General features: G+C 45.8%; 1 protein-coding gene across 1 annotated transcript; it reads right to left on the bottom strand.

The window, feature by feature from the left end:
* Nucleotides 1-6,029: 6,029 nt before the first annotated feature.
* On the bottom strand, nucleotides 6,030-37,035 carry LOC115458677 (cold shock domain-containing protein C2-like). The gene is made up of 3 exons (XM_030188506.1): nucleotides 36,790-37,035; nucleotides 34,453-34,575; nucleotides 6,030-9,147 (listed from the first exon to the last, which is right to left on the bottom strand). Exons 1-3 carry the CDS (start codon nucleotides 36,966-36,968, stop codon nucleotides 8,985-8,987), a joined length of 465 nt encoding a protein of 154 aa, XP_030044366.1. The 5' UTR covers nucleotides 36,969-37,035; the 3' UTR covers nucleotides 6,030-8,984.
* Between the last annotated feature and the right edge of the window lie 29,386 nt (nucleotides 37,036-66,421).

Genomic DNA, 66,421 nt, shown 5'->3' with positions numbered 1-66,421 from the left:
CACACTTAAAATCCTTACACACTTTTTCCTGACACCCTTATAGGCTCTCTCATTTAGTACAATTCCCACCACAAATCAAAGCCTCTCTCACCCTAAAATGGTAAATCACTTATCTCTGGAAATTCAGTGCTATACTGGAACATCACACTCACCTCAGCTCACTTTCAATATCAAAGTACCCTTTTCCAATGTCACTTATTTCACTTTAAACTCATAAAATATACTTTTATTTCTTACATTTCACGCACACTCAGCATACGTTTCTTTTCTTTTCCAGCTTTCCCTTGCTCTCTAGTCTCTGCCAGTCAGGGTTGCCAGGTAGAAATTTTTTTTCCAGCCCAATCCAGGCCAGAAACCAGCCCAAAACCCGCCCAAACACAAACCCCGCCCCTGACACCCCCACCCCCGCGTCACCGGCCCCGCCCCCGCCGTCACCGGGCCCGCCTCCCCGTCATCAGCCCCGCCTCCCACGTCATCGGGCCCGCCTCCCCGTCATCAGCCCCGCCTCCCCGTCATCAGCCCCGCCTCCCACGTCATCGGCCCCGCCTCCCACGTCATCGGCCCCGCCCAAAACGTCACTAACCCCGCCCAAAAACGTCACTAACCCCGCCCCCCGCGGCCGAAAAAAATCAAAAAGCCGCCCAAAAAGCCGCCCGGAAGCCCCAAAAACCGCCCAAAAAACCGCAACCCGCCGCGGGCAAAAATTTCCCGCGGCGGGTCGCGGAAAACCGCCCAATTGGGCGGTAAAACCGCCCACCTGGCAACACTGCTGCCAGTGTGGCAACTCCCCCCCTCTAGAGGAACACCTGATGTCCCTCAACCAATCAGCTTGTCAGCTAAAGACTGAGTTTTTTTTTTCTCTGATCTGTTTTAGAATCTCCCTCCCCCATAGAAGTAAATGCAAAACTTCCTATATAGAGAATTTCAAAGTCAATTTTAACCTGACTTGTACCCAAAACTGAAAGGAACATTTTAAAGTACAATCCCCACCTAATCATGGTTTATTTCTTGAAAAATAAAACCATATTTAAGAAACATCTCACACTTTCTTCTGCTAACTCCGTTAACAATTCCCAAACTAAACTTTAAACCTTTTCCAGCCAGCAACATTCACCAAAACCCTGGAACAGCCCCCACCAGAGCCCCAGGAAAAAACATTTAATATATGTGCTGGAAATGATGGCGTACTTGGTGTGGGAAGTAATGCCGGGCTGCTGCAGTACAGTAAAAGGAGCCCATAGTAACATAGTAGATGATGACAGATAAAGACCTGTATGGTCCATCTAGTCAGCCCAAGTAGATAAACTCATTTCATAAAGGTATGAGTTGATACAACATGTGTATACCTGATCTTGATTTATTCATTCCATTTTCAGGGCACAGACCACAGCGGTCTGCCCAGCCCTGTCCTTGTTCTAAAACTTCTGAAGATGTCATCGAAGTCCTTAAGGGAAGACCTCCTGAAAAAAAAATACGTCAATTAAAAAGGTTGGCGAACTGGCTCCACAGTGTAAGTCCTATCACGCTCAACATCATGGTATGCTGTGTTTCAGACACAGCAGTTTATTCCTCCTTCTGAGCTAAAAGCACAATCAGACCTATGGCTAGAAACTAGTGTCACCAACTATTTTGAGGATTTCCCCCTCCCCCATTTTTTTTATCCCCTCACAATGTGCTTTTAGTTTCAATAATAGTTTACAGCTGGGAGTCATACACCAGAGCTCCTTCTAGGACTTGAAATAATAGGCCCTAAATCTGGCCACTAGGTGTCACTATTGTCCAATGATTTGTTTCTATTGCTGTATTTTTGAAATTTTACAGTAAATCAACTATTCTCATTTTAAATTTAAAAACCATACCATGCTGCACTATTTATGATAAGCTTCCCTCTATCACAACTTGGCTGGCTTCTCCTCTAAGATTGGAATAGCTGGACAACAAGCATAGTTTTGCAAAATCAAGGAAAAGAAACTGGAACTAAAAATTCCAGCCAGTCTCTTGTGTTCTAGGACACTCACAGTGCATGAGATATACATATAGGCATCTGCAGCCTCAAACAGTCACACAGACCACATTTATCTTCTAGGTGAGGCAGAAGAGGGAATGCAGACAGAAAGGGCCCAAGAAAAGCTATTTCAGTTCTTTGGCTCTTTTTGGCAGCCTTGGTCAGATCAGCACCTTGCCCTAACACTACCTACTCAGTCTGCCAGTACTTTGGAGGCTGTTCCTCTAGGAGGCATTCTGCACAGTAAATGGCAGCAGATAAAGACAAAAATGGCTTATCCAGTCGGCTATCTATCTATCTATATATCTATATATATATATTCCCTTATGTAATCCACTCCAATGCCCATCTTTCATGATCTCTCAATCATTTGCCCACCACACCTGTTTCAAGCATGTCCAAAATCTTTTATAGTTCTGGCCTCCACCACCTCTGGTCATTTCAGCCTACTCATCTTCAGTTTTGATTCTTCCAAGATCAGTAAGTAATCTAGCACCCAGCCTTTCCTATGTCTTATTACCAAGTTTTCTACTAATCGCCACAGCTGCAACAGTTTAGATTTGGATTAATTGGGGGAGGGGCTCAATCAGATGATTTTTCAGGATATCCACCATGAATATGCAGGAGATGAATCTGTAATCTTATTCTTTAGAATAGCTTCTACTATTGTGCCCTGCCCTGACATCAGGGTTACCAGTCTATAATTTCCCCAATCACCTTTGGAACCCTTTTAAAAAATTGGCATTACATTGGCCACCCTCAATTCTTCTGGTACTACGGACAATTTGAACGACAGGTTACAGATCATTTAATTAATTTGTTACATTTGTATCCCACATTTTTCCACCTTTTTGTAGGCTCAATGTGGCTTACATAGTACCGGAGAGGCCTTTGGAGGCTCCAGTGTGAACAAATACAGGGTGATGTGGTAAGATCAAGTTCATGTGGTACAGCCACATTAGGAAATCGGCGAACGGAAGAGTTGTGTTACGTCCATTACGTGCTTTAATTTGGTTGTGTTGCAGAGATTAGGTATTTAAGTTGGATCAGTAGGGTATGCCTTTTTAAATAGGTTGGTTTTTAGTGATTTCCGGAAGTTTAGGTGGTTGTACTTCGTTTTCAAGGCTTTTGGTAATGTGTTCCACAGTTGTGTGCCTATGTAGGAAAAACTAGATGCATAAGTTGTTTTGTATTTAAGTCCTTTGCAGCTTGGGTTGTGCAGATTTAGATAAGATTGTGTTGATTCGGATGTATTTCTAATTGGTAAGTCGATCAATTTGTCATGTAACTCGGGGCTTCTCCGTAGATGATTTTGTGAACCAGGGTGCAGATTTTGAAGGTGATGTGTTCTTTAACAACTAGGGCTGTACAATTAATGTGTTAATACTGCAATTAATGCACTGACCCCCAGATTCTATATATCACACTATTTCCATGTGGAAATCGAAGCATATTCCATAACAAAGCGCATAACCTAATTGGTTAACAATCTAATCAGAACTGATAACTGGATGTTAACAAGCAATTATCAGGATTAAATGGCAATTAGAATTTATGCACACTACTTGCTAAGTGTATTCTGTAACGTGGTGTGCATAAATTCTAATATGTGCTGCCAAAAAGGGGGCGTGGCCATGGGCTTGGAATGGGCAGTTCATGGGCATTCTCCGCAACTAACTTATATAATGTTTTATTTAACGTAAATGGATGCACCTAGAGTTAGGCACTGGCATGGCCGCTAGGCTTATTCTATAAACTGTGCCTAATTCTAGGCAGTTTATAGAATATGCCAAGGTGGAATTTTTTGGCACCAATTTTTCAGGCACCATAAATAGAATCTAGTCCTAAATGTTAACTCGCATTAACATTTTTAATGCTAGATAAAATTAGCAATTTGTCAAGTCTATCTTCCTTTTTATTTTTCCTGCCAGGACCTTACCTCTGCGACGCTCTGGCAGACCCCTCTCCTCTGCATGCTCCAAGCCTCTCTCTGTAACAAGAAGTTCTGTCAGACGGGGAGTAACTGCCTGTTACAGAGGCTTCAGGCGGGTGAGGCAGGAAGGAGCTGGGGAGCCAAGAAGCTGCTGCGTGTGAAGAGTTGCCCTGTGTGAAGAGCTGCCATGCCGCAAGAACCTGTTGTGAGAACAGAGGAGCTGCTGGCTGAGACCCATGAGGGCTTGAGGAGCAGGGAGAGGAGCTGCTGGATAAGACCCACAGGTCCTTGAGGGAGTGGTAGAACTAGAAGAGATGCCAGAAACCTCCCTGACCAAGATTAAAAAAAAAAAAAAAAAAAAAAAGGGGGGGGGGGAGAGAGATGACTGCTGATAGTGGGAGGGGCCTGCCACAGGAGAGAGAGAGATGCAGAGGGAGGGGAACCACAGCAGGAGAAAGAGGGGGGGGGGAAGAGAGCGATGGGGGGGGGTGTTAGAGGCACAGATGGAAGAATTAAAGGGAGATGGTGGCCACAGAGAGGAGAGGAAGAAAAGGGAAAAGTGGTGATCATGGATGGAGGGAAGGGAGGAGATAGTGCCAGGGGAGGGGAAATGATGGAGAAGATGGTGCCAACAGAGGGGAAGGAAGGAAGGAGATGGTGCCCATTGGATCACATGACTAATCATATGAGTAAAATTTTTAACTGATGTACAGCCCTACTAACAGCAGATTAGCAATTTCATGTTTGAGTTCATTCAGTACCCTGGGGTGTACACCACCCAGACCCGGTGATTTATAACAACATGTCAATTTGGCTCAGTGTATCTTCCAGGTTCACAGAGATTTCTTTCAGTTCCTCTGCATCATCACCCTTGAAAACCATTGCCTGTACGGGCAGAACTCATATCTTCTGTAAAAAAAAAATGAAGCAAGGAATTAATTCAATCTCTCTGCTACGGCCCTGTCCTCCCTAGGTGTCCCTTTTGCTCTTTCATAATCTAACGGTCCCACGGATTCCCCTCACAGGCTTCTGATGTACCTATGATTTTTTGTCTCTGCAGCAAGTTTTTCTTCATATTCTTTTAGCCTTCTTTATCAGTGCTTTCCACCTAGCTAGACAGTGCTTAATGTTGCTTCTTAATTTTCTTCATTTGGATTTTTTTTCATTCTTTGAAGGATGTTCTTTTGGCTCTAATAGCCTTTTTCACTTCACCTTTTAACCATACCAGCTGTCATTTGCTCCTTTCCGGCTTTGCTAATATAAGGAATTCATTTGGTCTGGGCTTCCACGCATGCCCATGGTAAAATCAGAAATGGTCTTGCATGACACCGGCAATGCTGAGCCACACATGCAAAATCCCCCAAATCACAAGTTTAAGGGCACACAGTCATATGCACACACTGATCTGCAATGCCCAGCTTGCATGCTGCATCCCACCAAACACAGCCAAATGCCAGCAACTGTAGGGCTACTGTCTCATTGTTCTTCGATGCAAGGCCCGAGGACCAGCGGCAAGGCAGCTCCTGGAGACCCGTGGGCTGGCCTTCATCATTCTGGCTCTTTTCTGCTACACTCCGCCTTTCTACCCAAGCTGATGACAGAAAGGGGGGAGTGGATGTGAGAAGAGCCACATGCTTGAAGGACAAGGCATTTATTTCTCAATAGACAAACAGAATGTATTTGGTCATGACCATCTCTTTAAGAATACACACAATAAAAAAAAAAGGCTGGTGGTGTTGATATCATTGACACATCGTGATCAGCACTGTTGTGGCCTCGCATGGGAAGATATTTGATGGCTCTCCTTCAGCTCATTTAGATCCAAAGTGGCCCCGACTTAGAAATTAGTGAAGACCACTGCTCTGTTAGAGCTACCAGTTTCAAAAAGCTAAATAAATCCTTCTGCTGACAGAGCAGGATGTGGGCGGTGAGGGAGTCTCAGCATTACCAGTGTCATGCACAACCATTTCTGTTCCCTCCTGTACCAGATTTTGTGCTAAAGCCTGAAAGCAAAAGACAACCACTTTATGTGAAATAAAAAAGTAAATAAAACCAAATAAAGAACAGAAGAGAAAGACATCATCCAGTATATATATATTATTGCAATTTATTTATTATTGCCAAAGTTACACTCATAGAATAGACACCATCTTCCAAACACAAAGCCATTTGTAATGAATCATTTTCATTAAAAAAAAACAAAAAAAACAACAACAGTAGTGTCTGTCAGACAAGTTGGCAGCCCAGATTGTTGGGAATGAGATCACAGTGACATCAGAGTGCCCTGGAGTGATGGGGAAGGAGAGGGGAATGAGAGATCCCTCTCTGTTGGGACTCTGGAACCCAACTGTGATGCTGTGGGCACAGGGAATGATGGGCTAATCAACTCTCAGCCTTGTCTGCAACAAACAGACCCTGGCTCTCTCCTACATCAAAACAGTGAAAACATCAAATGTGGGTTTGTACAAAATGGTAAAAGCACAAGGAAAAATAAAAGGGTTGCCATTCGTAGTAGGCCTCTGTACACTGAGAGGTGCAGGATAAGCACAGCTGGGTCACATGATTTTTGGAGCTAGAAGGGTTGAAAAGTTGGTTGTGGCAGGTTCTGTACCCACTGGGTTTATCCCTATTCCCATTTCCATATTTTGCCGGTTTGATGTATCTCAGAGCCTGGCATAATGTGCTTTCTGGATGGCTTCTAGCACCAGAAGGGAGAACTCAAAATATACTAGTTTCTAACATGTAAATCTGAGCTCAGCTAATACCTAATCACACAGCTCAGTTTCTCTAAAAAATAAGAAGCAACCCTCCCCCTCCCATACACACAAAAAAATACCTTAGATATATGTCCATGTTCCAACACTTTAACACCAAAATAAAGGCAGTATGTCTTTCCCACCCCCTCCCTCGAATCCTGATACCCCAGCTTCCATATGGGCACTCTTACCTTGACAGACTTGTTCTCGCATTATGTGCTTAGGAGTTTCAGAAGCTTTCAGTGTATTATAAAAGATCCCCAATAATGTGGGGTGAATGTCTTATCTAACTTCTCCCTGCCACATCCTTCCACACCCCCTGGGATACAGCAGACAGAAAGACTTAGTTTTGTTTTGTCAGATATGACAAGAGACCAAGAGAGTGAGAATGGCAGTATGGCAGGGAACTTAATTTCTGTCCACAGTGTGGAGCAGGCAGACACAGCACATGGGTCATCACACAGCCTGAACAACAAAGGGCCATGTCCATGTTTGCGAGGAGGCAGCAAGAATTTGTGACTTCTATACTCTAATTCCCCCATCCTCTCCTAAACACCCCTCCCCCCACACACATATGTTCCAGTTTCATACCTCATAGATACAGTCAGCTAACTTGAGAGCCATTCTGGGTGGGAACAAGGGCCACATCTCAAAGACCCAGTAAAATGCACTGCAGGATTGAGTACAAAATTTCTTGTCTTTCTAAGTGCTGGACAACTGATCTCTGTGGAGGTGATGGCTGTCTATTAGGGGGTCTTCCTGCACAGGAAGAGGAAGGGCAGAGATAGGTGAGTTTTTCTTATTGTGAGACATTAGCATATTCTACTTCAATATGCCAACTAGGGCTCTCATTTCAGGATGGGCCTATTCAGTCCTGCTTTTACTACTGCAAACGTGAACTTGCAGCCCTGTTTTTCAGAGGGACAAAACCCTGTAATATAGCCGTGTGAACAGTAGGACAAACTCTGAAGTGGATCGCCCTATCCTGAAATACTGCAAGCATCTGGGAATCCTAACACCTAATGCCAACACTCGCATTGTCTATTAACCCTGATGCAAAGGGGGCAAAATCCATCCAAGCTGACCTAACAGCCCTCTCTGCTCTACAACATGACTGGCTTTCTTGTGCTACAGTTGCCAAACATCACCCTGCTGCCAGCGCTTTTTGGAAGACAAAAGCCATTCACTTCTGAGAGGTCTTTTCTGCCAAGTCTGCTCAACTTACTTGTCAAAGTATAACACTTCTCAGATTCAAGCAGCAGGCATAGAAAGCAGAAGTTATGACAGACTCAACAATGACCCTAGAAGATTTCTAGATGTCATGTTTCTGAAAAAATGTTTATTTCTTGTTTCAATTTTCAAAAGTATACTGCTTTTCATGGACAGTCCTGTTTGGGTCTGGATCTGCCACGCCTATTATAGCATCTCCAGGACTACTGCCTGCTTGTCACTTAGCCAATAGGATCTCCTATTTCACCAAAGAGATGGTACACATTTAAGGGGTTCTCTGATAGTCATATTAAAAATGGATCTTACTACATGATTATAAAATTATTGTTCTAATAATTTTGAAAGCCACAAATATATGTGAAAATTACAAGGCCAGAAAGACAGACGGTTAATGGAAACCTCAAATTTACCAAAATCTACATCGTCATTTTGTTGCTTTGTTGTCCTGCAGGACCAACCTAGCACTGAAACAAGCTAACTGTTTTCTCCTGTCATTCAGCACAGCCAGCAGTAAACATACAGCAATGGGATCTTGTTTCCTCTTTGATGGCTAGAGGAAGGTGGCGTGTGGACCTTTACACCTTCTGAGCAACTCTGCAGGAGTCTCCTCAGGAATTGTGCTGGATGCTGGATTTTTGTGGACACTCTGAACACATTAGATGGCTTTCAGACACTGAGAATGATGGAGACTGCTGCAAAACACAGAATGCGAAGGCTAAAAATGCTCAGAAAGGTAAGAACAAAGGCTGGCTTCCCTTAGCTGGCTGGGTCTTGCTCAAACCATGATCAATAAGCCAAGCAACTATGACAATAGATCACGAGAGTAAGATTTATGTAACAGAGACGACACAGCTTCTGCATTTTAAATTCCCTCAATCCCTCAATGTAAAAAATAAGCTTCAATAATGTGAAACAAATTCATCTTATAAAAGAAAATTCTGGTTCACGTTATAGACAATACAGACTCCCAAAGTCTTACATTGCCCTCCCAAAAGTTCTTTGCCACCACCTTCCTCCTCATAGTCACACCATGGTCCAGAGCACAGGCCTGACGGGAGCTTTAGGAGTTAATCACTTGGCCTGTCCACGTCTCATGCTTCGTGTGTGGGGCCAGATGGGTGATCACTACCTCCACCGCCTGGAACTTTTGGTTTTTTGGAGGAATGGGACACATCTTGTATGAAACTTCATCTCCCTCCACTGGGACGTACTCCCCTTCAATGCTGATGGAAAGAAAAGCAGAGAAAATAAATGGTAAAAAAAAAACACAAACAAAAAATAGGATAATTCCTGTTACAGGGACAACTTGGGGGTGGCTAGGAAAAGAAAGTTTCAGGAACGGCTACAGCATAGGTGTTGGAACGGGGGGAGCCAGAGGTGCCATGGCACCCCCAAAAATCTGGAGTGGGAAGGAGGCTCTCCTCATTCCCACAGGAGTCCGGTATTCATGTCTTCGGGAGGCCAAGTCTCCCCATCCCCAACCATGTCCTTCCTTACCTCCCTCCACCAATGTTGCTGCTTTTAACAAACAGCAGTAGCAATGCCTAAATAAAACATGACTGCCGGCTTTGCTGATCACATCCCCTCCGACATCAATTTCCTGTTCAAGAGGGGGCGTGATCACCACAGCCTGCAGTTGCCAGTCTGAAATCAGAGGTTCAGCACCTTACCACTTAAAAAAAAATACTGCTGCTTTTCTCATGATGCAGGTGCCATGGAGGAGGGGTGGAGAGAGAAATGGAGATGGTTGACGCTGGCTGGAAATAGAAGAGACATTCACTGCAAGGGGGTAGAGGCAGAGAGAGAAAAAGAGACACTGGCTAGAAACACTGGATATAAAGGGTGGAGAGAAAGAGGGAGATGATGCATGGAAAGGGAGGATAGGAGGAGTTGGTGGATGAAAAGAAGAGGGGAAATTCTGCATGGAAAGGGGTAGAGAGAAGGAAAAAACACTGGTCGAAAGGGTGGGGAAGAAGCTGCATGGAAATGGTAGAGAGAAGGGGAGATGCTGGAGGGTAGAGAACAGAAATGTTAGCTGTTAGGGGGAGATGCTAGCTGGAAGGAGTGGACAAGAGGGGGAGATCTGAATGGAAAAGGGGAGGGAGAGGGCAGATGCTGGATGGAAGGGGGAGAAAAAGAGGAGAGATGAAAGATTAAGGGGGAGAGAATAGAGTTAGCAATTGTAAACCCCCTGGTGGCAGAGCAAGGTATTACAATGATGGTACCAAATATGTCACAGTGTTTCCCCAAAATGACTCAACACCAACCAGGGAGTTTAACAATAAAAAGAAAATATTTGTTATTAGTGAATTATATTTAAATGTTAATGAAATTTTACCAACTTGCAAATTTAACATATGTATTTCAATTACAGGTTTGCAACACAAATCAGTTTAGAAACATTGGGAGCATTTTCAGATAAGTATAAATATTACGTACATAAATCATTTAAGTACATTCAATTCTGCAAAACACTAGATTCTTTAAACTTTCTTTTCTCCTGTCTTTCAGATTTCCAGAGACCTTCAAGGATCTCAATATGTAAGTTTTCCTCTACTCTTTTTTTTTTTCTTCTTCTTGTAGTTATCTCTCACTTATTGTTCAGGTTTCCTTTACTATTTTCTCTTATGTGCACTTTTTAAAATAGTTTCACTTAGCTGCTCTCTTTGTTCTCTCTCTGGCTCTCTTGAACGGTGGGCACCTTTTCTTTCAGGTGATGATCTCCAGCATCAACTTTCTTCCAGTCTTTTCCTAGTAACATGTTCTCACCAATAGAGCTCTCTCCCAACTGCCAGCCTGAGCTGTTTGTCACTCTCCAGTATGCGGAACACTCAGCGCATGCACACAGACCACTCAGTTTCACTGCACGGCTCACTGTCTCTACACCAGATCAAGAAGGAGCCAGGTAATCTTTTAAAATTTAAGGGGGAGAGAATAGTTAGCAATGATGGGGAATAAGAGGAATGGGAGAGCTGGTATGAGGGAAAGAGGTGGAAAGCTGTAGGTAGATGCAGTAAAAACTGGATTGTAAGAAAGAATCTGGATTAGAGAGGCACACAAATAAATGAAAGAAAGCTGAAAGGAAAAGATCAATATTGGGAGATGGATAAAGTGGAGAAAATGAAAACAGGAATGGCAAACTGACAGGAAAGCAAAGATACTTACCTGTAGCAGGTATTCGAGGACAGCAGGCTGATTGTTCTCACATGTGGGTCGACGTCCGCGTTGGCCCAGGAAACAGCAAATTTTTCTCAGCAAAAATAAAAAGGTTTACCAGAGTCTTCTGGTGCGTGAACAGCGTGCACCAAGCATGCGCGCACAACTTCCCACCTGTCGCATGAGCGTGCCTCTTCAGTTAAATCAAAAAGCATATAAACAAAGTAACAACAACTCCAAAGGGGAGGTGGGCGGGTTTGTGAGAACAAGCAGCCTGCTGGTCCTCGGAGAAAGCGAAGATACTTACCTGTAGCAGATATTCTCCAAGGACAGCAGGATGATTGTTCTCACATGTGGGGTATATCCTTAGAATCCAGGCTCACTCAAAACAATGAACATTGGTCAATTGGCCCTCACAACGGCAAGGACATAACATAGATTGACCTGAAACCATAAACAACTAACAGAGTGCAGCCTGGAACAGAACAAAAATGGGTCTAAGGGGGTGGAGTTGGATTCTAAACCCCGAACAGATTCTGTAGCACTGACTGCCCAAACAGACTGTCACATCGGGTATCCTACTGAAGGCAGTAGTGAGATGTGAATGTGTGGACCGATGACCACGTTGCAGCCTTGCAAATCTCTTCAATGGAGGCTGACTAAGTGAGCCACTGATGCAGCCATGACTAACATTGTGAGTCGTGACATGGCCCTCCAGAGTCTGACCAGCTTGGGAGTAAGTAAAGGAAATGCAATCTGCTAGCCCAGAGGTAGGCAATTCCAGTCCTCGAGAGCCGCAGGCAGGTCAGGTTTTCAGGATATCCACAATGAATATGCAGGAGATAGATTTGCAAGCACTGCCTCCTTGGTATGCAAATCTATCTCCTGCATATTCATTGTGGATATCCTGAAAACCTGACCTGCCTGCGGCTCTCGAGGACCGGAGTTGCCTACCCCTGTGCTAGCCAACTGGAGATTGTGCGTTTTCCCGATGGCGACTCCCCTCCTGTTGGGATCAAAAGAAACAAACAACTGGACGGACTGTCTGAAGGGCTTTGTCTGCTCCACGTAAATGGCCAATGCTCTCTTGCAGTCCAAGGTATGCAAACTGCTTTCACCAGGAGGATGAGGATGGGGAAAGAATGTTGGCAAGACAATTGACTGGTTGAGATGGAACTCCAACACCACCTTCGGCAGGAACTTAGGGTGCGTGCGGAGGACTACTCTGTTGTGATGAAACTTGATATAAGGTGCATGCATTACTAAGGCCTGAAGCTCACTGACTCTACGAGCTGAAGTAACAGCCACCAAGAAAATGACCTTCCAGGTCAAGTACTTCAGATGGCTGGAATTCAGTGGCTCAAAAGGAGCTTTCATCAGCTGGGTGAGGATGCCGTTGAGATCCCATGACACTGGTGGAGGTTTGACCGGGGGCTTTGACAAAAGCAAACCTCTCATAAAGCGAACAACCAAAGGCTTACCCTCTACACGGCGATGATAAGCACTAATCGCACTAAGGTGAGCTCTTATGAAGTTGGTCTTGAGAGAAGGTATTCAAGCAGGGTCTGTGTAGGACAAGAAAGAGGATCTAGGGCCTTGCTGTCACACCAGATGGCAAACCTCCTCCATTTGAAAGAGTAACACCTCTTTGTGGAATCTTTCCTGGAAGCAAGCAAGACTCAGGATACACCCTCTGAAAGACCCAAGGAGGCAAAATCTAAGCTCTCAACATCCAAGGCCATGAGAGCCAGAGACTGGAGGTTGGGACGTAGAAGCAACCCCTCGTTCTGGGTGATGAGAGTCGGAAAACACTCCAATCTCCATGGTTCTTCGGAGGACAACTACAGAAGAAGAGAGAACCAAATCTGGTGTGGCCAGAAGGGAGCAATGAGAATCATGGTTCCCCAGTCTTGCTTGAGTTTCAGCAAAGTCTTTCCTACTAGAGGTATGGGAGGATAGGCATACAGAAGGCCTGTTCCCCAATGAAGGAGAAAGGCATCTGACGCTAGTCTGTCGTGGGTCTGAAGCCTGGAACAGAACGGAGGGACCTTGTGAATGGATTGAAAGGCAAAAAGATCCACCGAGGGGGTGCCCCATGCTCGGAAGATCTTGCGGGCCACGCTCATGTTCAGCGACCACTTGTGAGGTTGCATTATCCTGCTCAACCTGTCAGCCAGACTGTTTACGTCTGCCAGATAAGTGGCTTGGAGCAACATGCCATGATGACGTGCCCAAAGCCACATCTGGATGGCTTCCTAACAGAGGGCGAGATCTGGTGCCCCCCTGCTTGTTGGTGTAATACATGGCAACCTGATTGTCTGTCTGAATCAAAATGATTTGGTTGGACAGCTGATCTCTGAAAGCCTTTAGAGCATTCCAGATCACTCGCAATTCCAAAAGATTGACCTGAAGACCTTTTTCTTGAAAGGACCAAGCTACTTGAGTGTGAAGTCCATCTACATGATCGCCCCACCCCAGGAGGGATGCATCTGTCGTCAGCACTTTTTGTGGCTGAGGAATTTGGAATGCACGTTCCAAGGTCAAATTGGATTGAATCGTCCACCACGGAAGGGAATTTCGAAAGCCGGTGGACACCACTGGGAAGCTAGGGCCCATTGAGCTGATCTCATGTGTAGACGTGCCATGGGAGTCACATGAACTGTGGAGGCCATGTGCCCCAGCAGCCTCAACATCTGCCGAGCCGTGATCTGTTGAGACACTCTAACTATGGACACCAAGTACAGGAGGTTGTCTGCCCTTGACTCGGGAAGATAAGCTCAAGCTGTCTGTGTTCAACAGAGCTCCAATGAATTCCAACTTCTGAACTGGGGTGAGATGGGACGTGGAGTAATTGATCACGAACCCCAGTAGCTCTAGCACCTGAATAGTCATTCGCATGGACTGTAGAGCACCTGCCTCCGAGGTGCTCTTCACCAGCCAATCGTCGAGATAAAAGAATACATGCGTAGCGACGCTGCGACTACCGCTAGGCACTTTGTGAACACTCTGGGCGCAGACGCCAGACCAAAGGGTAGTATACAGTACTGAAAGTGCTGTGTTCCCAGCCGAAATCGAAGATACCTCCTGGGAGTATTGAGATGTGTGTGTAAGCATCCTTTAAGTCCAGAGAGCATAGCCAATCGTTTTCTTGAATCACGGGAAGAAGGGTGCCCAGGGAACCCATCCTGAACTTTTCTCGGAATAGAAATTTGTTCAGGGCCCTTAGGTCTAGGATGGGACGCATCCCCCCACCCCCGTCTTTTTCTGCACAAAGAAGTACCTGGAATAGAATCCCAGCCCTTCTTCCCCTGGTGGAACGGGTTCCACTGCTTGGGCCTTCAGAAGGGCGGAGAGTTCCTCTGCAAGTACCTGTTTGTGCTGGAAACTGTAAGAATGAGCTCCCGGTGGGCAATTTGGATTCCAGATTGAGGGCGTATCCCGACCGGACTATTTGAAAGACCCACCGGTTGGAAGTTATGAGAGGCTACCTTTGGTGGAAAAATATCAACCTCCCCCCAAACGGCAAGTCGTCCAGTATGGACACTTTTAAAGAGGCTATGCTTAACTGGAGCCAGTCAAAAGCTCGTTCCCTGCTTTTGCTGGGGAGCAGCACGAGCCTTAGACGCACACTGTTGATGAGAACGAGCGCGCTGGGGCTGAGCCTGGGCAGGCTGTCAAGAAGCAGGAGTGTACCTACACCTAGGATAGGAATAGGGAGCACTCCTCTTCCCCCCAAAATACCTCCTAGATGAGGAGGTAGTAGCAGAAGACGCCCGGTGGGAGAGAGAATCCATAGCATCATTATGCTTCTTGATCTGATCAACAAGATCCTCTACTTTTTCACCAAAAAGGTTGTCCCCCCGGCAAGGAACATCCGCCATTCGCTGCTGGACCGAATGATGCAAGTCAGAGACACGCAGCCATGAGAGTCTACGCATCACTATACCTTGAGCAGTGATCCTGGATGCTACATCAAAAGTGTCGAACGTACCCCTGGCCAGGAATTTTCGACGCGCCTTCTGCTGCCTGACCACCTGGCGAAAAGGCTCGGCTTGCTCTGGAGGGAGTGCATCAACCAAGCTAGACAGTTGCTTTATCGAGCCCCGCAAGTGAATGCTCGTGAAGAGCTGGTATGATTGAATCTTGGCAGCGAGCATAGCAGCCTGATACGTCTTCCTCCCAAAAGAATCAAGAGTCCTAGCTTCTCTGCCTAGGGGCGCCGAAGCATAGTCTCTAGTACTCCTGGCTCTCTTGAGGGCGGAATCCACCACCATAGAATTGTGGGGTAACTGAGACCTCATCAATCAAGGTTCACTGTGGATCCATGCAAACGATTCCGTGATGTCTCCAACCTCGTCTCTATTCCCCTCCTCCCCCCCTCTTCCCTCCCCTTCTCATGCGCCTTGTGGAATGCCCACTCGATCTGCAACAAACTGCCCTTCACCCACGATCTCTTCATCTCTCATTCCCTCCAACTGCTCGCCCTTACTGAAACCTGGCTCTCCCCTGACGACTCTGCCTCAGTCGCGGCCCTTTGTCATGGAGGTTCTCTCTTCACCCACACTCCACGCCCAGATGGCCGCGGTGGAGGCGTCGGGCTACTTCTCTCGCCCTCCTGTAGTTTCCAACCCCTCCTCCTACCGGTCTCACTGCTTCTCGTCCTTTGAAGCTCACTCCATCCGGCTATTCTACCCATTACCACTCAGAGTTGCAGTCATCTACCGCCCCCCTGATAAGCCCCTCTCTTCATTCCTTACTGACTTCGACGCTTGGCTCACTGTCTTGATCCCGCATCTCCATCCCTCATTCTTGGTGATTTTAACATTCACGTTGACAACCCATCCAACTCCTACGCTTCTAAATTCCTCACTCTGATATCCTCCTTTAACCTCCGACTATGCTCTACCACCCCTACTCACCGTGATGGCAATTGTCTCGACCTCGTTCTCTTCTCTTCCTGCTCACCTTCCAATTTCTGCACCTCTGTCCTTCCTATCTCAGATCATCACCAAATCACCATCACCCTCCCCCTCAACCTCGCCCAACTATAACCACTGCCTTCAGGAATCTCCAAGCTGTCGACCCCCCTACCCTATCCTCTCACATCTCCACTCTCTTCCCTTCCATCTCGTCTTCTGAATCTGTCGACACGGCTGTCTCTACCTACAATGAAATTCTCTCCACTGCTCTGGATACCCTAGCACCATCTGTCTCTCGCCCCACTAAGCGCATTAATCCTCATCCCTGGTTAACCCCTTGCATCCGTTACCTTCGCTCCTGCACCCGCTCTGCTGAACGAGTCTGGAGGAAATCTCGCACCCCGTCAGACTTCACCCATTACAAATTCATGCTATCCTCCTTCCAGTCCTCCCTATTCCTTGCCAAACAGGAATATTATTCTCAATTAACCAATTCACTTGGCTCCAACCCTCGTCGCCTCTTCGCCACCCTCAACTCCCTACTTAAAGTACCCTCCGCTCCCCCCCCCCCACTCTCTCCTCAAAAACACTAGCTGACTACTTCTGCGATAAAGTGCAGAAGATAAACCTTGAATTCACTTCCAAGCCTTCTCCTCCCTGTGACTTCTTAACCCACTCCCTCAACCAACCTAACCTGGCCTCCTTCTCCTCCTTCCCTGAGATCACCGAAGAGGAAACTGCTCGCCTTCTTTCTTCCTCTAAGTGCACCACCTGTTCCTCTGATCCCATTCCCACCAATCTGCTTACCAACATCTCTCCTACAGTTAACCCCTCAATCTGTCACATCCTCAACCTCTCTCTCTCCACTGCCACTGTCCCTGACACCTTCAAGCACACTTTAGTCACACCACTTCTCAAAAAACCATCACTTGACCCCACCTGTCCCTCCAACCCGCTTCAATCCGGCTTTCGCCCACTACACTCAACAGAAACAGCACTCTCTAAAGTCTGCAATGACCTGTTCCTTGCCAAATCCAAAGGTCACTATTCTATCCTCATCCTCCTCGACCTATCTGCCGCCTTTGACACCGTCAATCATAATCTACTTCTTGACACACTGTCCTCATTTGGGTTCCAGGGCTCTGTCCTCTCCTGGTTCTCCTCGTATCTTTCCCAACGCACCATCAGAGTATTTTCTAATGGCTCTTCTTCCACCCCCGTCCCGCTCTCTGTTGGGGTCCCTCAAGGATCTGTCCTCGGACCGCTTCTTTTCTCGATATACACCTCTTCCCTGGGCTCGTTGATCTCATCACATGGTTTCCAGTACCATCTCTATGCTGATGACACCCAGCTTTACCTCTCCACTCCCGACATCACAGTTGAAACCCAGGCCAAAGTTTCGGCCTGCCTTTCAGACATCGCTGCCTGGATGTCCAACCGGCATCTGAAACTGAACATGGCAAAGACTGAGCTCCTTGTCTTTCCACCCAAACCCTCTTCTCCTCTTCCCCCACTTTCTGTCTCTGTTGACAACGCCCTCATCCTCCCTGTCTCTTCAGCCCGCAATCTCGGAGTCATTTTTGACTCCTCCCTCTCTGCCCATATCCAGCAGACAGCTAAGACCTGTCGCTTCTTCCTCTATAATATTAGCAAAATTCGCCCATTCCTCTCTGAACAGGCCAACCCGAACCCTCGTCCACTCGCTCGTTACCTCTCGTCTTGACTATTGCAACCTTCTCCTTGCTGGCCTTCCGCTTAGCCACCTATCCCCCCTTCAATCTGTCCAAAATTCCGCCGCACGTCTTATCTACCGCGTGAACTGATACTCTCATATCACCCCTCTCCTCAAATCGCTTCACTGGCTCCCGATCCGCTACCGTATACAGTTCAAGCTTCTCCTATTGACCTTCAAGTGCACTCAATCTGCAGCCCCCCATTACCTCTCTACCCTCCTCTCCCCGTATGTTCCCACCCGTAACCTCCGCTCTCAGGACAAATCACTCCTTTCTGTACCCTTCTCCACCACCGCTAACGCCAGACTCCGCCCCTTCTGCCTCGCATCACCTTATGCCTGGAACAGACTTCCTGAGCCCATATGCCATGCGCCCTCCCTGCCCATTTTCAAGTCCTTACTCAAGGCCCATCTCTTCTCCCTTGCTTTTGGCGCCTAACCACCTTCCCATTCCTGATACCTACACTGACTACATAGTTTTTACCTTTAGATTGTAAGCTCTCTTGAGCAGGGACTGTCCTTCCCCATGTTTAAACTTGTACAGCGCTGCGTAACCCTGGCAGCGCTATAGAAATGCTAAGTAGTAGTAGTAGTAGGATTCCGCTTTCTTCGGGACCACAGGGCCAGACAGAGGGGCCGACCAGTTTCGCATAAGGACTTCCTTCAATACCTTATGCAGAGGGACTGTCACAGCCTCTTTAGGTGAAGAAGAATAGTCCAGGATTTCAAGCATCTCAGTCCTGGGCTCATCCTCAACCTCCACAGGGAAGGGAATAGCCGTAGCCATATCCCGGACAAAAGAGGAAAAGGAAAGACTCTCTGGTGGAGGGGAAAGGTCAGAAGAAAAGTACCTTTGATCTTCCTCTGACTCCCATGAACCCTCCTGCTCAGTATCGGATAAGACCTCTGCCAAGGTACCTTAACACTGGACCTGCCTTGAAGCCGAGGAACGATGTCCTCGATAGCAATGTCCAGAGGCCGACGCCCGCTTGGACTGCGGCGAAGCTCCCTCCACTGATGTTGAAGGGGAGTCGACCTGGGTGGCAGCTGACGATGCCACAGGCGGCATCGCGGTTGGGGACCTCACCACAGGAGAAGGGCCAGACATCGCTGCAGCAGATGATACAGAAGGCGCAAGCACCCCCGACACCGAAGCTGACTGACATACAAGTCCCTCCAGAAGTTCTGGAAACAAGGCCCGGATGCGCTTGTCAAGAGCCACCATCAGAGAAGGCTGCGGGGTCGGTGGAACAGGCGGTGTCAGAATCTGTGGAGGCTCAGGAGCAGGTACTGGGCTGCTAGGAGACCGACGCATCGGCACCTCCTGTATCGAGGGGGAACTATCCTCTTGGCGCCGATGCTTCTCGGGTGCCAACTCTCGACGCCCTGGAGCTCCCAGCACCATGTGTCGAAGGAGAACAATGACGGTGCTTCTTTGCCTTTGCTCAACGCCAGTCATCGAGACTCCTCGGTATCAATGAGGACGTGGAATCCTCACGTCTCCTCGGGGCCAGGTCAGACGAAGGTCCGTCCCGGGGGGGGCCAGCATAACAGGATGCCTCGAGGCAGGTGGAGACCCACTCGACGCCTCGCTGCTCCCAGCGCGAGTTGGTCTCTCAGCAGCCATTACCTCTCCTCCCGACGTCGATGCTCCTTTCGATGCCGACCTCGGTACCGATGTCGAAGGACCGGACCGAGCCCCAAAAAGCTTTTCTTGTTGAGCTTCGAGATGCTTGGGTCTGTTTCTTCATACGAAGACACAGACTACAAGCAGCTGGGCTATGATCGGGCCCAAGACACTGGATACCCCAGGCGTGGGTATCTGTACCCGAGATGGTCTGGTTGCACTGAGTACAATGTTTGAAGCCACTGGATGTCTTCAATGACATGGAAGAGAAAAAGGCTTCGGTGAAATCAAAACACGATTGTGCCTGACAAAAGAAAAAGGGTACAAAAATAAGGGAATAACCCGACCGCGTGGCCTAAAAACTGGCCGCGATGAAAAACAAAGGAAACTTGAAAGGGGACAAAACTAAAAGTACACTATGGGAACTTTTTTTTTTTTTTTTTTTTTTAATGACAGTAATAATAAAATTAGGAGAAAAAACCCGAAAACTCGAAGAGAGGAGTGCAGAAAAAAACTACCGCACCTCAACGCGAAGAACAGAAAACTGAAGATGTATGCTCACGTGACGGGCGGGAAGTTGTCCGCGCAAAGTTGTCCGCGCAGTAGAAGACTCTGGCAAAACTTTTTATTTTTGCTGAGAAAAATTTGCCGTTTCCTGACCCGACGGGGATGTCAACCCACATGTGAGAACAATCAGTCTGCTTGTCCTCGGAGAAAGGAGTATTAAGAAAAAATAAAGGAAAGCAAAAACCAAAGGCTGGGACCAATACAATTAGAAAATTTAAATGACCAAACAACAAAGGTAAAAAGGCATTTTATTTTAAATTTAGGATACAGTAGTGTGGTAGTTGTGTTAATCTAAAAAAATAAATCAAACATTTTTACAAATACTAAATAAAGGGCCTCTTTAACAAAGCCACGCTAGTGATTCCTGCACGGCAAATGAGAGGAAGCCCGTTTAATTCCTGTGGGAATCGATAGTCCAGCTCAGTGGCGTAGCTACGTGGGGCCTGAGGGGGCCCGGGCCCCCGTAGATTTGGCCCTGGCCCCCTGCCCCACGATACCCTTCAACCCCCCTCCCGCCACCAACTCTCCCCCGCCGTCGCCGCCCGCCCCGTCGCCGCAAATACCACCTTTCTTGAAGAGAGAGTTCCTTCCGCGCTCGAGTAGCGCCTTTCTTCAACGAAGTTCCGGCGATCAGCTGTTTCGACGCTGGTGACGCTGCCGGCGTCCAAACAGCTGATCGCCGGAACTTCGTTGAAGAAAGGCGCTACTCGAGCGCGGAAGGAACTCTCTCTTCAAGAAAGGTATCATTTGCGGCGACGGGGCGGGCGGCGACGGCGGGGGAGAGTTGGTGGCGGGAGGGGGTTTGAAGGGGATCGTGGGCAGGCCGGCAGGGGGGGCGGTCCGATGTGGTGGTGGCGGCAGCGGCGGCGGCGGCTCGGGGGGGGGGGGCGGCTAAACAGTGCCCCCCCACCTCGGGCTCTGGCCCCCCCTCCTGGCGAGGTCTGGCTACGCCCCTGGTCCAGCTTTGTAAAAGAGGCCCAGAGCGATAACTTTTTATTGGACTAACAATATCTTTTTCTACTTGCGGCCAAATCTTTCCTAAGATCAGGACCATGTACCAGACTGTCCTGACCTAAGGAAAGAGGTTCACATGGCCAATGGGAATATGCTGGATGGGCGAGCTAGGGCTGACAGACAGACAAGTATTAAAGTACCTGCGTATATTTCCAGAACACAGTACTGCAAATACTTTTCTGTTTAACAAGCTGAATTGTTTTGCCATGCATTATTTTGATTTTTTTTGGTACATAATTCCCTGAAGTGTATTACAGAATGCATAATAACCATCAGTAACAGAGGTACTGGGGGAGGCAGCTGGTAGACAGAGAAGAAGTCCTTCCCTGCTGTATTCAAAAGTGCCCCTACGGTTTTTGTTTTTTTTTGTTGTTAGAAGTGGTGCTTGTACAGGGGGAGCAGTGTTCCCTCTAACCTCTGCTATACATCCAGTACATAAGAAATGCCACACTGAGAAAAGACCAAGGGTCCATCGAGCCTAGCATCCTGTCCACAACAGCGGCCAATCCAGGCCAAGGGCACCTGGCAAGCTTCCCAAACGTACAAACATTTTATACATGTTATTCCTGGAATTGTGGATTTTTCCAAAGTCCATTTAGTAGTTATTTATGGACTTGTCCTTTAGGAAACCATCTAACCCCTTTTTAAACTCTGCCAAGCTAACCGCCTTCACCACATTCTCTGGCAACGAATTCCAGAGTTTAATTACGCGTTGGGTGAAGAAAAGTTTTCTCCGATTTGTTTTAAATTTACTACACTGTAGTTTCATCGCATGCCCCCTAGTCCTAGTATTTTTGGAAAGCGTGAACAGATGCTTCATATCCACCTGTTCCACTCCACTCATTATTTTATATACCTCTATCATGTCTCCCCTCAGCCGCCTCTTCTCCAAGCTGAAAAGCCCTAGCCTCTTTAGCCTTTCTTCATAGGGAAGTCGTCCCATCCCCGCTATCATTTTAGTCGCCCTTCGCTGCACCTTTTCCAATTCTACTATATCTTTCTTGAGATGTGGTGACCAGAATTGAACACAATACTCAAGGTGCAGTCGCACCATGGAGCGATCCAACTGCATTATAACATCCTCACACCTGTTTTTCATACCTTTCCTAATAATACCCAACATTCTATTCCCTTTCCTAGTCGCAGCAGCACACTGAGCACAAGATTTCAGTGTATTATCGACGACGACACCCAGATCCCTTTCTTGGTCTGTAACTCCTAACGTGGAACCTTGCATGACGTACCTATAATTCGGGTTCTTTTTTCCCCACATGCATCACCTTGCACTTGCTCACATTAAACGTCATCTGCCATTTAGCCGCCCAGTCTCCCAGTCTCGTATGGTCCTTCTGTAATTTTTCACAATCCTCCCGCGATTTAACGACTTTGAATAACTTTGTCTCATCAGCAAATTTAATTACCTCGCTAGTTACTCCAATCTCTAAATCATTTATAAATATATTAAAAAGCAGCGGTCCTAGCACAGACCCCTGAGGAACCCCACTAACTACCCTTCTCCATTGTGAATACTGCTCATTTAACCCCACTCTCTGTTTCCTATCCTTCAACCAGTTTTTAATCCACAATAGGACATTTCCTCCTATCCCATGACCCTCCAATTTCCTCTGTAGCCTTTCATGAGGTACCTTGTCAAACGCCTTTTGAAAATCCAGATACACAATATCAACTGGCTCACCTTTATCCACATGTTTGTTCACCCCTTCAAAGAAATGTAGTAGATTGGTGGGGCAAGATTTCCCTTTACTAAAAGCATGTTGACTTTGTCTCATTAATCCATGCTTTTGAATATGCTCTGTAATTTTGTTCTTAATAGTCTCTACCATTTTGCCCGACACTAACATCAGACTCGCTGGTCTATAATTTCCCGGATCTCCTCTGGAACCTTTTTTAAAAATTGGCGTTATATTGGACACCCTCCAATCTTCTGGTACCATGCTTGATTTTAAGGATAAATTACATATTACTAACAATAGCTCCGCAAGTTCATTTTTCAGTTCTATCAGTACTCTGGGATGATTACCATCCAGTCCAGGAGATTTGCTACTCTTCATTTTGTAGAGCTGCCCCATTACATCCTCCAGGTTTACAGAGAATTCATTAAGTTTCTCCGACTCGTCAGCTTCAAATACCATTTCCGGCACCAGTATCCCACCCAAATCTTCCTTGGTGAAGACCAGGGGCGTATCTGGAATCCGGCGGTAGGGGGGGCCAGAGCCAGAGAGGGGGGGGCACATTTTTGCCTCCCCCCCCCCCCCGCCACTCTCCACCCCCCCCCCTTGCCGTCAACCCTCCCCCGCTGCTTACCTTTGCTGGCGGGGGGCCCCAACCCCCGCCAGCCGAGGTCCAACCCGCAGTCTTCATATTTTGTCTTCCTCCGACTCCTCCGTGGCTATGCTGTAAGTAACGCTGCTGATTCGTTGAATCCAGTTCGGAGTCTGACGTATTTTATTTCCTATGTATACTTACTTCAAGGCTAATATCAAATCTGATCATATTATTGTTGCAGGAATTGAGATAGGAATTTGTGATACTTCAGGAGTCAGACAGCACACACCAGAATGAGAGAGTAATCTTCTTTATTTGCCAGCAAACAAAGCAGGACATCAGTTCTAGCTCTCTTCTCCTCTGTCTCAGCTCTCTGTATATTATGGCTTTTTCCTCAGCTGCTTCTCTTCTGCTGTCTCTCCTGTTGTCTTCCAGCTTTCTTCCTTTCTTCTGAGCTCCTTCTGACATAAACTGCTTCTGCTCCTACTTAAATAGGGTCCTAAGCCCTCCTCCTAGCCTAGCCCCCTTTACTCCCAATTGGTTAAGGAATAGATTGGTCACCTTGCCTCAACCAATCATTACTTTTGAAATATCAGTTACATAGGTTTGGTATTCCTCAAACTGACCTCTAACCTGGGGCCCCTCAAGCCAGACAATATGGCACTAGAACTCTTATCTTCTCATCATGATTGATTTCTCATCTATAGCTTAAATTGCTTACTGGACTCTGGCATTCATTAAAGGGGTCAAAAGCTAATCTTATTTAATAGCATACGGCTATGGTCTGTTATTTCTTTCAAGAGGCCAGTCCTACACTTAGCTTATAATTAATCAAGGAGAAGAGAGCTAACTAGCCCTGACCTCGTTCACCTATCAGCTTATACATTGAACCAGCCAGAACTGCAGATAAGTCAAAACACATGTTTGACCTCTCCACTGCAGTCCTTGCTTAGAAAAATACAGCAGAGAGTAACATTAGGTTTAAAAAGGTATTCTACATTTAACTACACAGAATCAGTATTTCTTATAAGACATATTCTAAATATCAAAAACTTGTAAATACTAATCTATTGCCTCTCTCTAAACAGTATTTCTTCTAAGCATTTTAAACTAATCCTAAACAAACAGCCTGCTATATACCGGCTCATAATAGAATACATGTGTTTGCTCACAAGGGTGAAAGAAATTCCTGTGTCTGACCTTTCTAACCCAGCCCGGCAAACGTAAATAACCTAAACCAGATAACATTCCTTCACTTGCTAGCAGAACTGAGAATTTAAAATAATATCTGAGCACCTTTAAACAAAATTAACCCTTCATATGATTTCTCAGAATTATTCAATTTCTTTTGCTCACTGCCTCATTCCCCCCTTTGAGACTAAAATCAGCTTATGCAGAGATAAGTCTCACAACTCAGACTCTGGAGATTATAGTGGTCCTAACTAGGAATAGACTTATGAACCACCATTACCCTACTTGTTAAGGTCCGACGGCATACTGCCGAAGCACATGAGGCCAGGAAACAAAACAAAAACCCTGCTAAAACTAAAACTATTAGAGAAATGAACAAGGGACGTAGTGGCTTAAGAGGAAGGAGAAAATCGGGAACACACAATACAAGGGGAAGTAATCTTTGCCTGGCTAATTAATTCCTGGACAGAGTATAACCAAAGGTTGGAGCGAGTTGGGGTATTAGGAACAAGGAGGCAAGGAGTAGAAAACAACAAAAGCATCCAAACTACTAACATTTTCTTTCTTCCTAATCTAAAACAAATACAGCAAACTAATTAAGCAGTAATATTTCAACAGTCTGTGCTAATCACAGATTACTCTCATATAGTGTTCTCAGTCTTTGAGTTCTTATACCAGTTGGGATAGACCCTCAACTGATAAGGATCAAGCTTTCAAATTCCAAGAAAGCCAGAATCAGGCAAGAAAGAGTCTCAGTATGAAGCCGAAGTTCAGCCGCTCCTGCAGTATGCAGTTGACCCTTCTTTTCAGCTAGTAGATTCTTTGGTTCGGGTCAAGCGCAACTTCAATGGCTCCGCTGGATCACTTTCTGCTCTCCACTGTTTAGGCTCCGTCTGATCCGTGCTGGGCTCAGTCTGGTCAGCAGACTTAATTCGAGACCAATGGACCCATGGAGTAATCCCTGCGACCTTCACAGCTGCAGGGGTAGAAAGCAAAACAGTAAAAGGTCCTTTCCACCGGGGCCCCAAAGGCTGGAGCTTCCAGTCTTTCACCCAAACTCTATCCCCTGGCAGGAAGGAATGTACCTGAGCCTGGAAGGGGACAGGGTTTATTTCTCTCACATAAGACTGAAGCTCAGAAATGATCTTACCCAGGAGGGCTACCTGCTCCTGCACCTGGGCAGACCCTAAAATCCCTATGTCTCCCTTAATTCCCTGTAAAATGGCTGGGGGCTTCCCATACACAATTTCAAAGGGAGAAAGGGCTGTTCCTTTAGTTGGAGTGCATCGGAGGCGGAAGAGGGCTAGTGGCAGTGCCTGTGGCCATTTCAATTGGGTTTCCTGACAAATCTTTGCTAGGCTATTTTTCAAGGTTCTGTTTGCCCGCTCAACCTGCCCTGAACTCTGGGGACGATAGGCACAATGCAATTTCCAGGTAATGCGCAAAGCGCGGGACAGGGCCTGAAGTGTAGCTTCAACAAAGGCGGGACCATTATCTGAACCTATGGCAAGAGGCAGTCCATACCTGGGGATGACATCCCTAAGGAGGGCTCGAGCTACTTCTGTGGCTTTCTCAGTGACTGTAGGATATGCTTCCACCCACCCAGAAAAGGTACAGACCATGACTAAGAGGTATCGGAACCTACCACTCCTGGGCATTTCTGTGAAGTCTATAACTAGGGACTCAAAGGGTGTTAGTCCTCTAGACTGAACTCCTGGTGGAATACGGGGTCCCTGACGAGCATTATTCTGGGCACAGAGAGTACATCGGGCAGAGGCAGTGGCAACCAGACTATCCAATCCTTCCAGCACCACTACTCGATTGAGTAGGCGGGCTAGTGCTGTTTTCCCTAAGTGTGATAGGTCATGAGCTTGAGACACTACAGGCCAAGCTAGGTGGCGTGGCACCAGAACTCTGGTATCAGGGAGATGTAACCAACCATCAGGTCTCCTTACTGCACCTTCTTCTTGAGCCCATTTCTCTTCCACTTGGGTATATATAGGTGTCCATTCTTGCAGTCGGATTTGGAACAGGGGAGTCACAGTACTTGCTGGGGGTCCTCGAGCAGCTTCCTTGGCCACCCGATCAGCATGGCGGTTCCCTCGGGCCACTGGAGTATCTATTCTTTGGTGTCCCCTGCAATGAATGACAGCTACCTTCTTAGGGGCCCACACAGCCTCTAGCAGCTGAAGTATTTCAGGTCCATACTTAACAGGTTGGCCTGCAGCATTTATGAGTCCCTTTTCCTTATACAAAGCTCCATGAGCATGTAGAGTTGTGAAGGCATATTTGGAATCAGTATAAATGTTGGTTACCAGTCCTGCTGCTAACTCCAGAGCTCGTATGAGGGCCACAAGTTCTGCTTTCTGAGCTGAAGTTCCTTGGGGCAGGGCTCTTGCTTCTATCACCTTGTCTTCTGTCACCACAGCATAGCCTGCCAGTCGCTTGGAGTTCTCCACATAACTGCTTCCATCTGTGAAATAAATTACATCTGGGTCCCTCCATGGAACATCTTTAAGATCTGGTCGACTGGAATACACTTCATCCATGGTTTGGATACAGTCATGATCCGGTGGTCCCTCAGATGCTGGCAAAAGAGTGGCGGGATTGAATGTAGCCACTGTTTCCAGGTGTATCCGTGGATTCTCACACAAACTGGCTTGATACTTAACCATGCGGTTATTTGTAAACCAGTGATTGCCCTTATACTCCATGAGGGTAAGAACTGCGTGGGGGACTTTAACAACCAGTTCTTGCCCCAAGGTCAACTTATCAGCTTCCTGGACCAGTAAGGCTGTTGCTGCAATGGCCCTCATGCAGGCTGGCCATCCTTTAGCCACTCCATCCAGCTGTTTAGACAGGTATGCAACAGGCCTCTGCCAGGATCCCATCATCTGGGTCAGCACACCCAGAGCAACCCCCTGTCTCTCATGGACATACAATGAGAAAGGTTTCTCCACATCAGGAAGGCCTAACGCAGGGGCTTGGAGTAGGGCTTTCTTTATGGCAATGAAGGATTGTTGAGCAGTAGATCCCCATTCAAATGGTTCCTTTTCACCCCCCTTTGTGGCTTGGTATAGGGGTTTCGCCATCAATGCAAAATTTGGAATCCAAATTCTGCAGAATCCGGCTGCTCCCAGAAATTCCCTAACTTCCCTTCTGGACTTGGGTTGGGGAATTGCAGCTACTGCTTGCTTCCTACTAGCATCCAATCTCCGACTTCCCTGGGAAATGCAAAAGCCCAGATACTTCACTTCTGACTGACAAAGTTGGGCCTTTGAGCGTGAGACCTTATAGCCTGCATCCAAGAGTAGCTCCAGCAATTCTCTAGTAGCCTCAAAACACTCTTCCTGGGTCACTGCTGCAATCAGGAGGTCATCTACATACTGGAGTAAAACTCGCCTGGAAGGCTCAGATTTAAAAGTCTTAAGGTCTTGTCCTAGGGCTGTCCCAAAAATAGTGGGGGAATTCTTGAACCCCTGTGGCAGGCGGGTCCATGTATACTGAAGCTTCCTTCCTGTTACTGGGTTTTCCCATTGAAAGGCAAAAAGCAATTGACTGGCGGGGGCCACCCGAATACAAAAGAAGGCATCTTTTAAATCTAGTGTTGTGAAATGGGTAGCTCCAGAAGGTATCAATCCTAGCAGGACATATGGATTAGGCACTACAGGGTGTAATGAGATAGTGGATTTGTTGACCACTCGTAAGTCTTGGACTGGCCGGTAGTCCTCAGTCCCTGGCTTCTGAACTGGCAATAATGGCGTATTCCATGGAGACTGGCAAGGACGAATAATTCCATGGGATAACAGACGATTCAAATGTGCTTGGATCCCTTCCAGAGCCTTTCTGGAAATTGGGTATTGACGAAGATGGATTGGCCGGGCACTTGGAAGTAAGTCTACATGTACAGGAGGAATATTTCGGGCCAACCCTGGGGGATTATCTTCTGCCCATACCCCACTGACCTGAAAGCTGTCTGCCAGGGGTAGGTCAACTTGGCCCTGCGACTGATGCAGCCGCCATTCTTCTTCAAGAGGGCAACAGAAACTCAGTATACCCTTAGGGCTGGATGTTGGGGGCCGAAAGGAGACTGAAGTCTGGCCATCAGAGTCAAAGGAAATTTGGGCCCTAAGCTTGGACAGCAGGTCTCGACCTAACAAAGGGATTGGACAGTCTGGCATATACAAGAATTCATGAGTGACTATGTGTGAGCCCAATTGGCATCTACGGGTTGTCAGGAAGGGCCTCCGGTTCTGCACCCCCGTGGCACCCACCACTCGGACAGTTTTTCCAGACACAGGCGCTAATCGCTCCGTCACAACAGAATGTTCAGCTCCTGTATCAATCATGAATGGAATTGAGCGGCTCCCTATAGTTAACTTGACCATAGGTTCCTGGGAGCCCAGTTTGTAGGAACCCGGTCTGTCCTATTCGTCCCATTCTGCCATCTCGGCTATCCCGATGATGTCAGATTCAGGAGGCTCATATCTTCCCTCTCGAACTCGGCCTCGGCTTCCTCGATCTCCTGGTCCCCTTCTCAGTCCCTGGCGCCTCTGGGGGCATTCATCTTTCCAGTGCCCTCTTTCCTTACAATAGGCACACTGATCCTTCTCCAATCTTGGTCTGGGATTCTCCCCCCTTGGCCGGGATTGATTGAAGGAATCTCGGGGCCTGGCTGGTGGTCCGGGGTCCCACTTTGGCTTCCCATTAGCTAGAGGTCGACCTCGATTAAGAGTGGAATTAGTAATGGCTGCCGCTAAAAGGTCGGCCTTCTTCTGCATCTTCCGGTCAGCCTCTCGGCGCACCTCCTGATCTCTATTAATGAAAACCTTGGTTGCGATCTCAATTAGCTGGGTGGTATTCATCCCTGCGAATCCCTCCTGACGCTGCAACTTCTTCCGGATATCTGGCATACTCTGGGCCACCAATGCGCTATTCACCATTCTCTGGTTTTCTTGGGCTTCAGGGTCAAATGGGGTGTATGTTCTGTAGGCTTCAATTAGTCGCTCTAAGAAGGCCCCAGGGGATTCAGTTGCCCCTTGGAGAATTTCAGAGACCTTTGCCAGATTAATGGGCCTCTTTATGCCTTTCCTCATACCTTCCAGTAAGTCCCGGCAATAGCCAGACAACAGTTCATAGTGCTGCCCATCATTTGGATCCCAATCTGGAGCTGCGCGAGGAAACCGAGCTCTAACCCATCCCTCTGGGTCCTGTATCCCCCCGGGGACACGCTCTCGCGTGATGGCCTCAGCATTTTGCAAAATCTTCCGCCTCTCCTCAGTTGTGAAGAGGGTCAGGAGAAGTTGTTGACAATCAGTCCAGGTTGGGTTATGGGTGGCCATAATGCTAGTCACTAGGTCCACCACTGCCTGAGGCTTTTCAGTATAAGAGGGATAATGCGTCTTCCAATTCAGGAGATCGGTGGTTGTGAAGGGTACATACTGATAGGCCTGTGCCTGTATAACCTGACCCTGATTATTAGGATCCGGTCGAGTGGTAGTTACCTGACGAAGTGGCAGAACTCTCGAGGAGGTGGGAATGGAACCTGAGGTAGAGCTAGGAGCTACCCTCCTATCATGCTCAAAGGTAATTGCAGCGGGTCTAACCCATTCAGTAGAGGTAGGTTGAAATCCTGAGGGATGGGGAGGGGTACTCATAGACTGAGAGGTGGTCACAGGTGAGTCAGTCCATTGAAAGGGATGCCGGGCCCCTGATGAGTGGGTAGGGGTATTAGAAGGAGAGGCTGGGCTGTCGGGAGTTGAGGAGTCAGGGAGTGGAACCCAAAACGGGTCTTCAGAGGTTAACAGGAGAGGATTTGGCACAGAAGGGTAGAGGCCAGGTGAAAAGTCCAACCTAGGGTGTGGCAGGTTTGGCACAGGAGGGGAAGAACTATCCGGAGAAGCCTGTGCTGGAGAGGCTTGGGCTGGGCGGCGTGGATCTCTGGGGGCGGCACGGAACCCCAACAATGGGCCATAAGGTGGCGGCTCAAGGTCTGAGGGGTCATCAGAGAGTATGGGTTTCTCAGACAGGGTAGGGGCGGAAGCCACCGATTGGGTGGTAGGCTTCCTAGGGCTCTTTCCCTCTTCTAGTTTAGATTTTCTAATCTTTCTTTGAACACGGCCTAACATGAATTTTACTGGGGATCCCATATAAGTTTTCAACCAAGAGGGAGGGTCAGTCACAAGGCTGTCCCAGGAATCTATATAAGGGAGTTGTTCAGAATATTCTGGTCCTCCTACTACTATGCTGTAGACCTTCCGGATTACTTCAATATCTAAGCTGCCACTAGGGGGCCACCCCACTCCCATAGATGGCCACTCAACTTCACACAAGGTTCTTAAAGTACTTGAGCTTAAAGTCTGTCCATAATCATTAATTAAAAAGCCTTTTTTGAAATTTCTAAGCATACAATCTAGGGGGGTAGCAATTGTTCTAGATGATGTCCCACCCATAATGCTTACAGTTACAACACACAAAGAGGGAAGGAGTTTTTGAGAATGCAGTAAGGGGTCTGCACTCTTCTAACATTCAAGCATCACACATTCCATACAGAAAATCCCACCCAACAATTTCAAATTTCTCAGATACAGATAAGCTCAAGCGTTTTCGCTTCTAGTCCCCGCGACTAGAAGGTACTAGGGCCTTTGCTGAGAATTGATCAGATTCTCCTTCCCTCTTTCTTGAGGGGCTGGTTTACAACTTCCTAGCTAGGATTACAATACAAAATACAGAATACATACCCGGCGAATGTTCTCCAGTCAGTTGGGTGCTGGGATTAATGCAGGATTTATCCCACCTCTGCCACCAAGAATTGTTGCAGGAATTGAGATAGGAATTTGTGATACTTCAGGAGTCAGACAGCACACACCAGAATGAGAGAGTAATCTTCTTTATTTGCCAGCAAACAAAGCAGGACATCAGTTCTAGCTCTCTTCTCCTCTGTCTCAGCTCTCTGTATATTATGGCTTTTTCCTCAGCTGCTTCTCTTCTGCTGTCTCTCCTGTTGTCTTCCAGCTTTCTTCCTTTCTTCTGAGCTCCTTCTGACATAAACTGCTTCTGCTCCTACTTAAATAGGGTCCTAAGCCCTCCTCCTAGCCTAGCCCCCTTTACTCCCAATTGGTTAAGGAATAGATTGGTCACCTTGCCTCAACCAATCATTACTTTTGAAATATCAGTTACATAGGTTTGGTATTCCTCAAACTGACCTCTAACCTGGGGCCCCTCAAGCCAGACAATATGGCACTAGAACTCTTATCTTCTCATCATGATTGATTTCTCATCTATAGCTTAAATTGCTTACTGGACTCTGGCATTCATTAAAGGGGTCAAAAGCTAATCTTATTTAATAGCATATGGCTATGGTCTGTTATTTCTTTCAAGAGGCCAGTCCTACACTTAGCTTATAATTAATCAAGGAGAAGAGAGCTAACTAGCCCTGACCTCGTTCACCTATCAGCTTATACATTGAACCAGCCAGAACTGCAGATAAGTCAAAACACATGTTTGACCTCTCCACTGCAGTCCTTGCTTAGAAAATACAGCAGAGAGTAACATTAGGTTTAAAAAGGTATTCTACATTTAACTACACAGAATCAGTATTTCTTATAAGACATATTCTAAATATCAAAAACTTGTAAATACTAATCTATTGCCTCTCTCTAAACAGTATTTCTTCTAAGCATTTTAAACTAATCCTAAACAAACAGCCTGCTATATACCGGCTCATAATAGAATACATGTGTTTGCTCACAAGGGTGAAAGAAATTCCTGTGTCTGACCTTTCTAACCCAGCCCGGCAAACGTAAATAACCTAAACCAGATAACATTCCTTCACTTGCTAGCAGAACTGAGAATTTAAAATAATATCTGAGCACCTTTAAACAAAATTAACCCTTCATATGATTTCTCAGAATTATTCAATTTCTTTTGCTCACTGCCTCATTATGATCACTGTTATCAAGCGGCCCCAGCACCATTACCTCCCGCACCAGATCATGCACTCCACTAAGGACTAGGTCTAGAATTTTTCCTTCTCTCGTCGACTCCTGTACCAGCTGCTCCATAAAGCTGTTCTTGATTTCATCAAGGAAGTTTACCTCCCTCGCTTGCCCCGATGTTACATTTACCCAGTGAATATCGGGGTAATCAAAATCACCCATTATTATTGTGCTGCCTAGTTTGTTTGCATCCCTAATTTCCTTTAACATTTCTGCATCCGTCTGTTCATCCTGGCCAGGTGGACGGTAGTACACTCCTATCACTATCCTTTTCCCCTTTACACAAGGAATTTCAATCCATGATTCCAAGAAGTGCTTTGTTTCCTGCAGAATTTTCAATCTATTTGATTCAAGGCTCTCCTTAATATACAATACTACCCCCTCCACCAATTCGATCCACCCTATCACTACGATATAATTTGTACCCTGGTATGACAGTGTCCCACTGGTTATCCTCCTTCCACCAGGTCTCAGCAATGCGTATTATATCTAATTTTTCATTTAGTGCAATATATTCTAACTCTCCCATCTTATTTCTTAGGCTCCTGACATTCGCATATAGACATTTCAAACTATGTTTGTTGTTCCTATTTACATCATGCTTAATGCTACACCTAGTTTAAATATGCCACTGCCGTGGGGATATTCAGCAGCACTAACTGGTTAAGTGCCACTGAATATCAGCTGATAACCCCACATAAGTGATTTAGCCAGCCAGCAGCCATTTCTGGCCTGTTAAATCACTTTGAATATTGATCCTTACTCCTTAAATACTTTTCAGACAGCAGCAAGTTGCATGTGAAGACTTACACAAGGCACGTTATCTTACAACATACCTGATCCAAAGCCAACAGACAATCTGACACAGACTTTGTCCCTTTGAAGACAGTGTCAGGGAAGCGTCAGTTTTTTGTTTTTTTTTATAAATCACTGTCAGTTGTGAGCTTTTTTTTTTTTTTTTTTTAATTGCGGTTCCATTTGATTTGTTTTTTTCTGTTGTTCACTAATTTGATTTGTCACCAACAAGGAACATGGTGTGTAATTTGATAAATGAAAACAACTTGATACTTGAGAAAGAAACTCTGTTGCCTGATTAGTGATCAGCTCTTTCCTGGGTGACCTTTTTATTGGAACAGAAAAATCAGAGACTGTGAAACTTAAAATCTGTGACAATGATGTCTGAAGAAGGAAGCTGTGTGGTCTCTAAACTTTATGCACTGCAGTCTTTTTGGTCTGTCACTTAAAACCTTGTATAAAAATGCTTTGAAACCCTGTGAGGAATCCCTGTAAGGTGCCCCCTTCCCCATGATCTATTACTGTACAGAACTGGAGATCTCTAATAGCACTTCAGGAACGGTAAAGAGCAGCTGCAGCAGCAGAATTGTAATTTCCCCAGGAAGGGCTCATACTGAGGTGTCTATTATATCCCTGGGTTCTCCCATGTCTTCTGTGTTTTCAGGTATCCAAGGCTGGCGTTATAGGGGTGCAAGCAGGGCAATTGCCCTGGACCCCCATGCTGCGGGGGCTCTTAAGACTGCTTAAAGCTGAAGGAGATGCAGCCTGCTGGTGGGCTTTGGGGTCCCCCTCCAAGGTTCTGCTCTGGGCCCAGCATCAAAAACACCAACCCAACATGTACAACAGTACTGCAGCATGTGATCCCTGTCTCCCCAGCTTCTGGCCACCAATAACGTCACCTGTGATGAGAATTTCCATGAAAGTCAGCAGCAGGAAGTGAAAGTGTGATGGGGCACAAATTTTGCCAATGCCAGAATCTGATGTTTCAATAGTGGAGTTTTCCCACCCCATTTCAATGTTTTTTCCTGATTGGAGGAGCCCACCACCAACCCCAGATACCAGAGGTAGCAGAACACCTTTTTGGATGGAGAGGCAAGCAAACCAATCTTCAGCCCCACCCCCATGCTCTACAGTTGCTGATAAAGTGTTGGGCAAAATATTGGTGGGGCCACAGCCCATGTGACCCACTCCACACTGCTGCCTGAACCAGATATCCAGCACCAAGGGAGTTCAAGGGGACTTACTCAGAAATGTGTACGAATATGTCCTCACTGCCTTTCTCCGGTGTGATAAACCCATGGCCTTGCGAGCGCGAGAACTGCTTGCAGATGCCCTTGTAGAGGGGGCCAGCAGACGCACGGGCAGTTCTGAAAAGAGAGTAAGAGAAGCAGTAAAGTTTCCTACGACTAGTCATGTTGGCTTACATAATTCCAGAGGACACAGCCCTTTGCTGAGGGTTCACTGCTAGACACTCTGGAGCCAATTTTCAAAACCAACCAGAACACCTGACTTAAGCAGCTCTGTGCTCTCATATTTCAGATTCTATATGGTGTTGCCCTTGTTACTTTGCCTTCTCACAATTCAGTCTTTGGTGCAAGAGACTACCTGCGTCTTCATTTTCCTACCTGTAAGAAAGTAGTTTATAAATCTATATATTTCAGCTACTTTTTCATAAGTTTTTAAAATCTTTCCTTTTCAAAAACTTTCTGTCAATTGGCCCTGGTGCCTAATCTTCCCCCTTCCTTTCTCTCCATTATGCTTTATTATTGAATTCTTTATATATTTACGATTCTTTCCTAATTGATAAGTGTGGGTTTATGTATTTTGTTTCATGTTCTTTTTAGCTTGTTAGCCACATTGAACTCAAAATTGTGTGGTATAAATGTCATACATAAATAAAAAACACATTTTCAGCCATAACCCGACTGCACCGCAGTTAACACCATTCTTAAAATCTTGCAGGCCAAAACAAAGCCAGCTTTCCCTGTACATAGGGGTATTCGAGAGATGGGGAGATGCACAGGGAAAAAATATTTGGTTCATTTTTGCTTCATTCAGCCTCCTCTCCTGATTCTTGGACTTTTTTTCAGGTCCTCTCACACACTAACAAAACTTTTTAGCACACACAAATCATCTTTATAAATACAGTTTCTTAGGTTAATGTCCATGAAATCAATTTTGTATGCACTAAATTTACAAAAGCACATTCACAAACCAAAGGGTCATTTTACTAAGGTGCACTAACAGATTTAGCGTGTGATCTTGGGCAAGTCACTTAACCCTTTAAATTCTCCAGGGACAGGAAAATACCTACTGTTCCTAAACATATCTCACCTTGAGTTAACAAATGAAAAAGGTATGAGCTAACTCTAAAATCCCTTCTCCCCTTTCCCTTTCCTGACTTAAAGCTTCGGAACCCTGTGTAGATGTACATAGAACACTGCCAGTATGTTTTGCTGAAAAGCAATGGCTGGGATGCTGACCTTGGGACTATGACAGCCGACTCTGCAGTTTCTTTCACTCCAGTTAGCCCAAATGGCAAAAGCCAAGCTCAAAAATCAATTGAACCACAACTGTGCCACACTGCCACCAAGCCATCAGGCCAACACAGTGTCTGTAGAATGTACGAGTCTGTAACAGTCAGCTGATCGCTAGCTGTGTTCCTGAAAATGTCCAGCACACAGCTCTGAAAGCGCCTGCCATTAGTGATGGGAATTTTTGGATCATTTAATTTTGTAATAGTGCATACTAAACAGTGTCTGCTATTACCAAACACAATAGTATACTACAAAAAAAAAAAAACACACACACACACACACAGAAGCAAAACTTAAATCTTTAGCTGAAAGACCTGACTGAAAGCGGCACTGGCGTCCTTGAGGAAGGACTTGAAACAGCAATTTCTGTAGGACGTGGAGGAACGGACAGTAAAATTGCAACCGAATTGGAAAGTTAAGTTTTGCTTCTTTCCTTTTCTACATTTTCCGGTGCTTAGTGTCGTATCTATTATTTGTGAACTTTGACGAGAGATCGAATTAAAACCTCTGGGAGGGAGATTAATCCCCCGGGGGCAAAGTTTGTACACGGATGCATTTGAGCAAAAAGCATTATTATTTTAAAAGATGGGTTTATTACAGATAGTTATGGGATATCACAAAATTTAATTTTCATTCACTGAAAAAACACTGCGGGCTTGAGTTTAGAGAGTATTACATGATGTATAGAGCTTAAAAGTGAGCTGCTATGGCAGTTAGACTCACTGAAAGACACGCTCGGCTGTAGGTACAGCCTATACTGAACTCTTTTTCATGCTCTTATATATTTTTAAAAAAAAATTGGGGGAGCTATTTTGTCTAAGGCATCCGATGCAATTATGTAACAATGCCCAGCAGAGCAGAACAGCCTGGGTATCCAACGTGCCTGACAATTCCCACATCTCTTAATACTTCTTTGTATATCTATCTATTTCCCCATACACTGCCTGAATAATATATATCCCAGCACCCTCTGCCCAATTCATCTCTAACTCTCTCTCCCCCTCCCCAATTCCCCTACCCTTGAAGTATTCAACAGCCACGTACGCAGAATAGGTCCTGGTTCTCTTTGTGGGGAGGGGACTTGGGAGGTCTCCGAGCAGGTGGTGACTCCTCTCCCAGAGCCGGCTGCCCTCCCTGTGGAAGGGGAAGGAAGGAGAGATGGGCGACCTCGGGGACTGCAGGGGTTGCTCTGTGGGCGGTGGGGTGGTGGGATCAGAAGACATCGCACCCGCTGAGATCAATTCCGTCTCCCAAGACAAGGGGAGGCCAGGATGCTTCAGCCTCTTGCTGTAATCTAGAGAAAAAGAAGAGTTTTGGACCATTAAGAAAAAAACACCTTCAGAGATGACATGGAGGGCTAATATTACTAACAGAGAAATATAGGGTCAGGAAGCGGAACATAGGCAAGCGGTAAAATTATCTAGGTAACTTTAGGCCAGCTTTTCGCACGTGGACCAACTTTTTTTTTTTTTTACTTCATCCTTCCAGTGCTGACCAGATAAAGGTTTGTGCCACCCTGAGGATGCCTGAAAACCCACGTCTTTATTTGTCCAAATTTAGCCTACCCAGCTAAGCCACTGAATAAGGGGAGGGGATGTAATTCAAACAAATATTCAAATCTCAGGTTCTGTCCTACTAACTCAAAACATTAGCTGGACACACCCTCTGAATATTGACTGCTCCTCAAGTCCCTTCACTGGCTCCCTATCCGTTTTTGCATCCTGTTCAAACTTCTTCTACTAACCTATAAATGTACTCACTCTGCTGCTCCCCAGTATCTCTCCACACTCGTCCTTCCCTACACCCCTTCCCGTGCACTCCATTCCATGGATAAATCCTTCTTATCTGTTCCCTTCTCCACTACTGCCAACTCCAGACTTCGCGCCTTCTGTCTCGCTGCACCCTACGCCTGGAATAAACTTCCTGAGCCCCTACGTCTTGCCCCATCCTTGGCCACCTTTAAATCTAGACTGAAAGCCCACCTCTTTAACATTGCTTTTGACTCGTAACCACTCGCCTCCACCTACCCTCCTCTCTTCCTTCCCGTTCACATTGATTTGATTACTTTTTTTTTTTTGTCTATTCGATTGTAAGCTCTTTGAGCAGGGACTGTCTTTCTTCTGTGTTTGTACAGCGTTGCGTACGCCTTGTAGCGCTACAGAAATGCTAAATAGTAGTAGTAGTAATTTAGCTCATTAAATTTATTCATTTTGGATGTAAAGGGCAATACTTGGTTTGTTTTTGCAAATCACACAGGCATAACACACCTCAATAAACCCAGCAGCACAGAATGAAAATGAGTCCACACTGCTACAGCTGGTTCAATCAAAGAAAACTAGTTTACCGACCAAATATTTGGACTAAGTATCTATTTTAATCAAGTAGGAAGATATTTCATCTGGATTAGTGTTGACAGACATATAATCCTAGCTCTCATCATGAATCACCTTCTCTTCCTGTAATACCAGCCCTTCCTGTGACACTCTGATAACTATTCAGGCCTCTATGTTTGGAGTGCAGGTACTTGCTCTCATCTGGTACAGCACTGGACTTTTAATAAGCCCATAAAAAATAAAAAAAAACAGTTCTGTTGTTATTTCTTTATTTTCCCAACCTAGGGTTACCATATTTGCTCCCCCCCCCCAAAAAAGAGGACACATGCCCTGCCCCCACCAATCCACACCCTGCCCTACCAACCCCACCCTGCCCACTGTCACATACCACCCCACCCTTTCACACCCCCATCCCGCCCCCTAAGGGTGTCCTATCCTCCCCTCCCCTTACTGTGCTGCCCTGGTGGTCTAGTGACCTCTTCAGGGCAGGAAAGAGCCCCCTCTTTCCTGCCCGGAATGGCTGCAGACTGTCTTGCTCCCTCCCATATCGGTGCCAATTCAAAATGGCCACTGAGAGTGACCTTGCTAGACTTCTGCAGAAGTCTCGCGAGGCCGCTTCAACTCTCGGCGGACAATTTGAATCGGCACCAGGACCGGAATCAGCAAGAAACAGTCTGCAGGTGCTCTGGGCAGGAAAGAGGGGGCTCTTTCCTGCTCTGAAGAGGTCACTAGACTACCCGGGCAGCACAGTAAGGTAAGGTGAGGGGAAGATAGGACACCACTAGGCCCGCCTGACCACCAGCCTGCCCCTTTGCTCGCAAATCTGGACAAACGGGCAGGCTGGAAAAAACCACCCAGTTGCCCGGCCATGTCCTCAAAAAGGAGGACATGTCTGGGTAAAAACAGACATATAGTAACCCTATCCCAACCTGTTTTATTCTTTCCAACCCAGCTGCCCATCTGTTTGGGAGCAAAGTAACTCTGCCAAGTACTCGTACTACTACTACTAATCATTCTATAGCATTACTAGACATACGCATCACTTTACACTTGAATGTGAAGAGACAGTCCCATCTCAACAGAGCTTACAATCTAATCAGGACAGACAAACAGGACAAATAAGGGATAAGGGAAATACTTAAGGTGGGAATGATAAACAGACATGGGTACTGAACTATAGGAGTTAAAGCAGCCTCAAAAAGGTGGGCTTTCAGCCTAGATTTGAAGATGGACAGAGATGAAGCTTGACGTACCAACTCAGGAAGTCTATTCCAGGACTATGGTGCCTGTGACCTGGATTGGCCTCTGCTGGAAGCAGGATACTGGGCTAGATGCCCCAGTATGACTATTCTTATATTCTACTACTAATCATTTTTATAGAGCTATTAGATGTATGCAGCGCTGTACACTTGAACATGAAGAGACCGTCCCTGCTCAACAGAGCTTACAATCTAATTAGGACAGATAAACAGGACAAATAAGAGGATAAGGGAATTACTAATGTGGGGATGATAAAATAAGGGTACTGAACAAGTGAGTAAGGGTTAGGAGTTGAAAGCAGCATTAAAAAGGTGGGCTTTTAGCCTAGATTTGAAAATGGCCAGAGATGGAGCTTGACAGACCAGCTCAGGAAGTCTATTCCAGGCATATGGTGCAGCAAGATAAAAGGAACGGAGTCTGGAGTTAGCGGTGGAGGAGAAGGGTGCAAATCAGAAAGATTTACCCAGTGAACGGAGTTCCCGGAGAGGAGTGTAGGAAGAGATGAGAGTGGACAGGTACTGAGGAGCTGCAGAGTGAATGCACTTATAAGTCAATAAGAGGAGTTTGAACTGTATGCGGAAATGGATAGGAAGCCAGTGAAGTGACTTGAGAAGAGGGCTAATATGAGCATAGTAACACTGGCGAAATATTAGTCGTGCGGCAGAATTTTGAACAAATTGAAGAGGAGAGAAATGGCTAAGGAGACCTGTGAGAAGCAAGTTGCAATAGTCTAAGCGAGAGGTGATAAGAGTGTGGGTGAGGGTTTTGATAGTGTGGTCAGAAAGGAACGGGCGAATTTTGGTGATATTATAGAGAAAGAAACGACAGGTTTTAGCAGTCTGCTGAGTATGTTCAGAGAAGGAGAGAGAGCAGTCGAAGATGACCCCACAGTTATGAGCTGATGAGACAGGGAGGATGAGAGTTATCCACAGAAATAGATAATGGGGGACGAGGAGAGGTTGGTTTAGGGGGAAAGATAAGAAGCTCAGTCTTGGTCATGTTTAGTTTCAGATGGCGCTCAAACATCTGGGCGGCAATGTCAGACAGGCAGGCTGATACTTTGGCCTATATTCCTGCTGAGATTTCTGGTGTGGAGAGGTAGATCTGGGAGTCATCAGCATAAAGATGGTACTGAAAACCACGGGATGAAATCAGAGTACCAAGGGAAGAATTATAGTTGGAAAAAAGAAGAGGGCCCAGGACAAATCCCTGAGGTACATCAACTGACAGTGGGATAGAAGTGGAGGAGGATCCACCAGAGTATACACTAAAAGTATGACGGGACAGATAAGAAAACCAGGAAAGAACAGAGCCCTGAAATCCAAGTGAGGACAGCATATCAAGGAGTAGGCTGTAATCAACAGTGTCAAAAGCAGCAGATAGATCGAGAAGGATGAGGATAGAATAGAGACCTTTGGATCTGGCCGGGAATAGGTCATTTGACAAGTGCTGTTTCAGTGGAATGAAGGGGGCGAAAGCCAGATTGAAGTGAATCAAGAATAGCTTGACAGGAAAGAAAGTCAAGGCAACTGCGGTGAACGTGGCACGTTCAAGTATCTTGGATAGCAAAGGGAGGAGGGAGATGGGGCGATAGTTGGAAGGACAGGTAGGGTCCAATGAAGGTTTTTTTTTTTGAGTGGTGTGACTACAGCATGTTTGAAGGCATCAGGAACAGTCACAGTGGAAAGTGAAAGATTGAGGATATGACAGAGAAAAGGGATGACAGTAGGAGAAATAGTGTTAGATGGGTGGGAATAGATCGGAGGAACAGGTAGTTAGTTTTGAGGAGGAAAGAAGATGTGTAGTTTTTTTCAGTGATTTCAGAAAAGGAAGAAAAGGAGGCAGGGGTTGGAGGGTTGTGAGAATGGACTAAGGGAAGGAGAGGTGGAGGTGACCTGGCTGAGAATTCAAGTTTAATCTTGTGAACCTTATCATGAAAGAACTCAGAGTCGGAAGAAAGTGAATAGGGAATGGGAATGGTATACCGCCTTTCTGTGGTTTTTGTAACTACATTCAAAGCGGTTTTACATAGTATATACAGGTACTTATTTGTACCTGGGGCAATGGAGGGTTAAGTGACTTGCCCAGAGTCACAAGGAGCTGCAGTGGGAATCAAACTCAGTTCCCCAGGATCAGAATTCGCTGCACTAACCACTAGGCTACTCCTCCAGAGGGAGTTGGAGGTGAAGTCACTTTGAGGAGAGAGTTCAGTGTGGCAAAGAGACGTTGAGGGTTTGAGCTAAGAGAATTTGTCAACTGGATGTAATAATCCTGTTTGGCAAGTAAAAGAGCAAACTGGAAGGAGGTCAGCAAGAATTTGAAATGTATGAAGTCAGCATAGGCATGGGATTTCAGCCAAAGGTGTTCGGCAGAGTGGGCACAGGAACGTAGGTAGCAGATTCTAGAGGTCAGTCAAGGCTGGGGTTTGGTACGTTTTACAGAACGGGGAATGGGAGGAGCTAGAGTATCCAGAGCAGAGGAGAGAATAGTATTATAGGAAGAGACAGCCTCGTTGACAGACTTGGATAACATAGTGGTAGAGAAGAGAGTTGAAACACTGGAGGACAGAGTAGAAGGGTCAATAGCCTGAAGATTCCTAAATCTTCAGGAGGGTGTTTAAGTGTGAAAGTTATCAGATGATGGTCAGAGAGGGGAAGAGCTGAGGCACAGAAGCTGAAGAGTGAGCAGTTTGAGAAGAGGATAAGATCAAGATAGTGGCCATTCTGGCGAGTGGGGCTAATGGAGCACAGCTAAGATTGAAAGAAGATGTTAAAGCGAGAAACTGAGAAGCATAAGAGAAAGGGGGATCATCAGCGTGAATGTTAAAATCCCCAAGAATGAGGGAAGGAGATGAAGGCATCATATATGGCTCTAAAATGAACTACTGGATCTCCTATAGCGCAAACCTCTCCAATTTGTCTTGATCATTTGCATCTAATGTCTCATTTTATCTTTACATAAAAATGCACTTTAAAAAAAAAAAAAAAAAAGACAACAAAACAGTGACCAGGTCATTTATCAGAGACTGCAGATTACAGTGCTGTAGAGACTTGACCAACACACTGCCAGACCCTCACCAAATACAGAATAAGGGATCACAAATTAGAAATTAAAATATTTAGACAAAAACTGAGCTGGGAACCCCAAGAAGTTAAACTTAGCATGTAGAACAACACTGGAGAAAGAAAAACAGAAATGCATTTTCTTTTCTACTGAACACAATACAAAGACATTTGTATTGCTATGCACATTTCCCAACTCTAACATATTCCATTTAAAGCATTCAAAATACAATTCTTTTTTCTACCTTTGTGGTCTGGACATTTTATTTTTTCATCATGTTGGTTCTGATTTCTCTTTTCTGCTTTCATGTCTGCAGTCTGCTAATTCTCCTTCAAGTGACTGCTGTCCATTTGTCTTTTCTCCTCTCTCCTATTTCCTTACTACATCTGCCTCTGACATATTAATTGTTCCTTTCTAGCTCTTTCCTCTCTTTTTTCTGCTCTCTGCCAACTCAAATTTCATCCTCTATCAACCTTCTCCTCCTTTTTACTTTTTAGCCATCTATCAAATTTTCATCTTCTCTCACCCAGTAGCTCTCCCATTACCCATCTCAAACCTTCCTCAGCCCTCCATTCTCTTTCTTCTAATCTCCATTACCATATTTCTACTCTCTGTGATCACTATCCTCTGATTTCTTTGCCACCCCTTTCTGGCCTCTCTCACATGATTCCACCTTCCTCTGCACCCTTCTAGCCCAGCAACTGCTCCTTCTTTCTCCCTATCTCCACTCTCATAGCCGACATCTTCCTGTTCCTTTCTCTCTTTCCTTCTGCTTGCTCCCTCATTTCTGCAGTGTTTCTCCCTATCTCTTCTCTCACTCCCACTATACTGCATCTCTCCATCACTCCCTTCTTCTCCTAGATCCAAAATCTCCCTCTTTCTCTCCTCTCCCTCCCATTTACCCCATGTCCAAAATCTCTACCTCTCTCCTATTGTCCATCACCTCTCTGTTTCTCTCCCTTGAACCCCAAATTTCTATTCCTCCCCCCATGCAGCATTTTCTCCCTTCCTCCTGTCCACTACCTTGTCCAACATTTCTGCCTCTCTTCTCCATGTACCACCTCTCCTTCCTCTCCACCCCCATGTCTAACATTTCTCCCTTTCTCACCCCTCACCCTCCTCTCCACCCTTATGTCCAACAATTCTCCCTCTCTCTCCCTCCCTTCCCCATGTCCAACAATTCTTCCTCTCTCACCCTCCATGCAGCATCTCACCCCTCACACTCTCCATGCAGCCTCTCTCCCACCCCTCTTCTTCTTGTCCATTTATCCCTCTCACCCATCATCCCTCCCCTCCACCTTTATGTCCAACAATTCTTCCTCTCTCATCCCTCTCACCCTCCATGCAGCATCTCTCCCTCCCCTCTCACCCTTATGTCCAACATTTCTCCCTCTCACTCTCCATGCAGCCTCTATCCATCCTCTCCACCCCTATGCTCAACATTTCTCCCTCTCGCATCCCTCTCACCCTCCCCTCCACCCTTATGTCCAACAATTATCCCCTCCCCAATAATTCTACCTCTATCACACACTCCCACTCCACAGCATCTCTCCTTCCCTACCCCATAACTTTCCTTCTATGATCGGGTCTCTGGCAGTGTAAAGGGGAGTATGCTGGGTTCCCATGGTCCTGCATATCCTTCCCTTAAGCATCACTCTTACGTGAACAGGTCCCCGGCAGCAGCAGCGATTCTCATACGCTACCTGCCACTAAGCCAGAAGCCTCCTTTCTGCTGCATCCCACCAACTTTCTGCTGCATCCCACCAACTCAGGAAGTCTATTCCAGGACTATGGTGCCTGTGACCTGGATTGGCCTCTGCTAGATACTGGGATACTGGGCTAGATGCCCCAGTATGACTATTCTTATATTCTACTACTAATCTAGTCAGAATCAGGAGGTTGCAACAGAGGGGGTGGGATGTGGCAGAAAGGAGGCTTTCGGCTTAGTAACGCCAGCAGGCAGCGTGTAGGAATCACCGCCACTACCACTGCTGGGGATCTCGTTCACACAAGAATGACGCTTAAGGGAGGGAGATGCAGGACTATGGAAGCCCAGTCTGCTCCCCTCCACACTAGCTATGTTAAAGGTGCAGGACTGCTGGGTGGGCCTGAGCCCAAACTGGGTGGTGTAGGTTATGATAAACAACTCTTATCGGAGAATAAGGTTATTTATTCCAAGGTTCCTGGCTCAGCCTAGGGGAAATTATATAGAACCCTGGTTCTGGCACCGTGCCAACTATTACGGAGAAAATGAAACCAAGCCACAAATGATATATATTTTTTATTACAGATAGAAAAATAGAGAAACACTCTGCATTAGCTTATGTGCAATGAAAGTATCTCTTGCTGATAAAAGCACTACCAAAATATATTGTCTAACTATAGTGCTGGGCAGACTTATACGGTCTGTGCCCTGAAGAGCACAGGTACAAATCAAAGTAGGGTATACACAAAAAGTAGCAAATATGAGTTATCTTGTTAGGCAGACTGGATGGACTGTGCAGGTCTTTTTCTGCCGTCATCTACTATGTTACTATGTTACTCTGATTATCCTGAAACTAAGTACAGAAATGATTAGAACAGTACAAATGATATCCTAATAATCCTTATGAAAACTTGTCACCTCTTATGCAAAATACAAATTAGAAGCTTATTCTCTCTGACCACGAGATGACATAAACCACTCTTCCTTGCTTAGATAACACCAATAACTAATTCCAGACTAGGAAGTAAATCACTGTGATCTTACCACTGTCCTTATGACGGCTTCAGATAAAAACGGAACAGAATCTTCCCAGACGCTGTCCCAGCTGTCTGTGTCTTAGATATAGAGCAGGTCTCTCTCAGCAAGCAGGTTTCCATCCCTCCGTTGGATCTCAGAGCCAACTTCTCTGCCACACGTAATTACACCAGTTATGCAGGTCACAAGGTTGGTATCAAAACAGTCTCTGGCTCACTCCGAGCCTTGCTGGGTTCCTCAGGTCTTCTTACCAGTTACCCTTCCTTCCGAGGGTCTCCGACTTACTAACTTTCTTCAGTTTCAGCTTTCTTAGTAACTCTCGGTCAGGTGACTGCCGGAACCAATCATGGTCTCGTCCAGTTCAGTACATGGGCAAGAAGAGTTCTTTGTTTTGTGACCTTGGAGAATGGCTGCCTCCCTTCTCAGCTTCTCAGGGTGATAGAAGGGGGTGGTTGGAACACAGAATGTCCTTGGCTTCAACAAGCCTGTCAGTGATTTTCCAGAAGCTGAAGCTGGATCTTTCTGACACAGGTCAGAGGTGGTAGCATCCATTTTGTTTGTGCATAGGCTTGTATGAACCATGACCAGCTCAGGTAAGATCACAGGGAAATACCCCTACAGTGGGACCAGGCCCACCTGTGGCTACACCCCTGATTCTAGGAGCAGTATTGGGATCTGTTGCTGCACAATCATAGTTTAGTCCTAAATAGCTAAAAGGCAGTGGCATACCAAGGGGGGGGGGGGGGGGGGGTGGGGGCGGTCCACCCCGGGTGCGCGCCTGTTGCCCTGTCTCAGTCCGAGAGAGTTCGCAATTCGCATGTGTTCACTTCTCCCTCTGAGTCTGCCCCGGAACAGTTTACTTCCTGTTCCGGGGCAGACTCAGAGGGAGCAGTGAACACATGCGAATTGCGAACTCTCTCGGAGACAGGGCAACAGGCACGCTGCGCGGCACCCCCCCCCCCTCCAGCGGCGTGCACCCGGGGGGGGTGTCATTTCGCCGGGGAGGGGAGGGGGAGGTCGCGCAGCACCCGGGGGGGGAGGCGCATCGCCAATCCGCCCCAGGTGTCGGCTAGGGTCGGAACGCCACTGCTAAAAGGTGACAAATTGTGGTTGCTGTACAGTTAAAATTCTTGCAAGACAATTTGGGTTGCTGGCCAGGGTGGAGGGGATCCTCACCAGGGGTTAATTATAAATGAAAAATATTGCTTTAAGACAATATTTGTAACTGTATCTATTGGATTGTAGTCCTACTGCAATGTGTGCTGTGTTCATACAATTTATTTATGGCATTTATATCCCACACTTTCCCGCCCATGGGCAGGCTCAATGTGGCTTACATTAGTTCAAAAAGGCTAACAGCAGTATAGAAAGACACATCAATCTAGTAATAAACAAACAGACACATTAAGGGCGAGGCAGTCGGTGGGGAGAGAAGAGAGAGAGGTGGTAAGGAATGCAATATGGTCACATAAACAGTAACAGGTCAGAAAACACTAGGGCAGTGCGGGGCTGCAGCGTAAGCTTTCCTGAATAAAGCAGTCTTCAATGATATACTGAAAGCCTGTTGTTCGGAGGTAGCTTTAACTGAGTTGGGCAAACCATTCCAGAAACGTTCGCTGATGTAGGGAAAGGTAGATGTGTGGCTGGTTTTATACTTGAGGCCACTACACGAGGGGTAGTGGAGATGTAAGTAGGATCGGGAAGATTTGCACAAATTCCTTAGTGGTAAGATAAGATTATCCATGTAAGCTGGAGCTTCGCCGTACAGGATTTTGTGCACCAGGGCACAAATTTTAAATGTTATACGATCCTTAACAGGTAACCAGTGCAGTTTTTCAAGAAATGGTCTGGAGCTGACAAACTTCGATTTACCATAGATCAATCTTGCAGCGGTGTTTTGGGCAGTCTAATTTTTTAAGAAGTAGTTCCATACACCCTGCATAGATACCATTGCAGTAATCAAGATGACTCAGAACAAGAGAGTGCACTAAATTGCAGAATACTTCTCTAGGGACAAAAGGTTTTATACGTTTCAATTTCCAAAGAGAGACGAATACCTTTTGACGGCTGCATTAGTGTGTTCTACCAGAGGAGATTTCTGTCAAGTATTACTCCTAGAATTTTCAGAGACGCAGAGATTGGCAGGTCAAGCCCAGGTGCAGTTAAGGTGGTAGGATTGTACTTGGTGTAAGGTGATGTGAGTAGAAGGCAATGAGTATTCTCTGTGTTGAGCTTCAATTTAAAGGAGTTTGCCCATGCACGTACAGTTTGTAATCCAAGACAGATGGTGGCAGCTATTTCAGCTAAGTCCTTTTTGAAAGGAACGTAGATGGTGATGTCATCCGCGTAAATGAACGGATGGAGACCAAGTTTAGAAAGAGCTGCGGCTAGAGGAATTAGCATTAAGTTAAACAGTGTAGGAGAAAGCGGCGAACCATGTGGTACACCACAGACAGCTGGCCAAGGAGGTGATAAACTTCCTCCGGAGTTGACTCTGTAGGTTCTGGTGGTCAGAAAGCCCTTCAACCAATTCAGTACATTGCTACTGGTTCCGAAATAATCAAGGAGCTGCAGTAAAATAGTGTGGTTCACCATGTCGAAGGCACTTGACATGTCAAATTGCAACAAGAGAATGCTTTTCCCGACAGCTATCTCCCGCCTGAAGTTTGAGAGTAGCGTGACGAGCACCGTTTCTGTACTATGGAGGGGGCGGAAGCCTGACTGCGATTCATGGAAAATGTGGAACATTTCCAGGTACTCACTGAGTTGCTTGTTCACCACGCTCTCCATTAATGTCACAAACGGGATTGATGCTATTGGTCGGTAGTTTGAGAGTTCCTTGCTACTTTTCTTGGCGTCCTTTGGAATAGGGGTGAGTAGAATGTTTCCAGAGGCTTCAGGGAAGATACTGTTACTAAGCAAAAAGTTAAGATGCAGCGTCAGATCAGAAATGAAGCAGGGAGGTGCACATTTAAGCAGATAGTTTGGGCAAATATCCAATTTGAAGTATTTACTGGAAAATCTGCGCAGTTCCCACTTAACGGAGTCAACTGTAAGAGAAGCGAAGAGTGAAAACGTGCAATCGGCTGGATACTCCCCCGGGCCAGAGTCTAGGCCGTTGAGAAAATCACTTATTCCAACATTGTTCTGCGGCGGAGAGCACTGCAACTTTATGACTTTGTCTTTGAAATAGTTCGCCAGATCTGCTGCAGTTGGGGCGCCTATACTACTTGTTATGAGCGGAGCAGTATCAATTAGTTTGTTCACGTAAAAGTAAAGTTGTCTCAGGTCTACATAATCCGGGCCAATTTTGGATTTGTAGAAGTCCTGTCTAGATTGTCTAATAGCGTTCTTGTATTTCCTGTGTGACTGTTTCCATGCAAGGTAGTGTTGATCATCCTTTCTTTTTCTCCACGCTCTTTCCAGCCTTCGCGTAGTGGTCTTGAGTTCCTTGAGATCGTCATTAAACCATGGCGCCATGGTTTGCCGTTTCGCTGTCTTCGTTCTGATCGGAGCAATGGAGTCAAAATTTTCTTGCATCGTTCATGCCAGGCAGAAATGAAGTTTACCAAGTCCACCGGCTCAGGCCAGACAGACTCGTAAATAGAATTCCAGAATGACATGGGGTCAATACGTCCTCTCGTATTATACGTGGTGTGGTTTCGGATGCGCTGCTGAACGTTTCCTTGCCAAGACATAGCACAGCGTAACTGATAGTGATCCGACCATGGGATTGGCGACTAAGTAATGCTGGTTAAATTGCAAGTTAAGGCTATTGGCCGATTTATGGGAGAGGAGATCAAGCGTATGGCCTTTGGAATGGGTCGCCTGATGATTCCAAGCTGTTAGGTCCCAAGAGTGGAGAAAATCCAGGCAGGAGCGCGTGCTTAATAAAGTAGAATTTTCCAGGTGTAGGTTAATATCTCCTGAGCACGTTGGGGCTTGCCATGCAGGTGCTAGAGATAAAATCCATAAAGGCAGGTTGAGCATCAATCCAGTTACTAGGTGGTCTATAAAAAAGGATACAGGTCAGTTGACCACGCAAGACGTTCTTATGGATCCTGAGTGATGCAATTTCTAATTGCAGTGTGATGGATTCTGCCCTGGAACCACTCTATGCCAGTGCTACATGTTATTTTTGGTGGTGTACTCAAAACGTTTAAGTTTAAAAGGTGTACCTCCTTGTCAGTTCTGCAGAAGAGATAGAAAGGCAGATCTGCCAAGTCTCCCGCATTGAGAGGAGTCTCTTGCACTTCCCTCTGGTGAGCTGGGACCTCCCACTGAGCAGCTTCCCCTTCCAGCGGCAACAGGAGACACCTTATTAAAACATCTTGTCCTGCTGCTGCCAGACTAGTCTCACAATAAGGGCTGTGGGACTGGTCCCACAGCAGCAGGACAAGATGTTTTATTAAGGTGTCTCCTGCTGCTGGAACGGGAAACTGCTGCTGGTGCCGTTAACCAAGGTGTCGGGGTGGAACTGGGGGTATGCCCTAAATCTCCCGCTGGGAAAGCTGGCCCCGTTGGCAGCTCTCAAAAGGGGAAGCGATAACATACAAGATTGGTGAGGAGACGAGGGACACAGAGAGAGCACAGGAGGTGATCAGGTAGAACGTGCAGTAGAGGAAGTGACATGAGAAGCCCAAAGAGGAAAAGAAAACACATGGCGGGAAGTAACGGAGGACAAGCCCAGGAGGAGATGAGGTGGTTGATAATGTAGGAAGGAGGGATGCTGGTGGTCAACGCTGAAGATAGAGCATGAGGAGATCATGGATAGCACAAAGGAGGGAGAGATACTGCAGAAGCAAGTGAGCAAAATGGGTGGTGGGAGAGGAACAACACCAGAGAAACAACAGGGTTGAAAGCATTAAAGGCTAGAGTACAAGAGAACAGTAGGAAAAGAATAGAAAAGAATAAATAGACAGAGGAAAGGCCATACAGAGAGAAGAAAGTGACAGCTCTTTGTTTTTAAGGTTTCTGATTATATTTTGTGATATTACATAAATTGTTGTTGCAAACTACCTTGTAGCCTTAATAGAAAGATGGTATAGAAAAATGAGAACTGAATAAATAAAACAAGAATGGAGAGAGTAGAGAGACCAAAAGAGGACAAAACACCACAAAGCAAAAAGAAGAAAACAGGTATAGAACAGACGATGAGCCAGAAAATAAGGAGAGGCTCCAAAAGGATGGAAAAGTGTTTCATTAGATAGAGAAGCACAGTAATGAACTCCTCAGCACAAAATCTCCTGGGGCCTCATTAAGATAACAATGGCCTGCCTGGAGCACCTGCACAGAAAGAAATAATACAACTGAAATAAACAATTTAGTTGATTCAGAATTTTACAGCTTGCAATTATCTTTACTGCATTAGATAGGAGAGTTTGCACAGGCAAAAATTAATATTTTAAATTAAGTGCTTCTTTGGGGACCAGGAAATTGCATATTCTGAAATTATAACAGGTACAGGGAAACACTTAACATTTTAAATTGTTCCCTACTGATACTGCAGGAAAATGGGTCTCAGATACCCTCCCCAAAGGTCTGCAGTCTACCTCCTTCCAGCTTCAGATTGTGACTTCTTACTCGAAGTTTTTTTCCCCTGAAGGTGGTTTGTTTTGTTCTTTGTGCATTATGTATATTTTTCAGGTATCTAATTGTCTGTGCCATATTCCCTCCATCTCTCCTGTGCTCTACAGTATATTTATTTAGGTTTTTAAGACATCTCAGAGGGCTTAAGATGAAACGCTGCATCATCTTGATAACTGTCATTCTAGACCAGTGCTTTGTAACTGGTGTACTGTGAGTGGTGTGCATGTGCTCCTCGCTGCCTCCCTGTGGCCAGCAGAAGGCGAATGTCGCCACACACTAATCTGCCTTTTCTGCCAGCCAGCTTCACTTTGAACTAGCAGGGCACTCTAGTCTCATGGGACCCACCGGCACTGTAAATTCGAAAACCAGAGTGAAGCCAGCTGACAGAGGAGAAAGACATGGTATACAGTTCTGATGTCCTGCCAGCAGAGGAAAGAGAAGCTGAAGGTAAGGATGAAATGTAAACCACTTCGGCTGTACCAGAGAAAGGCAGAATACCAAGAATCTAACAAACAAACAAAAAAAAAGAAAGGTGGTTGGGTTACATGTGAAACAGAGAAATCGCATGAGAGGTAGTTCTGAGGGTAAGAGAATTGTGCGAATGGGGGTGATAGAAGACCACACAGAGTGGGTGGAGAGGTTGGGGTTAAGGAAGAGATAATAAAGGAGGATGAAAGCGTTGTAAAACACTTGTGCAAGAGGCTCCACAGTGTGTTGCTTTGCTTTTTGGTCATGACTATCACAGCTAGAGCTGGGACAAGAGGGTTTTTGGGGAGGGGGGAAGGGAGGAGTAGAAAGATGCTGGACCATTTGGGAGAAAGGAGAGATGTTGGATATGTGAAAGGAGACAATAGGGAGAAAAGGAGAAAGAGGGACAGATGCTGGAACAGGGAGAGGAGAGAAGTGGAGACGCTAGACCACATTGTGGGGGAGGGAGAACAGGAAAATGTTAAACCATTTGGGGGAAGGCATAAGGATGACAGAGGAGATGCTAGACAAAGAAGGAATAGGGAGACAGAGGGAGATGCTAGACTGAGAAGAGACAAGGATTGCTGATGATAGGGGTGGGAAAGGGTTTGATGCTAGGAACAGAGTACTGAGTTAGGTGAAGGGGGCTATTTTGGGAGGCGTCCAATGCTAAGTTAGAAGGGGTTTAGTTCTGGCAGTGCTGGAGATAGGAGTTGGGAGAAGGGTATGATGCTGGGACCTAGAGAAAGGGACTGGAGGCCGACAGCGGTTGGAAAAAAGAAGAAGTTGATGCTGATAGATGCTGGGGAATGAGCAGAGTTGGGAGAAGGGGGCTGCTTTTAGAAGAAGAGTTTGATGCAGGGACTGAGAGAAGGGGGATGACTAGCAAATGTTGGAGATGGGAGAAGGGGGCTGATGCTGGACAATGCTGGGGAGTGAAGGCAAAGGAGGACAAGACATGAGGGGTGGAGAGTCTTGGGGATATGCGATAGAAAGATGCAATGAAGGAGCAGATGGATGAATCCTGGAAACAAGGGGGAAAAGTTGGGAAATTAATATTAGAGGTAGGTGAACAGAGTGCTATAAAGAAGGTAAGACAAATCAAGGGGATAAGCCTTTGAAGGTGGTGAGAGGAGGAGGAGGAAATGGGGGCCTGTATAAAGGGGTTGGTTCAAAAAAAAAAGGACTGGAACTGAAGAGAGGATGAGTGTCAGAGAAAGCACTAGGGTTGGTGAGAAGATAAGAGTCAGGGGTAGATGAAGCTGGGTAGGGTACACGTACAGATGGTTGAGATGGGGGACTAGAAAGTGGCTGAAAGATGGGAATACAAGATTGGCAAAAGAATGAGACACAGGTGGGAATGGGAGAACTGGAGAGGTATATGTAGGAAAAGGAGGGAGACAGGGCTGAAAAAGGGAGGAGGAGGAGAAGAAATAAATGTAGTTTATGCCGCCAGACTAGACTCCACCAGGCATTCTGCCTATTATTTATTAGGATTTATCGCCTTTTTGAAGGAATTCACTCAAGGCTGTGTACAATAAGAATAAATCAAACATGAGCAATAGACAGTTATAGCAGTAAAAATATTCAAACAATACAAAGTATAGCATAGTATACTACTTACAATGTCAACACAATACGTAATTTTCATTGATAGTGTAGGGTATAAGGAAAAATGGAACATATAGATAGGTAAGAATAAGAGGACTTAGAAAGTAAAATGATTAATTTAAAGGGAGGGGAATGGGACTTGATATACCACCTTTCTTTGGTTTTTCAATTACACTATCCACTGTCATGCTCTATCAGTCTCTTTGCACCTTGAACTTTCATGTTAAATTTAAGTCTGCCCTAAAGACCTACTTATTTAGGCAAACTTTTGGGTTAGAGCAGGAGGTGCTCCATTTGCCAGGATCATCCCACTCCAGTGCTTGAATGATGCTGTTTGATTGGTACCTGTATGCTTGCCTACCTTCAACACTGTTTTCTGATTGGTTGTCTATTTCCTACTTAATTGACTTTCTATGAAGATTGGAGTTCATTTCTATTTTCTTTTTTAGTTGTACGCCACTGTGTTATGTTTCAAGTAAGTGGTATAAGTGTAATAAATCATAAAAAGGCAAATAAAAGACATGGGAAAAAAAGGTAGAAGAAGGGTCAATGTCAGAGACGGATGGAGAAGGAGCGAGAACAAACAAAATGAGATCTTGACAAAGTACTTAAACAAGAGGAAGTGATAAAATGAAATAGGACCAAACCAGCTGTAAAAATAAAGGAGTGCTAATCATTAGCATGCGTTAAAGAACCCCATTATATTCCTATGGGCATCTTATTTAGTGCACGCTGTTAGCGCACCTTAGTAAAAGGACCCGAAAACGGTCAGGCAAAAAGTACACATTTAGTTTCAATTTTAGGGAGAAAAAAAAACAGGTTTCAAAATGTGTATTACTTTGTTGCCTTTCATTTTTTGTCTGCAGATTTGTTTCTAATTAGCAGGGTTTTTTTTAGGTGACAGACTGTTTCCTCTTGTAACCAAGGTGAGGGATTCTGTTAACACAAAGGTTCTGTGTAGGGATCTCTAGAAGTTTAGCCTGTTCGCTTTTCCAAGCTGCAAGAGCTCAAGAATATTTGCAGTTGAGTTTTCATAGATGGTGTTGGTGCAGTTTGAGATCCTGGTCTTCGTGCTGCTAAGGTAGGGTAAGATTCTGAGAGACTATTTGCTGGGTTTTATGTTATTTCACACACAGTCTGGCAGTGGAGAGAGAGTGTGTAGGGTGGAGAGAGGAAAGGAGGAAAGTAGCGCGAGTGAGAGGAGATGGACACAGTTGAAAAATGGTGAACATTTTCCCAGCCCAATTCATGTCCAAAAGGCTATGTGAGGACTTCATGGGGGGGTCCATCTGTCCCTCTTTCTGCTCCCCCCCCCCCCCGGCCTGTAAGCACTGCCTCATCTGTGTGCTGCTGTACCTGGGTGGCTGGTGGACATCCGGATCGCCTGGTGACTTGCCTGCCTGGTGCGAAGGTGGCAGACCTCACGCATCACCTAGATAGGATTTTAGATAGTACTGGGGAGGAGTCGGCTGTCTTGGTACATGTGGGTACCAATGACATAGGAAACTGTGGGAGAGAGGTTCTGGAAGCTAAATTTAGGCTCTTAGGTAGAAAGCTCAAATCCAGAACCTCTAGGGTAGCATTTTCTGAAATGCTACCCGTTCCACGCGCAGGGCCCAAGAGACAGGCAGAGCTACGGAGTCTGAATGCATGGATGAGAAGATGGTGCAGGGAGGAGGGTTTTAGCTTTGTTAGGAACTGGGCAACATTCTGGGGAAGGGGGAGCCTATTCCAAAAGGACCAGGCTGTTGGCATCGGCATTTAAAAATGAGATAGAGCAGCTTTTAAACTAAAAACGGGGGGGGGGGGGGGGGGGGAGCAGACAGTTGCTCAAAAGCGCATGGTTCGGGATAAGGTATCTTTCAAAGATATCACCAAAGCAGGAAGATAAGGTATCTTGATAGGTTGCAAAAGAGACCATAGGATATCAGGTGTCCTTAAATAAAAATAAAAAAAACAGACAAAAGATTGCAAATTAATACTGTCAAGTACTGAGCATGATGTAAATATGGACAACAAACAGTTTGAAATGTCTATATACGAATGCCAGGAGCCTAAGAAATAAGATGGGAGAGTTAAAATATATTGCACTAAATGAAAAATTTGATATAATAGGCATCTCTGAGACCTGGTCGAAGGAGGATAACCAGTGGGACACTCTCATACCGGGGTACAAATTATATCGTAGTGATTGTCAACTATCGTTGTCTAGGGTTGGTCCCGGGGTCCACTTCACAGAGGCAGTGGGTTCCCAAAGAATACGCAATCCACACGGATTTGGATATATAAAGTATATTATTCACAGCATTTAGTGCAGGTAACTGGTATAGGCCTGTATCTGTGTGTGTTTAAGGAAGAGAGAGAAAGAAGTAGTGCATGCAGAGCCCAGTGTGCTCTGCTTGCAGGGAGAGGGCAGAGATGCCCCCAGACAGAGAGCAGTGCCCGGGAAAGAGAAAGGGGGGGAGCAGTAGACTCCAAGCTGAACTCTGTGCTCTGCTGCACAGAGAAAGACAAAGAGAGAGAGAGAGAGAGCCCTAGTGCCCTCATGAGCGCTACTTTATACCTAATAAGAACTGCGAGGGAACAGGAGCAGAGAGAGATCAAAAACTTCTCTCTTTCCCAGTTATTTCCTTTACAGAACTCCAGATTACTTTCTGAAGTCAGGAAAGGTGACAACTTTCACAGGTTGTCCTGTTTGAAATCCCTAGTGATGGAGCCTCTATGTCTGGCTCTGGTTGCTCTGAAGCCCTGCTCCCAGATGGAACAAAAGGTATGTTAATCAGGAGTAATTGAGAAACCAAAGGGCTATCAGGCCTCTCTGAGCACCATTTGGTCCATTTCATCCTCAATGGTTCCTGAAGGGGAGGGGGAGAGTTTATCGGAGGTCAGAAGGTGGTTTAATATTGTCAAACTGATTTCATATTAATATAAGTATGTCCAGCAATAATTTTGACCTCCTGCAATCCTGAGAGTGATAGGGTGGATCGAATTGGTGGAGATGTAGCATTGTATATTAATGAGAGCCTTGAATCAAATAGATTGAAAATTCTGCAGGAAACAAAACACTTCTTGGAATCACTATGGATTGAAATTCCATGTGTAAAGGGGAAAAGGATAGTAATAGGAATGTACTACACTCCGCCTGGCCAGGATGAACAGACGGATGCAGAAATGTTAAAGGAAACTAGGGACGCAAACAAACTGGGCAACGCAATAATAATGCATGATTTCAATTACCCCGATATTGACTGGGTAAATGTAACATCAGGGCACACTAGGGAGGTAAAATTCCTTGATGAAATCAAGGACTGCTTTATGGAGCAGCTGGTACAGGAGTCGACGAGAGAAGGAAATATTCTAGACCTAGTCCTTAGTGGAGCGCATGATCTGGTGTGGGAGGTAATGGTGCTGGGACCGCTTGATAGCAGTGATCATAATATGATCAGATTTGATATTAGCTTTGAAGTAAGTATACATAGGAAATCAAATACGTTAGCGTTTAATTTAAAAAAAAGGAGATGATGATAAAATGAGAAGAACGGTGGAAAAAAAAAACAGGGGAGCGGCTGCGAGAGTCAAAAATTTACATCAGGCATGCATGCTGCTCAAAAATACCATCCTGGAAGCCCAGGCCCAATATATTCCGTATATTAAAAAAAGGAGGACGGAAGACCAAACGACAGCCGGCATGGTTAAAAAGTGAGGTGAAGGAAGCTATTAGAGCTAAAAGAAAATCCTTCAGAAAATGGAAGAAGGAACCGACTGAAAGTAATAAGAAACAGCATAAGAAATGTCAAGTCAAATGCAAAGCGCTAATAAGGAAGGCTAAGAGGGACTTAAAAAAAAAAAAAAAAAAAGATTGCGCTGGAGGCCAAAACACATAAAAAATTTTAGGTATCTTAAAAGCAGGAAGCCGGCAAAAGAATCGGTTGGACTGCTAGATGACCGAGGAGTAAAAGGGGCAATCAGAGATAGCGGACAGATTAAATGAATTCATTGCTTCGGGCTTCACCGAGGAAGATTTGGGTGGGATACTGGTGCCAGAAATGGTATTCGAACCTGATGAGTCAGATAAACTTTATGAATTCTCTATAAAACCTAGAGGATGTAACTGGGCAATTCTACAAACTGAAGAGTAGCAAACCTCCTGGACCGGATGGGTATTCATCCCAGAGTACTGATAGAACTGAAAAATGAACTTGCGGAGTTATTGTTAGTAATATGTAATTTATTCTTAAAATCGAGCGTGGTACCAGAAGACTGGAGGGTGGCCAATGTAACACCAATTTTTAAAAAAAGGTTCCAGAGGAGATCCGGGAAATTATAGACCGGTGAGTCTGACGTCGGTGCTGGGCAAAATGGTAGAGACTATTATAAAGAACAAAATTACAGAGCATATTCAAAAGCATGGATTAATGAGACATGGAGGGGCATAATCGAACGGGGCGCCCAAGTTTTGCGGAGGATGTCCTCGCAGGACGTCCCGCAAAAGGGGGGAGGAACCTGTATTGTCAAAACAAGATGGGCGTCCATCTTTCGTTTTGATAATACGGTCGGGGACGCCCAAATCTCAACATTTAGGTCGACCTTAGAGATGGTCGTCCCCGGTTTTCAGCGATAATGGAAACTGAAGACGCCCATCTCAGAAGCGCCCAAATCCATGCCATTTGGTCATGGGAGGAGCCAGCATTCCTACTGCACTGGTCTCCCTCATGCCAGGACACCAACCAGGCAGCCTAGGGGGCACTGCAGTGGACAACTGCTCCCAGGTGCATAGCTCCCTTAACTTGGGTGCTGAGCCCCCCAAAACCCACTCCCCACAACTGTACAACACTACCATACCCTAAGGGGTGAAGGGGGCACCTACATGTGGGTACAGTGGGTTTGTGGTGGGTTTTGGAGGGCTCACATTTACCACCACAAGTGTAACAGGTGGGGGGGGGGGGGGGATGGGCCTGGGTCCGCTAGCCTGAAGTTCACTGCACCCACTAAAACTGCTCCAGGGACCTGCATATGACATTTGAGACTGGCAAAAAATATTTTCCAAGTTTTTTTTTTAGGGTGGGAGGGGATTAGTGACCACTGGGGGAGAAAGGGGAGGTCATCCCCGATTCCCTCCGGTGGTCATCTGGTCAGTTCGAGCACCTTTTTGAGGCTTGGTCGCAAGGAAAAAAATGGACCAAGTAAAGTCGTCCAAGTGCTCGTCAGGGATGCCCTTCTTTTTTCCATTATCGGCCGAGGATGCCCATGTGTTAAGTACGCCCCAGTCCCGCCTTCGCTGTGCTTCCGACATGCCCCCGTGAATAGGTATGGTACACTAGAACAGGCTAGACCACTAATGTGTGTTTGGAAAGGAGAGAATCCCTCAGAAACCTGACGGACTAAAAGTCCCAGGTTTACAACGGATATAATGAAAACCGTTGCTAAGTTTCTATCATGGGGATTCACTTAACTCTCCTTTTTTGTTATTTAAAGTGCTCGATGCTGTAATTCAAAATAAGCATTCAAACAGAACCTCTGTAAGTAGGTTATATGAAAGCGCCAATGGCTATGAAGCAACACTTAAGTCCAACGGCGCCACCGTTTCACCTTCAAGTGGCTTCCTCAGGGACGAGTGCTGCTATCCGTGCACGATTTTCTAGTCTGAATCTCATTTTTCCTAGAAAATCGCGCACGGATAGCAGCACTCGTCCCTGAGGAAGTCACTTGAAGGTGAAACGGTGGCGCCGTTGGACTTAAGTGTTGCTTCATAGCCATTGGCGCTTTCATATAACCTACTTACAGAGGTTCTGTTTGAATGCTTATTTTGAATCACAGCATCGAGCACTTTAAATAACAAAAAAGGAGAGTTAAGTGAATCCCCATGACAGAAACTTAGCAACGGTTTTCATTATATCCGTTGTAAACCTGGGACTTTTAGTCCGTCAGGTTTCTGAGGGATTCTCTCCTTTCCAAAAATAAATGAGTGGTCTAGCCTGTTCTAGTGTACCATACCTGTTTTGTATTTGATTTACCTTATCAATACTCTAGCTCTACTGCACTCTTTTATTGCAATGTACGAGAGTCCCATGGTTCCTTATAAAGGCCTTCATTAATGATGCCACAACTCCTGGTGCCCTGAATTAAGGCATAGAACGCACTGCAGACCACAGCAGGGGCACCTGGGAGAGGCTATGATACTGGGACATTAGACTGAGGCTTAGTCAGTCTCTGGAAGGAGGCTAGAATGCTGGAACATCAGTGAGGCTTGGATAATCTCTGGAATAAGGCTTGGAAACAGAGAAACAAGCAGTAGAGGTATCAATGCAAGAGGGACGCAGTGCTAGGGAGGTGGTCTGGAGAAGCCGTGGAGCCCAACCACCAGAAGGAAAGGAGAGTTGGGATATGGGGCCACGGCCACAGCCACATCCTTGACAACTAGAGAGAGAGGGGAGGGGAGGGGTGGGAAGGTGGAGTAAAGAGATGGAAAAAAACACAGAGGCAAAAATCAAACATATAAATGGCGAGTGACCGTACTAACCCGCAAATGCACAGTAGACTTCCCTCTCTGTCCCGCCCCCACGTCAATACGTGATGACGGGGGTGGGACAGAGAGGGAAACTGCGCGAAGGGGAGGGAGGGAACCGCCAACGTTGCTACTGCTCCCCCCCCCGAGGTCGCCGCTACCGCTCCCTCCACCCGGAGTTGCCGCCGCCGCCCCCCCCCCCTCCACCCGAGCACTCTCTTCGGTATTGAACTTACATCGCCGACACGCAGCAGGCAGATCAGCTGAGCTCTCGTCGGCCTTCCTTTCCTGCCTGTGTCCTGCCCTCGCCAATGTTACATCACACGAGGGCGGGACACAGGCAGAGAAGGAAGGCAAACGGGAGCTCTGCTGATCTGCGTGCTGTGTTTCGGCGACGTAAGTTCAATAGCGAAGAGAGGGCCCAGGCCGTGTGGAGGGGTGGCGGTGGCGATACCGGGGGGGCCTGCAGCGGCGAGGGGAGCGGGCCTTGGAAAAAACCCATACTAGTCCGTTTTAACGGGCTCAACGGCTAGTAATAAAAAGAAAAAAGAAAGGTTGAAACAAAAAGATTACTAGTAGAGATGGATGTAGTGGAGGAAGAGAAGACAAGAGGAGAAAGAAAGATGACAAATGGACAAGAAATTAAGAGAAGATAGAGGAAAGCAGAAACCAGAGACTGGGACCAACATGATTACAAAAAGTACAAAGATAAGGGGGAACAATGAAATTACAAGGAAATACTTTTAAAACAAATAGGAGGAAATATTTTGTTACTCAAAGAATAGTTTAATTTCTGGAACTTGCTGCTGGAGGATGTGGTAACAGTGGTTAGCATATCTGGGTTTTAAAAAATTTGGACAAGTTCCTGGAGGTCAAGTCCATAGTCTGTTATTGAAGTGGACTGGGGGAAGCTATTGCTTGCCCCGGGATTGGTAGAATGGAATGTTGCTACTATTTGGGTTTCTGTCAGGTACTTGTGACCTGGATTGGCCACTGTTGGAAGCAGGATACTGGGCTAGATGGATCACTGGTCTAACCCAGTATGGCTACTGTCATGTAATGTTCTTATGGCCAGACAACCAAGATAGAAAAATAATTTTATTTTTAATTTAGGATAAAAGTAAAGTGAGAGATGTGTTAGTTCAATCTGGGGGACTTTTACTAAGCTGCAGTAGCGTTTTTAGCTCGAAGTAGAAATCTGGTGGTAAACGCCGAGACACCCATAGGAATAAAATGGCTGTCTTGGTGTTTCCTGCCAGCTGATTTCTACCATGAGCTAAAGACGCTGCCATGGCTTAGTAAAAGATCCCCTTTAAATGTTAATAAATAAAAATAAAACAAAACAGAAAATAAGGTGACACACTGTTTGACTAGCTTCCGGAAGCCAAAACCCCCATCCTCAAGTCAGGACAGTATAACAGCAGTCCAATAAGATATCCCATTTTTTTTTGTTGTTTTAGTTTTATTAGTTAATTTGTAATGCAGTGATTGGGATGTGTCAGTTTTTGAAAGTTACTCTTCATATTTTGCACAGTAAAGGTGGACATGCATCACTGTTTCTCTTTCTCTGGCTTCTTGGTGGTTCAGTTGAATTTTTGTCTACATATTTCAATTTTTTTTTGTTTGTGGTGACTTATTCTATTCTTGGTAAGGGTCTGTGTTCGGTGTGCATGAAACAGACCAGATATGCTGTTAGCATCAAGGGCTGGATTCAGTAAATGGCGCCAAAAAAAATAGGTGCTTCACACTATTCTAGAAAGAACACTCTGGACTGAGCACACTTTACAGGATTGAGCTTAATGCCAGTTCTCATGCCCAACTTTGTGTGTGAGGACTTACATCAACTGAAACCTGGTATAAATCCTTGCATACAAGGTGGACATGCAACCCCCAAATTCAGTAACACTTTGCGTAACTTTCTGGAATGCCCCCCGATCCACCAATGCTCCTTCCATGGCCCCTTTATGGTTTGTGTGTGAGAAGATTGAGGTGCTGTTCATTATAGAATCACATACAGGCAGTTGAATACACAACTCCAAATTAGTATCAAGATTAGCAGCCATTTAGTGTTAATTGCTCATTAACTACTTTAATTGCAACTCAGAATTGCGCCCATATTTGGGCAACTTTTATAGAAACCGGGGGGAGGGGGGGGGGTAAATGTCTGTGTAGAATTGATCTGTACTAATCTGGCTTGTTTCGTTTTCTAATAGGTGTATTGTTTTTCTTGTCCCCACTGTAATGTTTACAGTCCTGCCTTTTCCTAGGTACGCCCTTGTTGTGCGATTCTTCAAAATTCGTGTTATTATAACAGGATTGCTCAACAAGTCCTGAGCTGACATTTGCTGAGTTTTGTATTATTTCACGGTATGACCACTACCGAATTCTGGATTTGAATTTAGATCATGCCTTTTTCAGTAGTAGCTCAAGATGAGTTACATTCAGGTATAGTAGGTGTTTTTCTGTCCCTGGAAGGCTTACAATGGAGAGTTAAGTTACTTCTCCAAGATCTCAAAGAGTGGCAGTGGGATTTGAACCCCGGCTTCCCTGGTTCTCAGCCTGTTGTTCAAACTATTAGATGCAGCTAATACAGATAACAGCTACCATATGTATTCAAATATAAACAGATTTTGAGTCAAAGAAAAAAAAAATGCCCCAAAAATAGGGGTCTCTGTTTATATTCAAATCCCCCTCAATGTTTTGTCCTCCCCTCACCACCTGAGAACCGGCACTACTGTCCCCTCCCTTCCCCAAGGTGTTATGCCGTGGCCAGCTCTGCCCCCAGCCTCCCTCCAACTGGAAACTCCTACTCACTCACTCCCTCCATTGTAAAGAAAACATCCCCCCCCCCCAGACCCACCATAGGCCCCCTCCTTGGGTCTACCTTACAGCTCTGGTGGTCCAGTGGTGAGTTGAGGCACAAATGATCCTCCTATGCTCCTGCCTGTGTAGTCTCTGTAGTGAAAATGGCTGCTGCAAGTTCCCACAGCAATCTCGCAAAACTGCAGCTGAAACCTGTGGCAGCCATTTTCACTAGGGACACTGCACAGGCAGGAGCATAGGAGGATTGCCCCTACCCCAACTCACCACCAGGGCTGTAAGGTAGGCTCGAGGAGGGGGCCTATGGTGGGTCCGGGGGGGGGGGGGTGCTTTCTTTACAACAGAGGGAATGAGTGGGAGTTTCTAGGGTTGGGGGGGCAGAGCCGGCCAGATGCCACAGGGGAGGAGGGGAGGGAGGGAAGGAACAAGAAAGGATTAACGGTACGGTACTAAACCATCGGTTTATATTTGAGTTAACGTTTTTCCCCTCCTTTTTTATTTAGGGGAAAAATGTTCTTGATTTATAATGCGGATGAGTTTATATTCAAGTGTACACAGTATTCTAAACAGTAAACTAAAGGCCAACAGATCTGGAGCCTAGTAGCTATTTGGCAACCTACCCAAACCACTGATAGGCAGATCATTTCAAGATTATTAGTAATCACAGGATTTCTGTTACAGTGCTGATGAACACCACTGTTCAAATGGCCAACAAGAAGATCTGGAACTGGGGAGCTACCTGCAGATACTTCCCATAAAACACTATTATTTTGGTGCATTATTCTGGTATTTTTGGTACATAATTTCCTAGATACACATCATCATCAATAACAGAGCAAATAGAGGTAGGCATTAGGTGTACTTGCACCTGAAACACAATGAAGAGGACCTTACCTGTTATGTTCAAAAGGGCCCTCTACAGCCCTCCCCCACACACTCAATAAGGATTTGAATTTGTCCCACCATACTCCATCTTACCCTGCAGTAGCCCCACCCTACTTTAGCCTTCCCAAAGTAGCTGAATCACCAACCGCCTATGGCAAGAATGGAGGAACAGAGGAAGAGATGAAGGAGTTATGGAGAGGAGGAAAGGAAGGATATGTATGGAGAGGAAAGGAGTGAGGAGTTAGTGACAGCAGAAGGAGTAGAAAAGAATGAAAATACAGGTAGGATAAAGGGAAACACAAGGGAATAAAATGAAAGAACATATGCAAAAGAAAGATGACAACAGGATGGAAAATCTAGCTGAGAGATTAAAATGAGTAACAGAAAAAAAAACCAAAACTTAGAACTCAGAGGAGAGAGAGGAAATCTGGAAAAAAAGATATACTAAATGAATCAGGAAATGGTAGAGAAAAATATAAATAAAACTATAAAAATATGGAACATTAAGAAATACAACAGTTTGAAAGAAACATTAAGAAAGACAACAATGAAAATATTTTGATGTATCAAGCTGCTGCCTTGGTGGAGGAGGGTGGGGGCTGAGAGTGATAAATTGTTTAAAAGTGTGCATTTTTTTAAGGGGGGAGGGGCTAGAACTCATCAATACCCAGCTAATGGGAGGGGGAGAGTTCGTCCATTCGGTTTTATATGTATGCCGACAATATCTTACTGGTTTCTGAGCAGAATCCTCTCGCCTCTGACATGTCATCTTCAGAACTGGCTGGGTGCTATAGTTGCCTGGCTGACCTCTAACAGGCTCCTTCTGAACCCTGCTAAAACTGAAGCATTTTAGATGACTCGTGTAGGACCCACCCAAATCTATCCCCTCTTTTGAGGAACTCTCCCATTACCTTGGTGAATTCTTTACGCTATCTTGGTGTTACCCTGGACTCCCAGCTTTCATTTGATGCTCTTGTTTTCTCAGTGATTCATTCCTGCTTCTTCTCCCTCCATCTTATTAGATCCTTGTGTAGCGACTCTGCTTGTGCCATTTTACTTTACTCTCTGGTCTCCATCTGTATCGACTATTGCAAGGAAGACACGAGGGGCAGAGAAGGGAGGTAAGAAGGGAGAAGGAGAAGATGCTGGACCGGTGGTAATTGTGTTTTGTTTATTAACCGTGGGAGCAAGACTTTTTGCCGTTCCCGCAGGGTGGTGAAAAGTTGTTCTCCTGCAGTAAATGCAACAAATTTTGTTTTTACTGTGGATTTACAGCGGGTCCCTGTACACGTGCCATTCTCTAGTGGCTACCCACTAGGAGCACCAGAATGAGTCTTGGAATAAAAAGAGAAGCTAAGCTACTGGAGCCCCAGAATATGGCTTCAATGAATAGCGAATACCACACACACTGCAAGAAAGTAGCCCAACCCCCCCCTCCCCGACTGCTCAAAGTTACTACTACTACTACTACTTAGCATTTCTATAGCGCTGCCAGGGTTACGCAGCGCTGTACAAGTTTAAGTTTCCTGCAGGGGCATATCTGCGTGGGGCTGAGGCAGCATGGGCAGAGAAATTATATTAATTGGTGTTTAAAAGTTTGGTTCAGTTCTGCAAGTGATGGAGGAATGCCCTCTGGTTTCAATTGCTCAAGAATGTCTAGCTTTTGCTAGACTAGAGTTTAAAAGGTCAGAGAGAAGTAATTATTTACCACATCTGAAGGCCATTGGGCATAGTGGATAATCTCGAGGGATCAACAAGCAAGCAGTGTTAGAAGATAGCTTTAAAAAGATTAGGCTAATGTTGATTAGAAGAAAATAGAGTACATTTAAATAATTCTTGATGAGTTAGATTTTGTTTTATAAGGAATTCTGATTTCTGCTTATTTTAGAATATGTTTTATTCTGTGTAATTAATAAGTTCTATTTCTATGTAGAATATCTTTTCAATTCAACTTTGTCTGACCTTTCAAGTGATATTTCTGCAAGTGTAAATAGATCATCTGGTTTGAATTATCCACAGTCCTAGCTAGGTGAAAGAGGTCAGGAAAAGTCAACTTTGTTCCTTGATGAATAGCTAAGTGTAGGACTGGTCCTGAAAGTAATAACAAACTATATCTGTGTGAGATTAAGTAAGATTGGCCCCTTGACCCCTTAATGAATGCCAGAACCCAGTTAGTATGAAGTTGATTGGGAAACTGATTATGTGAATAATAAAATGCCAAGAGATAGGTGCCATAATGTCTAGTGTGAGAGGCCCCAGGTCATAGGTCAGTTTAGGAAATGTTTGAAACCTATGTAAATGATATTTTTAAGTAATGTGTAAGTAAGGATTAGTTCAAGGTAGGGTAATCAATCTATTCTTTACCATCTGGAAAGTAAGGGGGGCTAGAGGGGTTTAAAACTGTATATAACTGGGAGCAGAAGCAGTTTACGTTAGAAGAAAGAAGGAGAGAGCTAAGAAGAAGAGAAGGAGCTGAGACAGAAGCCATTAGATCCAGAGAGCTGAGAAAGAGAAGAAGAGACTTAGTGCTGATGTTCTACTTTGTTTGCTGGCAAATAAAGAAGATTTCTCCCTCATTCTGGTGTGTGCTGTTTGACTCCTGAAGTACCACAGATTCTGCTAACAATAGTGGTAATTCCTGCAACAGCGCCACAAGGGCCTGGGCCCCCGCAGATTTCACCCTGGACCCCCCCCTACCACTGTCAACCCTCCCCCGCTGCCATTGTTTACCTTTGCTGGCGGGGGACCCCAACCCCCCACCAGCCGAGGTCCACTTGCCGCCTTTAAAGATATTTCAGCAGCTGGCGGGGGACCCCAAGCCCCGCCGGCTGACCCGACGTCTTTAAAGTTCTTCTTCGGCCTCCGTGGCCGTTCTGTAGTTGATAGCTGTTCAATCCAGTTCGGCGTCTGACGTCCCAGCACGTTGTGTACGTGCAGGACAACGTGCTGGGACATCAGACGCCGAACTGGATTGAACAGCTATCAACTACAGCACGGCCACGGAGGCCGAAGAAGAACTTTAAAGACGTCGGGTCGGCTGGCGGGGGTTGGGGTCCCCCGCCAGCAAAGGTAAGCAACGGCAGCGGGGGAGGGTAGAGAGTCGTTGGTGGGGGGGATCTGGCAATGGCGGGGGGGGGGGCTAAAATGTGCCCCCTCCCTCTGTCTCCCCCCCCCCACCGCCGGAGTCCAGATACGCCCCTGGTTTCCTGCAACCAACTTTCAAAAGCAGCCCAATTAGGCTGGAAAACCACAGCACTAACACAGACCCCCTGGTGGCCAAGGACTGTACAGTTTCTAGGCACATGTAGTTCTTGTCTGTTTGTTCTGAGAGTCTGTAGAAGCCAGCCTCGTCCTCGATTGTTTCACTGCTGTGCAGCTGTGTCTGCTGCCTCTCCGCCTGTC

This window comes from Microcaecilia unicolor, unplaced genomic scaffold (genome assembly GCF_901765095.1).
Source record: "Microcaecilia unicolor unplaced genomic scaffold, aMicUni1.1, whole genome shotgun sequence".
Taxonomy (NCBI): Eukaryota; Metazoa; Chordata; class Amphibia; order Gymnophiona; family Siphonopidae; genus Microcaecilia; species Microcaecilia unicolor.
This window is presented reverse-complemented; position numbering and strand designations above follow the sequence as displayed.

Excerpts from the sequence above, each read along its gene's own strand:
- LOC115458677 (XM_030188506.1), bottom strand. The coding sequence starts at position 36,968 with ATGTCTTCTGATCCCACCACCCCACCGCCCACAGAGCAACCCCTGCAG. Across the intron at positions 34,576-36,789 it reads AGAACCAGGACCTATTCTGC|AACTGCCCGTGCGTCTGCTG; the intron begins GTACGTGGCTGT and ends CTCTCTTTTCAG. Across the intron at positions 9,148-34,452 it reads ATATTCGTACACATTTCTGA|CATTGAAGGGGAGTACGTCC; the intron begins GTAAGTCCCCTT and ends TCTTTCCATCAG.